At 39.4% G+C, this 60,948-nt stretch overlaps 4 protein-coding genes across 8 annotated transcripts; 2 read left to right on the forward strand and 2 right to left on the reverse strand.

Moving 5' to 3' along the window:
* Positions 1 to 8,384: 8,384 nt before the first annotated feature.
* Positions 8,385 to 14,251, reverse strand: LOC113157846 (ubiquitin carboxyl-terminal hydrolase 47-like). 3 transcript variants are annotated; one of them, XM_026353472.1, is made up of 13 exons: positions 14,031 to 14,251; positions 13,879 to 13,899; positions 12,939 to 13,068; positions 12,757 to 12,853; positions 12,517 to 12,632; positions 12,343 to 12,413; positions 11,254 to 11,379; positions 11,077 to 11,172; positions 10,862 to 10,990; positions 10,651 to 10,779; positions 10,533 to 10,558; positions 9,813 to 9,847; positions 8,385 to 9,653 (listed from the first exon to the last, which is right to left on the reverse strand). In XM_026353472.1, the coding sequence occupies exons 3-13, from the start codon at positions 12,994 to 12,996 to the stop codon at positions 8,734 to 8,736; spliced, it is 1,803 nt and encodes a 600-aa protein (XP_026209257.1). In that variant the 5' UTR covers positions 12,997 to 13,068; positions 13,879 to 13,899; positions 14,031 to 14,251; the 3' UTR covers positions 8,385 to 8,733. The 3 variants fall into 3 exon arrangements, with proteins under 3 accessions (XP_026209257.1, XP_026209256.1, XP_026209255.1); XM_026353471.1 differs by having other exon boundaries at positions 13,795 to 13,899; XM_026353470.1 differs by having other exon boundaries at positions 12,939 to 13,899; positions 14,031 to 14,250.
* A 22,699-nt stretch (positions 14,252 to 36,950) lies between these two features.
* LOC113157078 (E3 ubiquitin-protein ligase RNF19B-like) lies at positions 36,951 to 42,723 on the forward strand. Its single transcript, XM_026352341.1, has 5 exons — positions 36,951 to 37,128; positions 37,783 to 37,883; positions 38,078 to 38,175; positions 41,831 to 42,001; positions 42,098 to 42,723. The coding sequence occupies exons 2-5, from the start codon at positions 37,793 to 37,795 to the stop codon at positions 42,551 to 42,553; spliced, it is 816 nt and encodes a 271-aa protein (XP_026208126.1). The 5' UTR covers positions 36,951 to 37,128; positions 37,783 to 37,792; the 3' UTR covers positions 42,554 to 42,723.
* An 834-nt stretch (positions 42,724 to 43,557) lies between these two features.
* On the forward strand, positions 43,558 to 46,451 carry LOC113157077 (probable E3 ubiquitin-protein ligase ARI5). Of its 2 annotated transcripts, XM_026352339.1 has the most exons (5): positions 43,558 to 43,698; positions 44,438 to 44,538; positions 44,726 to 44,823; positions 45,143 to 45,313; positions 45,414 to 46,451. In XM_026352339.1, exons 2-5 carry the CDS (start codon positions 44,448 to 44,450, stop codon positions 45,867 to 45,869), a joined length of 816 nt encoding a protein of 271 aa, XP_026208124.1. In that variant the 5' UTR covers positions 43,558 to 43,698; positions 44,438 to 44,447; the 3' UTR covers positions 45,870 to 46,451. The 2 variants fall into 2 exon arrangements, with proteins under 2 accessions (XP_026208124.1, XP_026208125.1); XM_026352340.1 differs by lacking the exon at positions 43,558 to 43,698 and having other exon boundaries at positions 44,453 to 44,538; positions 44,654 to 44,823.
* Positions 46,452 to 51,645: 5,194 nt separating this feature from the next.
* On the reverse strand, positions 51,646 to 59,718 carry lrp10 (low density lipoprotein receptor-related protein 10). 2 transcript variants are annotated; one of them, XM_026353012.1, is made up of 10 exons: positions 59,683 to 59,718; positions 58,340 to 58,511; positions 58,125 to 58,157; positions 57,664 to 57,808; positions 56,914 to 57,107; positions 56,276 to 56,823; positions 55,718 to 56,154; positions 54,861 to 55,055; positions 54,317 to 54,446; positions 51,646 to 53,598 (listed from the first exon to the last, which is right to left on the reverse strand). In XM_026353012.1, the coding sequence occupies exons 2-10, from the start codon at positions 58,392 to 58,394 to the stop codon at positions 52,948 to 52,950; spliced, it is 2,388 nt and encodes a 795-aa protein (XP_026208797.1). In that variant the 5' UTR covers positions 58,395 to 58,511; positions 59,683 to 59,718; the 3' UTR covers positions 51,646 to 52,947. The 2 variants fall into 2 exon arrangements, with proteins under 2 accessions (XP_026208797.1, XP_026208796.1); XM_026353011.1 differs by lacking the exon at positions 59,683 to 59,718 and having other exon boundaries at positions 58,125 to 58,511.
* Positions 59,719 to 60,948: the final 1,230 nt, after the last annotated feature.

The raw sequence follows: 60,948 nt of genomic DNA on the forward strand, positions 1-60,948 counted from the left end.
GCCCAGAAAAAATAGGGTGAGAGGGGTTAAATGACTGGAACAAAGTGAACCACTGCAGGCATCCAACACTAATTATTAGTTTTCTCATAGTCAGATCTCATCTGAAGCAACATCCTCTCTACAAGAGAAAAACAGAGAGAGAGAGGGGAGCCATTTAAAATGTAAAATTGGTGTTTGAGTTAATCCTGTGTTTTACAGTAAAACTAATGATAATAAAAATGACTGTCCAGCCTACTGATTGGAGATTTTATAAAAGCTGCACACAGTAAATGCTGCAGATTCCAGAGCACCTGAGGTTGTAAATTACCTTACTGATCTTTCTCATGTGCATCCAAATTCTGTTGTTGGTTTGCAAATGCACTCAAACAGTTAAATAATAGTAAAGATAACAATAACTTTCATTTGAGAGGCCTAAACCTTAAACTGGGATGTTCACATGTTTCTGCAGGCTCCACTTAATATTTAGCAGAACATGGTCCCAGGGCTAACCTGTCAAATTGTAATCCTGTTGTGAAGCAGTCACTCACTTTGGATATATAATGTAAATTTCTAACTGCTGATTTGTTAAACAAAGAAACAGTGGATTCTAAATCATTCTGTTCATGAGGCACTCCTCTTAGCTCTCATGCACAGTAAACAACTTGGAGCTCATGACAAAGTGACAGTGGACAGACACTGCAGAACAAACAAAAACATTTACAAAGTTTTAAGACAACTAAAGCGCATTAACAATCAAGAGAAACTAAGCTTCTTTGTAGCTACACTGAGAAACAGCTGTTATTGCTGTTCTTCCACCAGATGATGAAGAAGAGTCCAGTGAGGCAGACTAACAGGAGCAGCAGTCCTACAACTACTCCAATGACAGCAGCAGCAGGAAACTGGAACCAAAACAGAACATTTACACACTGGAACAAGTCAAACAAACACGATGTGAGATTGATTCTGAGAGCGTGGACAGTGTGTGAAAAACAGGAGATGATGCCAACACAGAAACAAACACGTTTGTCCTATAACTCTTTTAAAGTTTTAAGCTTTAGACATTTTGAAGTGAGTAGTTGATATTAAGAGTTCAAAGTGTGTGTGTGTGTGTGTGTGTGTGTGTGTGTGTGTGTGTTTAGGCTATGAAATGTGCTAACTCCATCATTTTTGATCTCAGCGTTGTCCAGTTTGGTGATGATGTCGTTCTTCACATCAGAGAGCTGAAACACACAGTGGTACCTGCTCCAGTCTTCAGGTTTGACTGGTGAAATGTTCAGATCAACACTCATCTGGAAGGTCCCATCCTGGTTGGCGAGGATCTCTCCACAGATCACGTCCTCATGAATCTCCTCTCCATCTTTCCTCCAGAACATTGTTTAACCTAAACCGCACCTTGAGAGTGAAGTTACTCAGCAGAACTGATTCCTTTATAATTTATGTAATTTACTGTATTTAAATTAATAACCAATTTGTTGGTTTTGAGTGAAACCAATTAATGCTCACATAGCTATTAGGCTGTAAAATATCAAATGTATGAGAATATAAACTTTATGTAGACTGGGCATTGACAGAAGGAAGAAAAGAAACAACCGGCAGAGCAGGAAAGCACAGACAGACCAGTTCTTCAACTTCTCCACCTGCTGATGTGTGAATTAACAAACTGTGTTTTCTTAGTGGTTCCAAAGGGTCTTCTGTAAGTAGCCAGTGGTCAGTTAACTCACTGTGCTGGGCCTTTAGTCTAAAAGCTGTTTTGATTTGATACCATGTTCATTCTTTGAACAGGCATCATATGCTGCTCTAATATTTGTTGAATGGTGGTGCTGATGTAAGTGCAAAGGAGTCGTTTGTGCTAAGTACAAATGGTTATTTAACGTATATCCCATGTTTACAAATGTTTGTGAAACATTGTCAGAGAAATTCGCACTGCATGACCCTGCTGACGGCCTCTTGTGTTGTGCACTCTCTGCTGTACATGTGTGAGAAGGAATTTGTGCAGTGACATAACTAATAAACAAATTAAATGCATCCCCTCCGAACTCTCTGAACACAAATTTGAACAATAAAAGTGTGTTCAAGACATATTAGGCTCTCTAACACCCCCAGCCTTGATTATACTTTATTGAATATAACAGAATCTAATTTCTGTATACTGTTTATTCAGATTATTCATATTTGTTCATGTCATATCTCTACCAGCGTGATCATATGTAAATATTTTGCAGTGTGATTAAGGCACCTTTGGTTAGATGCTAACTGTATTTCATTGCATCCTACTGTAAAATACGCACTACTCTACCTGTTCTCTGTAAGGAGCTGTTTCCAAAGGCCACATACCCCTTGAGAGTGAAGTGACTCATAGGTCAGTGTGTAGCAGACTCCTCAGCAGGAGTTCATATTACAGCATTAGATTTGAGTTTATATTTTGCATTATTCACGTGATTTCTTGTAATTGTCTATACAAACTGAAACCAGTGTGCAGCCAAACCACACAAGGTTTTTTTGTTTGTTTAATGTGCTGACATACTGAATGTCCGGGTTTTCCCAGAGTTGTTTGGTTTTACTGGCAAGAACACTTTTAAAAATAATCATGACAGTGATTTGAATAAAATGTGTGGTTAAAATATTACATTAATACATAATGGAGCTCAAGACTTTAGAGAACATCCCAGAAATTGAAGTCACTGCATTAGATTAGAAATTAAAAACACACATGTGCGTATGTCTCCACATATTTTATTTATTTCTGGAAGACTTTCCTGTGTTGTAGTGTTTGTTGTGTTTAGTCTTTACTCTTGTAGCTCAGGAACTTGCGGCACAAACCACGTGACTGAATACAAAATAAAAAAAAACAGTCTGATGATCGAAATGAAACAGAAAGTTTCTGTCCCGACTCCCCGAGAAATGAAGACAGAGGAATAAAATGGCCTTAAATTTAAAAACTACACGGGAGAAATGTGGAGACCGAGTCGACTCCTCACTCGTTTGGTTCGGACTGTAAGTAGCTGAACATGTTCTAGTTCAATGAGCTTTATTTACACCTTTACAGAGCAGAGATTAATCAATCCGAGCAGCTAAAGTACGGATCAAGCTGTGAAACATCGTGTTTCTTTGTATTTATCACAGCTTCTCGTCTCTCAGAGCTCTGATGTCCTGTGGTCATGCTGTGACTAAAACCTCTCTGACCAACAGGTGCCGCAGGTTTTAGACCAGGTAGATTATTATTAATGAACAGTATTTATTTCTAAATGATTAATACGTGTTGTATTGCCAGTAATAGATAGTATACAAGTATATAGCTCTACGATCCCATGAGTGCTAATAAAAACCAGCAGCAGTGAACGCAACAGTAATGGTAACGCTCATAAGGCATTCTCATTGAATTTATAGTAATAGTAATAAAAAGCACATGTCTAAAGAGAGAGCCATGTGACTCGCTGTGTAAGGGTTTATTTCTAACCTGTCATGCTAATAAATAATATAATAATAATAATAATAATCATTGGTTGTTTCCATACAGGGTGAGAGCAGATTTGTGTGTGGACAGACTGGTTGTAAACTTGAGTGGTCTTATGAGGAGGTTTGTAAAAAGGCTCTACTGACCCATAAAGAAAAGAAGTTCTTTGAAAAAGCCATGGCCTCCAATGCTGCCAGGCAAGAGTCTGATACCAACTTAGTAAGTGTCAAATTGAAACTGTAATATTTGGACATTATATTTATTACTTACCGTTCATAAAGTGAAGTCTATCTTTCACCGTATCAGTGTCCTAGGTGCAAATCATCTGTGGTGATGAAGAATCGATACAATCTGAGAGTCCGTCAACCAGCCAACAACAGAGAAACTCATGACCTCTGCTGGCAGTGTTGGAGGAAACAGAAGCGCTTCACCAACGAGTCACTAAAAACTCTGAAAACCTGCCCAGAAATCAAACTTGAGGCTGTGAAGGGGGTCACTGGGTGTCCCTCCCTCCGTGCCTGTCCCACCTGCGGCATACTGTTGCAACATGATGACAATTACTGCAAAAAGGTCGTCTGTCCCCGCTGTAAGGTGGGCTTCTGTTTTGTGTGTCTGAAGCTCACTGCAGAGTGTTTGAGAACAAGCGGGCCGTACACAAAGTGCACCAGTGGTGTCGCCCCCAGACAGACGTCCATACCTGTGTGGCAGAGGAAGTACTTACCTGCTGTAACAAACCAAACTCTTCTGCTGATGCAGCAGCACCTATATCCTACTAACAATTGAACTAATTAGATATGAGATTATTTCTGATCTTGATGTTGTTAAACTTATTGGGCCTCATGAGTTTCCAGGCACCTGCCAGAAGTGATGGTGCACTAGTCTTGTGCTTCATGATCCTGCAGCTTTAGGTGAAGATGGTTTAGTTTCTGTAACAGTTCATGTTTTGAGACAACAGGTTGTGGATATTGTACTAAAATCTGTAAATGATGTTTTTTTTGTGATCTAACACAAAGAAGTAGAAGCACAGGGACATGATGATGAGAACCACGGTCAATCAGTCAGTACAGCAGGAACCTTCTCCACCTTCATTGTCAAGATGATCGATCGAAAACCCAATCACAAAGCACCTTACCAATCATATGAAAAGACAACGCTCTCTTCTATACTTATGTAAAATAAAAACTTGACATATTAATCATCAGGCCGTAGCTGTATATTTAATCAATTTCTAGAAAATGTCTTGATGATTTTCATTTTTTTATTTTTGTCAAATAAATGGCTCGTTATAAACATTTGCATCAAATTCAATATTATTTAAAAAGAAATTGTTTTGTGGAGTACTATTCACTGTTTCAACTTGTGTAAAGAATATACTATCTATTTCCACTCACCCCAACCAGTTGAGGCAGATGGCCGCCCACCCTGAGCCTGGTTCTGCTGGAGGTTTCTTCCTCTAAAGGATGTTTTTCCTCTCCACTGTTGCCTAATGCTTGCCCAAATGGGATTGTTGAGCTTTCTATATAATTTTTTACTGAAAAGTGCCTTGAGATGATTTTGTCACTATACAAATAAAATGGAATTGAATTGAAAATGAATTCACCTAAAACTCAAGCATTTCAGGTAATCTGGTTATATTTGTGATCTATACATTTCTATAGTCTGCTACTACAAGTGAATATTTTCATCATTACTTGATAAGGCTAGTCTGTTAACTATAACATTAGAAACACTGGTGCATGTGTGAACATTGTGGACAATCTGGAGTTTGTCCTGTAGTTTCCATGATATTTCCCTGGGCAATAGTACATAAAATATTGTTGTTATTGTTGTTATCTGAGCCGATAGTGGGAAAAGACCTAATGTTCCACCACCAGTGTTTGGTGATCAGCCCAGTGTTGATGAAGTCATTTAGGTGAGGTTTACTGGAAACTGAGTCAGGACAGTTTGAACTCTGTATTGTAGAGAAATAAGTTCAACAATGAATCAACCACAAAATAAAACAATGCAAAAAAAAAAATTACTCAATAACATTGTTTATAAATCAATAAAGCTGGTTTGTGCTCATGAGAAAGCTAAATTAAATATAAATCTATTGATCCATAAATATCCTGAATTCACGTGACTTCTCATAACAGCTCAGGCAAAAGTGAAAGTAAGTAACCGGAAGCTGAAGCTACTTTTAAAAACTGAATCAGCTGTTTGAGCATTTGGTGTTGTGGTTAAATCATTGTGTCAACAAAACATAGTGCATCACCTCAGAGGAAGTTTTGCTCTTTTCTGTGGTCGTTCTGAGTTGTTGGGCTGCTGCAGAGTCCTTTGTATTTGATTATGTAGAAAGATTAAGTATTAATTAGCAAGTTAGTTCACATGTAAACAGTTATTCTATCACCCATCATGCACATTGAACATTTAGCCAAAGACAATGGATGTAACACATGTCTAGATAGGAGTATACATTTCCTTTAACATGTTTATGTTCACACTGAGATATAAATTATTTATTTAACTTATGAAAGAGGAGGATTCACACTTACAATTTATGGATTCAGCATTTTTCATTCATTCATTATCTTGGCCACAGAGCGCCCTCTACTGAGCATGAGATAAAATAAAATACACTAAAATAAACTGTAGAGTGATGGTGAGTAATGTTGTAGTCCTGATCCAAGTGTATTTGTTTTAGACCACATTCAGTTCTGATGTGTATGAATGTGACAGAGAAGACATACACAGCCCAACAAGCTCAGAGTCATGTGTCATCTGTATGCAAGGGAGATAAAACAGAATTATTATAGATTATTACTGTACGTTAAACATTTGGTAAAGCACCTTTAATCAATATTTTAATAAAAACTGCATTGAATGATGTTACAACAACGCAGCATGATGTGATGAGCCTACTGAGAATAACTACACTGAACACTGCAGTGTAAAAGTGATTTAATATGAAACAAGATCAGACGACAATCGGAAAATGTCATTTACATTTTAAGATTAAAAAAATATTTTATGATCTAAATACATAATGACACATTTTAACATTTCTTTATTAGACTTAGACTCTAATAATATTAATTTAACCCACAGGCAGCTTCAGTTTAAGACCGAGGAATATGTAATAATCATCAATCATTCATCTGATGCATTACTTTGTTTGCAGACATATCAGGTGGTCACACTAAATAGAAAAGTAAAAGTAACTTTAGAAAAATAGGTTGTGTTTGTCAATGTGTGATTGACTATAAAAAGTTTTCTGCATTCATTGATGACTCTAAATTCCTCAAATGTGTGTGAACGTCAGCTCTGTTATTGACATGAGACCTGTCCATGTTTGCAGCACCATTTATTAGATATGATGAAAAATAATGCAGTTTAAGTTCTTACTCTAAAAAAACATAATATATGTATTTTTGTATTATAAAAAGTAAAATCATGGACTGGCATAAACTGGAGTCTTTTATCTGGGGTAGAGACGGTGTATTCACCAGTATAGTCTATCACAGTGTTGACACATAGAGACACTCAGACCGGCAGGTGTGGAGTCACCAGTTAAGTCACTCTGTAAATCTTTGGATTACAGGAGAAAACTGGAGCATCTCCAGGTAAACCACGCAAGCACAGGGAGAACAAGCAAACTCTGTACAGAAAGGCCCAGGCCACTTCCGAACCTTCTCACTGTAAGACGAACCACTGCAGAAAATGTCCCAGGAGTGCTGTTTGTTTTAAAAATCAGCAAAAAGCCACTGCTTACTTTCCCTACGTGGCTTATCCCATGGCTTCACTATCACACTGTACACTTCTGATTTAACCACAAGCACAACCTTTTTTAGATCTACATGTGTTTCAATGGTGGACATGTGTTCGATGCCATGTGCAGACAGCAGAGTGGAGTCTCCTCCCAGAGGTTTCCCTTTAAAGTACAGCCGCAGGCTCTTTACATGTACATCAACTACAGACAGAAACATAAAAGGATATTAAATTCCACACAAGCAGTACAACCTGTCAGATCATGTCACAGCTTGAGGGCACACAGGGTACAAACAGAGAAAGTAATAATGTGTGTACAGTGTTGTAAAGAGTTCCTGTAACAAGTACAGTCTAACCTCAATGTCCTTCCAGTTCTTCCTTCTTAGCACCCTAAACCTCTTCCAGCATTTTGTTGCCTCCATCTGAACTTATCTGAGACATGTTTCTGCAAAAACTAATTTTATTTCTTAAAAATGTACATTTTCTCTGCCTAAACAGTGTGTTTGATGTTCTACAGTCAATAAAATATGTCAGATCATGTCACAGCTTGAAGAAAAACCAGTGAAGCAGAACTTGAGTCTGTACTGATCTCTGGACTGTTATTGGGTTTTCCTCTAAGCCTTTAAACCTATTTCTTTAGCTGCAGTTTCACCTCTGTCCTTGTGTATGCAGGGACTGGGGGGCCTGTTTCTTGTTTTTATGTTACTTCATGTTTCAGTGTAAAATTAATTAGCAGCGGTCAGAGTTGCGTAAATGTTTCTACGTGGCTCCTAAACATCCAAATGAAAAATGAACTCCTCTTAAATGCCAAATGTAAATACACAGATGACAGTAACCTGCAGACTGTGCGTTAAACGACCACCTCCAGTGACCATGTGATCACTTCGCACATGTGCAGGTCGCATGTTTAAAGGATTTTACCTGGATCATCCAAATTAATCCGCCTCTCTATCTTCTCCTTCAGCTGTAGCACTGTCATGCTGCTCATCTCCTCCTCAGAGTCGCACAGATCGACGATCATCTCCTTTCCCAAACAAATCAGGACGACGCTGAAACCCATCTTTCCTGTTTCCTCACCTTCTCCCAGCTTCGGTGTATTTTACTTTTTAATCGCGGGAGATGACGTCACACAGAGGCTGGACAATATTTCCAAAATACACATTTTAATTAAAATGAATAAAATCAGACCAACTACAAAAACACATATTTTATTAAGCACTACATAACTTAAAAAACAATTAAATGGATTTCCAATTGACGGGGTACATCAGTAAACCGTTTGTGATGGACATTTGATTTTTCATCTATGCAGCCTGATAGTTACTGTGATTATTATATTATAGCGATTTGAGCATTTAACCATCTCTGTACCGTGCAAATGAAAGCATCCTTCATCACAGTAAGTTTATCTGTCACAGTTTACAGCAGCATGAGTGTTTGTATTGGTAAAGATGCATTATTAAAGTAAAAAAGCACCAATATCATTTTTTGAAAGTGACAATATCTCAGTCAATGTGTTACCAGAGGAAACAAACACTATGCTCATTACCTGGTCACCTCCACGGCTCTTTTTTCACATTGTGATTCACAGTTTTCCGTCCCCTCGTGACCTCCAGCCTGCTGCTGTGTTCACTGACAGGATGCTGTGTTTTATTGTTTGTTTTATTGTGTTCACTGGCAGAGACGTTATACTCAGTGGGTTCATTCGTTCTACCCCGACTGTGTGAGCGTCTTGTGTACGGAGGTGAAGGGGGAGAGTGTCCATTTGATAAAACAGGACCAGACTTTAAAGGAGAGTTACCCACACTGACACTGACTCCAGCATCTGCTCTCTGTTTCATGCTCTTTCCTTCTGTGCTTCTCTTTGCTGCAGCATCCTTTTTGTTTTTAACACCTTTAGTTCCTGCAGGACTGACTTTATTTCCTGTAGAGCGACTGCTGATCACACTTGTTTGTGTTCTAACCTGTGACACAGTGTAGTCAGGTCTCTCCCAGGTTATATCATCTTCCTTTAGCCGTAATTTGTGTAAGTTTAGGTTTTGCTCATCTAATGTTCTCCAGTCTTCACTGGGTGTCCCTCTACTGTTAGGACAACGCACGTGCACCTTTGAGTTTCTAATTTTTGAATTGTAATTGATTGATTGATTGTAAATGTCTCTATCTGTGTCCGTGTGAAGCAGCGTGTCTTTGAGCGGCCTTTGCTGTAGCAGTGTCTGGTTTTGGTCTTTATCCAGCTCAAGTGAGGAGTTTTTCAGTTTCTTCCAAACTGTAGCATCATTGATGTCCTCTGATAAGAAATCACCATTCAAGTGCTTCACGTTTTTCTCTTTGTTGCAATATTGGTCCTTCAGTTGATGATGAGGAACACCATCCTGTCTCTGTCTCTGGTCATGTCTTCCTTCAGCCTTGACATCTGAATGTGCATCAGACTCCTGGTTGCCGCCTTCATCAGTTTTTTCACAATGTGTGCTCTCTTTTCAAATATAAAGAAGCAAGATTACGATTGGTGAATGGAACAAACATTTTGCTTTAGTATTCGAGTTATTTAAAATTCAGATGACAGGACTGCAAACATGCAATACGTGACAACATTTTAAAAATACTCTATTAACAAAGAAATTTCCAAACATACCCTTTCTGTACATGAGAAGATATGCTGTACAGGAGCTGGGAGAAGAGACAGAAAAGTTACAACAACAACAAAAAACACTTCCCCTTACGGCAACTCTCTCTCTCAACAATCATGACGACTTAATGAAACATGCATCAATTGTACAGTTGCATTAAAGAGCTCTTATCTTAGATCCTGTAAATCTGTGTGTAAAGGATTCAGTTTGCTTAAATCAAGCCACTTCCTATGTGTTTTTCTACAATGCCCGAGGTGTTGGGGAAACACGTCTGTCACTACCTCTAATATCTTTTCAAGAATTGTTCTGTGTGTGTTTGTGGTCTTAATGCAAAGATTAAAACAGAAGATAAAAACATGCACTTTCAAACTCTCCTTGAGGGAATTGCTTTTAGATCAATGTTAACATGCCCACAATGACAATTAGCATTAGCAATTAGCACAACACAGAAAGTAGAGCTGGGGCTGATGGGAATGACATCAGTGTTGTACTGTAGATATCTGGACACATAGCAACATATTGGACAAACACAATAGGGATGCTGCTAAAAGTGCTAACACAAAAAGAGCTTCAGAGATAAGTCAACTTTCGAATAACATCACGCACATCCCTTTTATTCTGACTTCAGAAAGGCTCCGTCCAAGACACTGTGAGACAGTGTGAAGCATATTTAGCCCCAAACACTACAAAAACTACATCCATTTCTTAATTAAGATTATATTTACCTGAAAGAGGTTTTTGGCTGTTTGACCTGTAGAATTGAGAAATATCACAATAAAATATCACACTAATCTTTATGCTATGTGAGGATTAGACAGGATATAGAAAAATGAGCGTCCTCACCATCTGCACTAAGTCATCGTTGAAGTGATACCACTCCCTGGTTTCAAAAGAGTGGATTTCAGCAGTATAATGACCTCCTGTTAGGTTACCAAAGTGGTTAACTAAAGCGTAAAGGTCATACCTGCAACTCTGAAGAGAAGGAAATAAAACAAAGTCAGTTTATTTAAATAATGTTAAACTAAAACGATTTACAAGTGAATCTAAAAATTACCTTAACTTCTAATGTCTGTGGGACATCGACTTTGCAGTGAAGTTTGACGTAGCACTTCCGCTTGTTGTCAAATCTAAACCTCTTCAGCAGGAGAGTCAGAATCTCTGGATGTTGAGTTATCTCACAGTCCTGAAACACAGGATGAAAACAACTCCATGAATAAGAGAGGAAATAAAGTCACATGTTACAGGACAGACTTCACATTTATCACTCACAATTTCTGCTTCTCGCTTTTCATTGCAGTGGTTGCAGAACATCACGTTTTCCTCACAGACTTTTTCTCCTTTGAAGAAGGCCTCGATGCCCTGCTCCTGTAAACACGGACGTAAGTTTAGTATCTATTAATGTGAAAAATACAAAACTCTTGTTCTTGTTAAAGAGGAGCATAATACCACACTGTAGGCGTGATGACCGGACTCTTCTACTACAAGCGGCAGAATCCAGAAATTGCTCCTGGAGTCATTCCCCTTCTGACAATGGAGACATCTGATTTTATGAAGCAGCTCCCCTTTAAATATCTACACACAAGGTACAGCACAGAGTCTATTAGTGCTATGATGAAAATCATTGTTAAATATTGTCTCTAATGTTTCCTACATGACTTAACTTACACTATACTCCACATCTTCAGCTGTGACATGTGACATGTAGCACTGAAGGTATGCACAGATATTAAATATTCAAAATTCAAGATTCAAAAATCTTTATTAATCCCAGAGAGAAATAGTTTAAAGGTATTATAAGCACTTTAGCTTTTACTCTACTAAATGTTTATCCTATATTCCACTGATAATAGCAGAACTTGGAATTATTTGCTGTACTGTATTTTTACAGTGTGGTTCAAGTATTGTTACTGCAGCTTAAGTAAAAGATCTGAATACGTCTCACTGATGATGCTGCAATGTTGTGTGTTATGTCACACATTGCTTTAGAGACAGAAGTAATGTATTTAGCAGCGTTTTGTTGAAACTGAATACTTGGAACATGCTAAACAACAGAAGTGGTTCAACAGGTTTTTATCGCTGTGACACTGGGTCAAAGGGTGAATCTACAGCAAATGTGAAGCTGACATCATAAGGATGAAGCCACAAACCTTTTAAGCCAACAGTTAAGTTCATATTATATATTCAAACTATATGTAAGCGTCTATCTAGACTGGCAGCACTCCAATATTTACACATCTACAGAGAACTGCTGAACAACAAACTAACTGTCACTAATAAAAATATCATTAAAAGTGTATTTGTTTTTAGTGCAGAAGGTTTTACCAGTTTATGTTTCTTTATACAGTTTGTGTCTTATATTAAATATGAAACTATGTAGATTTTATGTATTTTTTCTGCTCTGTGTTTAGTAATAGTTTAGCGACTTCACTACTCAACTATCTATTGAGGGAACACTAATACCTATAACTTGATGTACATAAAGTGTTGATTGATGTGAACTGTTCCCTAAAGATAAATACATTAATCTGTCCCCACCTTGGACACGTCTTGACTGGTCAAACGCAGGATGTTCTCAAAATATTCGGCGGCATCACGCTGCTCGTACACTGAGGAGTGAGTAGATAATAATTATTAACATACAGGATATCTGCAGGATATTAACACACAAACATCTTCAGCAGAAGTGAGATGTTCTCAATCTAAACTTACGATCTGTGATCCCCAGTGTTGCTGCGATGGAGTGTGTTCTGGCCGTTCCTCTCTCTAAATCATCAAACAGTCTTTTCAGGTGAGGGTCAATAGTCACTGAATCATTGCTGGGGCGTCTGTGGCACAGTGACAATGTAAATGTGAAGTTTCTCAACAGGAAAACAGTGAAGAAAAGACAGATTTAACTAATCACATCCTATCCAAGAGGAACAGCTGACAGACAAATCTGAGGGTACAAACCGCTGTATTTCCTCCCTGAAGGCTTCAGTCATAAAAAGGACCTGAAGGACGCTGTTCAAGTAGCAGGTGAGACCTGGACTGTTCAGGCCGTGGTGATCTAAACACACAGCAGACACACAATTATCATAAAACTCGGAAACACATGAGCCACATGCTGAAGTGGCTTCAGTTGTGTCACTTACCTGAGACGGTAAGGTTGTCTAGTTTCTTCCTGAATATTTTAAAACGTTCATGATTCATACTGATGTCCTTCAAATGACTCTGTTGACATTTTGCGATTACTGATCTTGTTTTCAAGCGTATGGATTCAACCTGTTGATGCACATTACAGCAGAGGTTAAGGATCGGAAACATTTACAAGACATAAGTGCAGACAGAGGAGTTTTAATTCTTTAAGGAGGGGGGACTTGTTTTACAAACACTGCTTATAATCTCCAACGATACTAATGCCGTCATTAACAACAATAGAATAACATCAAACTAAGATGAAAGAGGGAGGCAACATGTCTGTTTTAGAAAGTCACTAATACTGTGTTTGAGCTCACATGTGGTGGAGGACTGTACCTGCAATTTCATACTGTAAAAGAAGTTGACTATCTCTGGTGTGAAGACGATATAAAAATATAAAAACATGCATGAATGTAAGAATACTGGCAGTATTATGATATCATGTAGTTATAATTTTAACTTAACTTTAATAGGTAGGCCTACTTCTACATGAAGCGTTTCCTGGGCCAGTATAACAGTGTTGTAGTACAGTATTATAGCATGTTTGTAGCAGCTAGGTTTGTATCTATTTACTTATTATTTACTCTAGTTAGATCCTAGTTAGAGTTTAGAAACCTTGTTTGCAAGAGAGAACATGAACTACACTTTCTTTATCTTGTTTGTTTCTGTGATTTAAACAGCTGATAGACAGAATATAACATCCTGGACATACTGTGAACTGTGTAAGCTGCTGTAAATAAAGAGCAGCTGAGTAATAAAAGCAGGGTTTGAAGGTATTTGTGATGGAGCTGGAGCACAGTGTGGAGTTACTAGTAAGAGTCCAAACAAACGCCTGATTTCACATGTTGTCTCCTGGTGTTATAGAAACCAGAGCAGCCTCTCAGTCCCCGTTACCTGCGCCTCCGAGCGATGCGTCTAGAATAAGACGATAATAAACTCAGTTTCACAGAGTTTCACAGTGTGACTCGTACTGTGCGTTAAAACACATGCGTTTTGTTTGGTACGTGCTATAAAAAAAAAAGGAGGGAAAACACGAGCACACTCACCGAGCAGCCATCGAGCTCCCTCCAGTGTTTCACTTTCACTCCGAGCGAGCAGGAAGATCCAGACGCAAAGGGAGTGGACACCAGGTCCGCCGAGACCAGGTGTCCAGGTCCGGATCCTGCGGGTTTCACTCAAAAGGAGACTCTGAGGGACGCGATCCTTCAGTGTTTGTGTAGTTTCAGGTCAGGCGGTAGTGCTTCCTGTTGAAAGAGTAAAGAGGAAGTCCTCAAACTACTGTTTAAACAGGCTGTCAGCTGTTTCTCCTGCTGCTGCAGTTCCCATGTTGAACAGTAGGTACTGATGTTTATGGAGGTTTCTGCCCCAGAATAACTTAATAACCAAGCACATGTTAACTGTTTTAACATAAACAGTGGTTTATTAAAGTGCAAGACTATGTTTTCACTCTACAAGTTGTTTTATATCAGCTGGAAAGTCCCACAGAGACAGTTCAGTGAGTCAGATTTATTAATATCAGCTCTGATAAAAAATATTTTATGAAGCTGTGATCTTGTTAACACTAGAGCTCCTGTTTCTGATTTATTATATCAAATATGGCTTCCTGGGTACAACATTATATCACATGTACATTTTTAATAAAAATCCATAAATCTATTTGGAAACATAATGCTCCATTTCCCTACAGATTAAAGTAAGACAGTACGATACAAGGTGATATTATATAGGTAATGTCCAATAATATCACTTTTTACATGTTGTACAAAGAATTCATATTTTTACATTTATATTTTTAAGGCCCAGTTTGTCCGGTCAGTGTGGTTTATATGTTAAAACCCCTCAGATAGTCTCAATGTTATGTCTGTAAACTGGTGTTATTTGTGTATTTTTTATTTTTTATTTTTAAGTGTTGTTGTTTTTTTTAAAGTGTAATTCTTAGGCATCAATATTGACACATATTTTTCCATTTAAAAGAATCAAAATGAGCATTCAGCAACAGGTAAAAAAGAAACACGACCCACTGAAAACAAGTCAGTTTTACATCCCTACATTTAAGCTAAAACCCAACAGTAAGTCCAAAACCTATTATTCTCTATTCTATTTATAATGTGTTGTTTTAAGGGGATCTACACATTCACATGTCCTGCAATAGTAGAGGGAGTCACACAGTGCAATAAACCGTGGTCGTACCAAGAGGTGCGCAGACTGGCTGATCTGTCTGTTGCTGAAATGCAGTACTTTGAGGAGACCATAGCTCGCCTGGCTGCTGCACAGTACTGTGAGATACAACCTGTAAGTGAACCAGTGGTTTGTGGGCGGGTTGAATTCTGACTTCTCAGTGTAATTATTATTATTTGAATGCAGGATTTGTTTTTCTTTTTAAATGTTGTTGAATAAAAGAAATCAGGAGGATGGGATGTGTGACCTTAGTTTTTGGTTGTATGATTTATCACATTAAGTAAAAAACTCTGCAATCTTTTTTATTTTAACACTCAATAATCATACAAGCATACAGGTACTCTATTTTGCCACATGGTCAATCACACAATGTTCATTTGGATTTCTCAAGAAAAGACAATATTGAAGAAGCAAAGTAGATTCATAAAACATTTTTACAAGACATTTTCTCCTTTGTCACTTTCTTTCTTAGTTTAAGTTAGTAAGGTATAATGGTTAATATTATAAAAAGTGCCAGAAGACATAATAAACAACAACAACAGCAAATTGCAATACGCATAAAAGATATCACATTTAATTCTAGATGCAGTCTCGTCCACTGTTTGACCTGGTGGAAATGTAAATCAGAGATAGATTTTTTTCAGAAAGATTTTTAATAAAATAACAATGAGTAAAATAAAATAAGTAAAATCTGGGTCTATTAAGGCTTGAGCAGCACATGAATATGTGAAACTTCAGAAAAATTATTAATTTAAATGAAATAGCAGTTGTATGCATCACATCTAACTGTGCTGACATTTTAAACTTTCTGATGTTAGGGATTATCCTGCTAAGGTCTAACTCTTTCTATCAATGTCTTATCTAATCTATCTGTTTTATTTATTATCCATGTCTATTTTGTCTATTTTTTGTGTTTCACCTCATCTCCTTTGAGTTCTTCACCCTGTTGTTCTTCGGTGTTGTCTGGCAGTTCTTCAGAATTAGTCACAGTGGATATCTGATACTCTGGAAAATTAATATAAGAGTAAAAAAAATCCATATTTCCTTATTTTGAGACTTTTACCTCAGTTGCAACATTTACAAAAATAGAGTAATTTATTTTTATGTATATGAATTGCTTTGTGCAGCAGATGCCGTACATGATGTTCAGCAAATATAAACAATTCTCAAATAATTAGAAAACACTAATTTCTTTAACTGACAGAAGGCAGGAGAAAAAAATGCATATGTACTCAAAAGCTCTAACAAAACAGAGCCACCGAGTAGTCTTCAATATTCCTTTGTATTCAAATTCACTTACCTTTTTCCATGTCTTGGCATTGTCTGCTAGTTTCTGCCTGGCTTCTTCCTGACTGGTTGCTTGTGTCTCTTTCTGTGGTGCTGGACTGAGTACTCAGTTCATTTGAAGACTGATCGAAACCCCTATTCTACAGTCAAATAGAATCAAATACATAAATAAATTAAAAAGCTGCTATAAAAACATCATCATAGCATTTTTTTTTCAGGTTTATTTATTTATTTGTATTTATACTTCTGGCCACCAGGGTGTTGATATATGATATTTAGAGATTTGGTCATAGTTTAATGATTTAGTTATTGATGCTTTTCTGGAGAATAATCACTATTTTTGACTTTTTGCTGAGCTGTTTGAATCTGTAGCTGACTTTTTATTTCAGTCACCTAAATGCAGATTTTCACTTTATTGCCGAGTGTTAAATGAGAGATTCAGTGCTGCAGGTTCAATCTCTTGCCTAGCACACAGTTTAGCTTAAAAACAAATAAATATTTTCCAACCCTGGTTCTCAAGAACCACATTCCTGTTTGTTTTCCAGCTATCCTATACTACTATCCTAACCACTGTTGATTTCCTGGATCAGATGTGGTCAGCCCAGCAGTAGCTGTACAGAAAGTGCAGCGTTGGTTGGAAGACAAGAAGGACAGAGTTTCTCAAGGACCACAGTTAGCCACCCTTGCCTTAGCCTTTGAGTGTTTTTGTGTATGTCACTAGCCCTTGGAAAACTTCAGTTAAATGCATCTGCGGTAATGTAGCAATCTAATGCCCCCACATACAAATTACTCATACCCTTTCAGTATGGCCTTTAAGCACTCACCTCAGAGGCCTGTGTGCTGATGTTCAAGCCGTCAGCAGGAGTAGGGTTTCCAGGTGGCAAAGGTGCTTGGAGAAAGAAAAACATGTTTACAATGTTTACACAATATGTGTTAATTTACAGCACATGTTGGCAGCAAAGTTATGACCTTTACTTAATCAGAAAAACTCAGAATCTCTTCTCTCTTTTACTAAAGTGACCTGTTGACAACATGTCCTAAGAAATGTATAGAAATTTGCACAATATGTAAAATGTCTCTTAAACAATATAGACCAATGTGAGACATGAGATCAAAGCTACCAGGTTCCCAGATATTTCAAACATATAGATAGAGATCTAACTATTTGTAATATATAACTTTATTATAATTTTTGTTGTTGTTGTTGCTGTATTCACATAATCTTGACCAACTTAAGGCAGCTTTGATGCAATGAAATGAAAGAGCTTTTGAAATATCTTCTAACCAAAACAAATCAAGATATGCAATAAGGTTATAATCCACCACTATATTTAATAATTAATGCAATGGAAATATTAAAATATGTTTTTATTTTAAATTTAGCATACAGTTATCTTACAATTAGATACATAATTGTCATTTACATGTTGCTCTGCATAGTTTTAAGAATGGCAGACAATAATTAAGAGGCAAATGGGATTTGTAAATAGTGAAGGAACAGCTAAAGTTGGATTATTGTGTTGTTGTATTACTTTTTTTCATCTTGACAAAAAAGTGTCTAGATGTGTAGTTTATGTTTCTGAACATATATATACAGTTGAATCTTCAGGAATCTTCCATCCTGTGATCATATATATATATATATATATATATATATATATATATATATATATATATATATATATATATATTTACACAGCAGAATTCAGAAGAATTGTCAACACAATGGTTATTAAAATTGCTACAGAAACTAGTATGATACCAAGAAGCACAACATCCTTTGCGTATCCTTTCCCACTTGAGCTCTTGCATTTTTTTTGGGGACCTTCACCTGGAGGAAATATAAACCAAACATAAATTTCATAGAAATAATTAGCAATTATACAGAAAAATAAAAATATGTTTTGTTTGAATAAAATATTGTAGATGAAAGCTTCTGTTATCACATCTAATAATCTGCCAAGTACTACTAAATACATTCTAAGAAATAAATGAATCTGCCTTTTCCTGTATTAGTATTTAGCTCAAAGCACAGCCACATAGTGATACTAGTGTAGCTGCAGACTAAATTTTGTTTACATTTTTGGTTTTTCTTTGAATTGTTTGATGTGCTTGGCTTTTGGCAGGGGTTTAGAGGAGCGCTGACATCCATCCATTTGTTTTGGACCTCAATATCTTTGCATATGTCCTGGGGCATCATGCCTCTGCTGGTTGTATCCTCACTTCTGTTGTGATGTATGTTCACTGAGCTTCTCTCACTGTCCATCTCACATCCTGTGGCATTGGAGAGGAAGAAAAATCTATTCAGTAATAATACTGACTGACAGCTGAGTGACAGTGCAAATGTTTTCTTAGTATTGATCTGAATTATCTTACTTCTGTACATGAGCAGAAATGCAGTTCTGGACCTGGTCAACAGTTATAGTGGCATTGAAGAACAAAAAGTTAAAAACGTATCACATGAAAATAAATAATCAAATGCACAGTGAGGTCTAAAAGGCTGACAGCACATAAAAAAGTCTGTCATACCTTCATTTGCACAGAGAAATAATGTGAAGGTTTAGAAACACAATTAGTTTAGGCTTTGAATTTTGTCCCTTCTAAAAAGCATGTTGTAACTGCCTCAAAATCATTTTTTCCAACTTACATGGTTAGTCACAAACTGACTAACTATGTACACAGCCACTAGAGGTCATCAAACAGTAACACACATGTATTAGCTATTTATTTTTGGCAGCAGGGATAAACAATTAATAATTAGAGTTACATTTTGCAGGAGGACAGTGTCTTATTTCTGGCTGTAACTAAAAATATAATAAATAAAAAATGTGATATCTGTATTTTGGGCCCCATTGTATTTTAGTCTTGATATATTATTATACAATGTAACTTACTTGTAAACCTCACTTTGTGCAAATGGTGGGTTTTTTACCTATACCATCAAACAAAAAGAAGCAGAAGATTTTCAGTATGTTAACATATGAGAGATTTAACTGTTTGTAATGTGTAATATACAGTGGGACATGGTCACATCTGCCCTCACCTTGTCCACATAAATGTCATCAAACGTATACCAAGTTTTGTCCTCACTGGACAGGATGGTGGCTGTGTAATGTCCACCTCTTAGACTGCCCTGGTGATTCACCATTCCATACAGCCTGTACTCCTTGTTCAGCAATAAAAAAAATGGTCAGCTAAATACACAGAACATTTTTAATGAGCTCTGTTCAAAGTTACTTCTACTTGCCTTTGCTAATTTTAGTGGCACATCCACATAGCAGTTGGATTTGACGTATGACATGGTGCGAATGTCAAAGTCAAATCTCTTCAGAAGTAGAGTCAAAATCTGCGGATAACTTGCCATCTCACATTTCTAAGTAACACAGACATATAATTAAACAGCATTTATTTTGAACAGTAAACTGTAAGTGTTACTTTCTTTTCCATTTTAGGCTAAAAACTCACACTTGTTGCATTTCTTTCCTTTTCACACATGTTACAGTAGACTTTGTTGCGTCCTTTAAATTCTGTAGCTTGGAAAATACTGTTGAAACCATTTTCCTGTGGAAAAAAAACACAATGTTTTTAACACATAGAGACAAATCATTGAGACCCTGAACTTTGAGCACTGCTTACCACGCTGTAGGCTGTATCAGTGGCATCTTTCAGTGACAGTGGAAGAGTCCAGAATGAATTTGTTTCTTCATTGATAATGTGGCCTTTACTGCATTCTGTTTTGTATTTTAGACACCCTCGGAAAACCTTGCAATGTAAAACATTTATTATAGCTAAGCCTTCTGGTTTTGTAATTTGTTAACTACAGTATGAATTTTAAAAGTATTCACCTTTGATGCATCTGAGCTGATCTTATGTAAAATAGTCTCGAGGCATTCAGCAGCATCTTCTTCTTTATGCACTGTAGAAATAAATGTAATCAAGTAAAGTAAATTCGCAAAAGTATTTCAAATGAATAACAGCTGCCCGTAAGTTTAGCCATTTTTGTTTAACTACTAATAAAGCTTACCATCTTGAAACCCAAATGCACACGCAATATCCAGTGTTTCACATTCACTTTGTTTCAGTTTTTTAAAGATGTTTTTCAGCTGCTTGTCTGTCTGTTGGTGCTGGTCCAGCCTTTGGGGTAGAATTATGAGTGACTTACTGCCTGTTATGACATATTAGCTTAAAAAAACATAACTTTTTCAGGTTTTCATTTTGTGGTGTCATTTCTGACAAAGAGAACCTTAGTTAGTCTAGTGAGATGAAGACTTCTGTTCAAACCTGTCATGGATCTCAGTTGTCATGAAGAGAATCTGTAGGACACTGTTGAGATAACACGTGGCTCCATGATTATGCAGGCCATTGAGACGTGACTGAGTAACTTGAAAAAAGAAATGTTCACAAATTAATAAACTGACTGATTTAAATATGCATATATCCAAAGCCAATAAAGAAGTGTGAGATCATTGGCACCAGTCTGCCAGATCTTTCAAATGTACTGTAGGTAAATGCATTTTACCATTTACTTATTAAAACTTGCAGAAGAATGAGTTAGTGAAATAACAGCAGACAAAAGATTACAGCTAATTTTATTAGAAATAACAATAATCATGATGATCACATGTTGATATTCTTATCTTATCAATCAGATTGAGATCAGTTTGTGCATGTTAATAATGAGTCGTCCATGCACACAAAAATTAGTTATAGAGCCCCATGCTATGTTCTATGCTTCGGCTGATTCTTTTTACTCTATGAATGTCCCCCGTTAGACAATATTATTAGGAAACACTCCATTACTATGCAAATAATACCCAGCTATGTTTATATGAAACTAGAGGAAACTAATTAAATTTCCCGTCTGCAACATAAAGACATAACTGCCTGGATGTCTTCCAATTTCCTTCTCCTAAATTCCAACAAGATAGAGGTTATTTGGTCCTAAAAGCCTCAAAGACTCTATGTGTAATCACATTCTTACCCTGGATGATGAACATTGGTCTCAAGTAATACTGTAAAAAATCTTGGCGTTATCTTTGACCAGGATATCTCCTTTACTTCATACATAAAAAAAATCTTTTTCACCTAAGAAACACTGTTGAAAGTAGCAAAAAATCCCAAAGTGATGCTGAAAAATTATATCATGCATTTGTTGCATCAAGACTGGAGTGTTGTAATTCACTATTAATAGTTTGTCCCAATAACTCCTTAAAAAGCCTCCAGTTAATCCAAAATGCTGCAGCCAGAGTTCTGACTGGAATAAGCAAGAGAGATGTGGTTCCTAGAGTTTCCAAATGTAGAGTGGTAGGCAGAGCCTTTAGTTATTAAGCTGCTCTCCTGTGGAACCAGATCCCAGCTCAGGTTTGGGAGGCAGACACCCTCTCTACATTTAAGACTAGACCTAAAACTTTCCTGTTTTTGCATGTAATTAAGTGTGTCTTCGCTCTCTCGTAGTTTAGCTTCATCCTCTTTGTCTCCTTCTCTGTACTTTTTATACTTTCTATACTTTTACACCATATTCTGCTACTATGTTTCCAGAGTACAGTTACTGGCCCTACTGACCTGTCCAATGTTTTTGTTTGTTGTTGTTTTTTATTGCCTGCTGTTCTTTTCTCTCTCCTCTTTCCACTCACCACAACTGACCTAGGCAGATGGCGCGCCCCCTTAAGCCTGGTTCTGCTGGAGTTTTTTTCCTCTAAAGGGAGTTTTTCCTCTCAACTGTGACCTAGCGCTGGTTAACCGGGGTGTTTGGGTTTATATATTCAGTATGCATTCATATTTTGTAAAGTTCTAAATGCTGTAAAGTGCTGTGAGATTACCTCTGTTGTGATTTGGTGCTATATAAATAAAATAGAATTGAAATTTACTTGAAAGACATTTTTATTTTCAAATGCCACAACAGCTTACGTTTTGGCTTCTTTTTTTGTGAGTTTGATTCCTCACTCCGGTGACGTTTCTGTGTTGACTCTTTTCCCTTTGTCATTTTGTGTAGTTCAGTGTCTTTTATTCCATCTGATTCAAATAATCAGCTACTGGTATTATTTTGATGTCTCAGAACCTGTGGCAATGGAAGGAAATCAACGTATTTAGTATTCGTCCATTATTGCAGTGGTTTATGTGACCTTACCCTATGATGGTGATCTTACCTTATAAGATACACAGTATAAGAGCTAGTGAACAATGACACATTTTTTATTTAATCGTCATATTATGTCATTTGATTTGACAATTCAGTTTCAGCAGAGCTATTACAGTTAAATACTATAAAAACAAGACACAGCTTAAGGTCTCCGCACTGGCTTTGACCTTAACACACTCTTTGTAATTACCTGTAAGGTTGTATGCCCATCACTCATCACCTTATTTTTCTATGAACAGGTTTTTCTGAACAGTTTAGTTGTGTTGCACTAGACTATATTGATTCCTGATTAATATTTGGTCCTTTACTCGAGGGCCCAAGTTTAAAACAAATTGCCTAAGCACCATGTTCAAATTAAGTTTTCAAATTTGCTGAAGTTTAAATTATTTAAAATGAAAACCTGAGTATGGTAGTTTTGTAATATCTATATCACAGAAGGTCATAAATCACACAACAAAATCATTAAATCAATTGTACATTTAAAAACAAGCTAAGATGTAAGGTAAGTTTAAAGAAAAATCTGGTTAAGCTCACCTGTGTCTGACCAGTATGCAGTGAAGATCAATTCAAATCTTTCTTGTAATGTCAGTGTGGGTGTGTCTGACCCTTGGCTGGTGACGCTGTAAAATTCTGGGAAAATGAGGACTGCCCTGCGTCCAAGGTGCTGATAGTTCCATACTCAGCATTTTTCACTCAACGAAAGAAAAAACAAGTTCAACAGAAAGCTGGGACAGTATTTAAGCCAAGCCTGGTTTCCTGGTTTGCTTCTGCGATGTGCAGCCTGCTACACCCCCGGTTCAACTTGCATTTGCCTGTTTGAGCCTTAAACTTTGCATGAAGATGGTGTGGCTATATATGGATTAGCTTTATTGTGGAGGTAGTATTTTTATTTATATACACACACACAGATGGCAGCTTTCTGCTTAGTTGTACGGTTTACCAATGATCGAGGAAGCTAATTTAATATACCAGTTGTGTCAAGTTGTTAAAATATGACCTTGACTTGCTGTGGATGTTTTATCATGGGTTTATTAATAAAACAATAGCATGGTGTACCATGTCCTACCTGGTATGATAGTGGTATACATTTTTACATGATAAAAAATGAGTTTTGCAATATTTATGAAATAGCACCACAATGGCGTTTAATACATTTACTTTCATACTAATTATCTACAACACATAAGTGCTTTGTAGAAGTCTAAATAAGTCCCTTTTCGCAGAAGATATATTTTATGTAGGCATTTCACACTGCATATCAGCTGTGCCTCTCACTCTGCGGCTACAACAACAGACGGCTGGACAGCACTTTGCACTTAATGCTTCTGCTTGCAAGTTACAATCACTGATGAAACCTTATTCAGTAATTCTTATTTTATATCATTATAAAATCCTTCTCTATTGTGTGGTTTGCCCATGAGTCATGTGAGAATACTAATTATGTCATAACCTTTTGGTTGTTATTGTAAATCTATCTTGAAATCATCTGACCAGTTTTAGCTGATTCAACTTATCTGCCCCATGTTATGTACAAAGGTTTTCTTAAATTAGATGTTGTATACTGATTATGTCGTGCAATTAAAATATGACCTTGTTTTGTTGATTTTATGTTTGAATACATTTGTTTATGATATTTTTTACGAGTAGATAATAAAGAGGTTTGTGGTTTACTGAAAAACAGCTGACATTTCCATTTAGTCAAAGGCAGACATTTTAATCCAAAGCGACTTACAAGGTACAGGGAAACTTACAAGGCAAGTCAGGGTAAGCATAAGAAGGTCTTGCCTAAGCACCCCTACTGCAGGTAGGCCTAAGCCAGGACTCAAACCCCAGTCTCGCACAAGGAGGACGCCGACCTTCCTACTACGCCATCCGGCCATTCACTCTAGCAAAAAATTCATACTCAGCACAAAACAGCCATCTCTTTGTGTTACTAAAAAAACTCAATAAAGGCCCATAGGTGTCAAAGAGTGTGAAAGGTTTTCTGTCTCTATGTCAGCCCTGACAGAAATTCTGAACTAAAAATGTTCCACCAAAGTACCAAAGGTTGTCAGAATATTTCAATAAAGTATATATAACAACCAACTAGAGGCATCAAAGAATGGCTTGTTTGGTGGTTCACATTGCCAACTCGGGAACTTAGAAAGATATATAACTGGCTAGCCACTGCGAGGCTCGTCACTGGCTTTCCTTAGCTAATGTTAACCATTAGTATAGTGAACCTAGTTCAAAAACTCAGTAAATTAGCTTAATAGCGCTCAGTATTTTGTTTCTTTCTTATTTATCCTGCAGTATAGTACTACATCCATACACCAAACAAATGTGCTTGTAATATGCTTGCTATTGGTTTCAGTCAAACCAAACCAATAGCCCTTTCATTTAAGATGAAGGCCACAGTCTGTTGGTGCTATTGTAGAATCATGGAAACTATTAAATCCTTGACTATCATTAACAGATTTGTTATGGATTCATTATTATAAAGCAAACTGTTCTTGGGCAACAAGGAACTATGATTCAGTCAAAGTGATGTTGGTGCAGAGCATTAGCAAGCTAGCTTGCGGCCTGAAACTCTCCTCACTCCTTCTGCATACCCCAAACAAAGTCATGTTTGGCACTAAGCAACAACACAAATATTATTTAAGTAGGTTTAGGACTGATTTTTCTGCACAGTGTACAATGTCACTGGTTAGTGAAGGCATACAACCACAATGGTGTAATTGTGTTATATCATTCAATCCCAGGAATTTGTAACTATTCCTAGTAGTTGTGTTTCTTCTCTGTCTCCCTCTCTCTGTACCTTTCTGCAGGTTTCCTCAGCCTGGTGCTGTTTATCTCCAGAATCCAGTTGTCCTGCCCAATGTTTTTGCTTGTTGTTATTGTTTTTTGCTGCCTGCTGTTCTTTTCTCTCTTCTCTTTTCACTCACCCCAACCGCTCGAGGCAGATGGCCGCCCACTCTGAGCCTGGTTCTGCTGGAGGTTTCTTCCTCTCCACTGTTGCCTAAAGCTTGCTCAAATGCAAATGTGACAAGGCAAGCTTTTTTAAATACGGTAGAGTTTGTATGTTGAATCAGCCTTGGATCTTCAGCCTGGCTTCACTGTAACTAGTATCTTGATATGTTTTACTTTGGTTTTTAATGTTTTATCCTTCTAATTGGTTATCTCACCTCTCTCATTCATATTCTATCATATAATTATTGAGGGAATTGTATTTGTACTCTGTATATTCTGTACATGCTTTTAATGTGTAAATCAGTCCAGTTTTTGCCTTAACAATCTAACAGTTTGGATGAGAACGAAATAGGCCATCATCATTAATGTTTTACCTCCCATCTCTTTATTGGTAGCTCAAGCTTTTAGTTTCTGTTCAGATCAGTGGAGTAGTCTGATCTGTTGGCAGCCAGCATATGAAACTAGCAACAAGATGGGAAAGTTTCAAATTAAAGTAATTGGACTCAAAGGAGACGAAAATATTATTGATTTGTGCCATAGTGAAAAGAAGATGCAGACCATGACCGTGCTGGACGCTAAAAAGAAGATTATTACTAAATTAAACATAAGTAAGTTCAATTGCAACATCTTTATTGCTTCTAACAAGGTTGTTTACTATCTTACTTTCCGATTAACCCTATTCCTGAAAAACAAGAAGGCATTTATCTTTAGAAATAAAAAAAACTAAAATTTTTGTATGGCTAATCCAAATGTTAAATATATGCTAACATGGCTAAAAATTGTTCTCTGACAGTTCTTTTATTTTTTATTTTTTAAGAGGTTGACATACGTATGGTGTTTACAACTGAACCACTGGAGGAGTCATCCCAGCTGCAGCAGTATGGGATTCGACACATGTCTACCATTCATGTTGTGGCGAGAATGCCCGGTGGTATCTGATAACATGGAGAAGATGCGGATGATGTGGCCTACCTCCAGTAGGGGTCCTTAGGCAAGACACCTTACGCTTACCCTGCCTTTGACTTGTACCTTGTAAGTTGCTTTGAATAAAAGTGACTGCCAAATGACTAAATGTAAATAAATAAACCCATTATGTGAATACTGCACTTCAAACAAGAACTGTGTTGTGAGACCATGAAAATGACAGACTTAAAATGACTTTCTAATTAACATTAATGTTGGATAAATGTGTGCCACATTTTAACTTTAAACTAGCTGTTTAATGTTTGAACAGGCTATGTCAACTCTGGATCACTCTGCCAGGCAATTCTTGTTATAAATTTGTATTAAGGCTAACTATTACTATTTCTGTAATAGTAGTAGTTATTGCACCTTTTTTTCTTAAAATAGTATTTCTGCAAAGTCTAAATATTTGATGTGTTTTATATTTTCTGTTGTGAATAAAATGTTGGTTTATGAGATTCACAAATCATTGAATTCAGTTTTTTTATATTCATTTAAAATCCCAACTTTTTTTCAAATAGTTTATACATGGGCTGCACTGTAAATACCAGATTTATTAAACTCGTTTAGCCTGAAACTCACTCACTGACCAAGAATTGGTGACAGGTACAAACCTGCCACTAACTATAAGTAGCATATTTATCAGTCCAGACTTAAAATTTAGAATATTCTTTTATTATTCAGTTGAACAAGACCTTAGATCCCCTGAGTGAATATTTCTTGACACTTACATCAGTAAGTGTCAAGAAATATTTTCAATTTCATACTTTCAATTTCATTCAGTTTGTGCATAAACCAACTCATTGCACTGGCAACACCCCTGACTTAATTTTATCCTCAGTGACTTGAACACGGGGAGGTGCCTTTCTGTGTGGAACTGGCATGTTCTCCCTGTATCTGAGTAAGTTCTTTCTGGGTCCCCCGGCTTCCTCCTACCCCCAAAGAAACAAAGACATGCATAGGTTAATTCTGTCTATTGGTGTAAGTCTGTCCTATTGGTGTGAGTGTGAATCAAGTCAAGTCAAGTCAAGAAGCTTTATTGTCATTCCAACCACATATAGCTGAAGCAGTACATAGTGAAATGAGACAACGTTTCTCCAGAACCATGGTGCTACATAAAACGGCAACAAGACAAACATGGGGCTGAGGACTGCTAAGTTGTCCTAGCAAAACACATAAAGTGCATCCTGTGCAACCTAGTGCAAACAGTGCAAGAACACAAAGAAAAAGTGCAGACAGACGTCAGAAGACAGTGCAAAAACAGAACACAAAACACAAAACAGCAGCGACCAGTAGCGGAAATGAATAAAGTGGTCACTCTTTGCTCTTCTAAAGTCAACAACCATCTCTTTAGTTTTCCCAACGTTCAGAGACAGGTTGTTAGCTGATGTACCTCCTCTCTGTACGCTGACTCGTCGTTCTTGCTGATGAGACCCACCACAGTCGTGTCATCAGCGAACTTGATGATCTGATTCGAGCTGTGCATCGCTACACAGTCGTGAGTCAGCAAAGTGAACAGCAGTGGACTAAGCACACAGCCCTGTGGGGCCCCAGTGCTCAGCATGGTGGTGCTGGAGATGCTGTTCCCGATCCGGACTGACTGGGGTCTCCCAGTCAGGAAGTCCAGGATCCAGTTGCAGAGGGAGGTGGTCAGACCCAGTCGGCTCAGCTTCCCAATCAGCTGCTGGGGAATGATGGTGTTGAATGCTGAGCTGAAGTCTATGAACAGCATTCGAACATATGAGTCTTTGTTGTCCAGATGGCTGAGAGCCAGGTGGAGAGTAGTGGTGATGGCATCGTCCGTGGAACGGTTTGGACGATACGCAAACTGCAGCGGGTCCAGTGAGGGTGGAAGCTGGGACTTGATGTGCCTCATGACCAGCCTCTCGAAGCACTTCATGATGATGGGTGTGAGTGCAACAGGGCGGTAGTCGTTGAGGCAGGAGACAGTAGACGTCTTCGGCACCGGCACGATGGTCGTTGACTTGAGGCATGTAGGAACAACGGCGCTGCTCAGGGAGATGTTGAAGATGTCAGTGAAGACATCCACGAGCTGATCTGCGCATTCCCTGAGGACCCTGCCAGGAACGTTGTCAGGACCAGCAGCCTTCCGTGGGTTGATTCTGCGTAGAGTCTTCCTCACGTCGGCTGTGGAGAGACAGAGCACCTGATCATTTGAGGGAAGGGTGGATTTCCTAGCTACCGTGTTATTCTTTACCTGTACCTCAAATCGGGCGTAGAAGTCGTTCAGCACATCTGGGAGGGAGGCATCGCTAACACAGACGGGTGGAGTTGTCTTGTAGTTAGTGATCGCCTGGATGCCCTGCCACATGCGCCGGCTGTCTCCGCTGTCCTCAAAGTGGCCGTGGATCCTCCTGGCGTGCGCGCGCTTCGCCTCTCTGATGGCTCGGGACAGTTCAGCCCTTGCTGTTCTTAAGGCCGTCATGTCTCCTGCTCTGAAGGCGGAGTCCCTCGACTTCAGCAGCGCACGCACCCTAGCAGTCATCCACGGTTTCTGGTTGGAGCGTGTAGTGACGGTCTTGGAGATGGTCACATCATCAACACACTTGCTGATGTAGCTGGTCACTGATGATGTGTGAATGGTTATCTGTCTGTGTATGTCTGCCCTGTGATGGACCTGCAATGGAGAAGCTCCATCTTATCTTAGAGACCTCATAGTTCCATATTTTTCAAGCAGAACTTTCCGTTCTCAGACTGCAGGTTTCCTAGAGTTTCCAGATGTAGAATGGGAGGCAGAGCCTTTAGCTATCAAGCCCTTCTCCTGTGGAACCAGGTTCCAGTTCAGGTTCAAGGCAGACACCCTCTCTACATTTAAGACTAGAATTAAAACTTTCCTTTTTTTATAAAGCTTGTAGTTAGAGATGGATCAGGTGACTCTGAACCATCTCTTCGTTATGCTGCTATAGATTAGTGTGCTGGGGGAACTCTACTGATACACTTAACTCCTCTCCTCTCTCCTCCATTCAAATGCTTCCATTGCATGTCATTAACTTTTCTTTTCTCTCTCCCTGTTTTCTCCCGTCTGTTTCTCTGTACTTTTTTGCAGGTATCCTCGGCCTCTGAGCTGTATATCTTCAGAATCCCGTTACTGGTCCTATCAACCTGCTCAGTGTTTTTCCTGCTTGTTGTTATTTTTTTGTTGCCTGCTCTTCTTTAGTTTCTTCTCTTTCCACTTACCACAACTAGTCAAGTCAAGACTAAATTCGGCCAGGAATTTTTTTTTCCTGGCACAATCACTTATCTTGATTTTCTGCAATACCCTTCTGGTAAATCTTACCAAGCACTGTTAAGGTACATCCTTATCCATGTCTGCTGTATTTTATTGCAGGATAGTTAAAAAGATGCACATTTTTTATAGACCATTGGCTGATTGTAAAACAGTCCTGCTCTTGTACAGCTAATTAAATTTAAGTGTACCAAGTAACAAGTACAAGTATCAGAGAAGCCAGTGTAATTCAGAAGACACATGAAAGGGAGGGGTGTCCAAAGTTTGAGAATTGGAATTGACATGTGGTATCCTGTCCTTATCTCTAAAAGAAAGAGAAGACAGTGAGTCAAGATGGGCTCAATTTTCTCATCTATTGACAAGAAAAGTTCTCATTCTATGCCTTGGAAAATAAATAAAAACAAACAACTGAAGATCTTTTCCTCACGACAACTTAACAATAAGTCAATTGAGCATGAGAAGTGTTATGACCCTCAAGACGCCACACTTCAATTTGTGGATGACGAAGATGTTTTGGACTGTAAGTAGTGCACACCTACAATCTCCTTCAGTTACTTTCAGATAAACAGATGATGGAAACATTAGTCAGCCTTTAAATATAGGATGTTAAGACTTGTTAATTTGATTTGATATTCATAACTATAGCATATCTACTAGACAAATCTATTTAATACACTTTGTCATATAATCCCTTTTTTTGTAAGGAAGCTTGTCGTGCTATTTGACAATGCAATTTGCAAATGGCAATTAATTTCTCAATTTCTTAAAGCTTAATCAGTTACATTTGATATTGCTATGGGTTTTTTTTGTCTTAATTCAAACTCATAACATTTAGTCATTTAGCAGACGCTTTTATCCAAAGTGACTTAAGGTCAAAGTAAGGAACAAAGCAAGCAAACAAAATCTAAGTCAAGGAGAAAAAACATCAAAGCAAAGTGCTATCAAAAAAGTGTTTCAGTTTCAAGAGATTTAAGTACAAAAGAGCAGATACATTTTTTGGGGTTTTTTTTAAGTGCAAAGGAAGATGCGGAAGAGTTCTGTCTTCAGCAGTTTTTTAAAGATTGCAAGTGAGGTGGCTGAGCATGCAGAGTGTAGCAGCTCATTCCACCATCGTGGGATCACTGAGCCGAAGAGTTTTCCTTGGTTTTGACTGTGTGGTGCTGGTACCACCAGATGTCGTTCACTGGCCAATCGCAGTGGAGGGGAGGGGATGTAGACCTGAATGATTGAACAGAGATAAGATGCAGTTGTGGAGTTGACCACTCTGTAGGCAAGAGACAGAGCTTTGAACTTGATCCTTGCTGCCACAGGAAGCCAATGCAAAGATCTGAAGAGCGGTGTGACATGAGACCTTTTTGGTTGATTGAAAATGAGGCGTGCTGCTGCATTTTGGATCATCTGGAGGGGTTTGGTCGTGGATGCCGGTAAACCCATCAATAGTGCATTGCAGTAATCCAGACGAGATAAGATCAACGCCTGTACAATGAGTTGGGTCGTGTACTCCGTCAGGTAGGGTCTGATCTCTCCGATGTTGTGGAGAGCATATCTACATGACCTTAGAGACTGTGGCGATGTGTTCCTTGATGGTCAGTTGGTTATCAATGATGACCCCCAGGTTTCTGCCTGCCTTAGCGAAGACAATCACCGCAGATCCAGTGTTAATTCTGATCTTGTGTTGAAGGTCTGGCAGGGAAGAATAGGACATCAGTCATGGGAATGTTAAGTTGAAGGTGTCTTTCTCTCACCTAGGCAGAGATGTCAAAGAAACAGGCAGAGATGCGAGACGAGACAGTTGAGTCATCCGGCGGAAAGGACAGGAAGAGCTGTGTGTCATCTGCATAGCAGTGATAAGAAAAGCCATGTGAATGGATGATAGAGCCTAGAGAAGAAGTATAGATGGAAAAAGAAGAGAACCAGGGACTGAGCCCTGTGGTACACCGGTGGAGAGGTTATGAGAGTCGAAAACACGCCCCTGCCAGGATACCTTGAAGGTTCGTTTGGACAAGTATGACCGAAGCCAGGCTAGAGCTGATCCAGGGAATCCAAGTCTGAGAGTGCAATCATGAGAATCTGATGGTTCACAGTGTCAAAGGCTGCAGATAGATCTAATAGAATAAGGACAGAAGAGTTACCTGCAGCTTTAGCCACTCGTAGGGATTCCACAACAGTCAGAAGTGCCGTCTCTGTGGAGTGACCACTCTTGAAGCCAGACTGATTGACATCGAGGAGGTTGTTCCAGGAGAGAAAGTCAGAGAGTTGATTGAAGAGTCCAGAGTCTTGGCCAGAAATTAAAGAAGAGAGACCGGTCTGTAGTTCTCCACAAGGGAAGGATCCAGAGAAGGCTTCTTCAACAGTGGCGTTATCTGGGCCTGCTTGGAAGAGATGGGAAAGGTGCCTGTTGTGAAAGAGGTGTTGATGATCTCTGTAATGGCTGGTATTAGTGCTGGTGCAATAGCTTGAAGAAGAGGAGAGGGGATCGGATCCAGAGAGCAGGTGGTTGGGCGATTCGAGAGGAGGAGGGTGGATACATCTTCCTTTGACAGTGTTGAAAACGTAAAGTGAGATGCATCGTCGGGTTTAGTAAGCAGAATATCATTGTCAGGAGGAGAGAACTGGGAGCTGATGGCTGCCACCTTGTTGGTAAAAAAGGAGGCGAAGATGTCCTTCAGCAAGCTCGTCCTTCAGTCTGGGTTGGAGGAGTGGAGACAAGTCTCAGGTCAAACGTGTTCAAAAGAGCGAGCACCTCAGTCACCTGTGGTTTGTCCAGGTGGATGTTGAGGATTGCCATCTTCAGGGAATTGAGACAATAGCATATCCAGCTCGTCACAAAAGTCCCCCAACTGGCCCGGTGGTCGGTAGATCACAATGATGTGGGCTGTGATCGGTGCTGTAATCCTAATGGCATGATATTCTAAAGAAGACAGATTACTAAAGGGTGCCATCGTGAAAAACTTTCAGGTGTTGACTACAGTCCCACCCCCCCGACGTGATGGACGAGGAGTGTGTGAAAAAGCAAAGCCGGTGGCGAGCGCGGCTGGGGTGGCCATGTTTTGCAGTGTAATCCAGGTCTCCGTAAGTGCAAGCAGCTGAACGGCTGAGTGTGTAGAAAAAGCTGGAATGAAGTCATCCGTGTTCACGCAGGTAGACTCGCAGGTCTTCATCCAAATTGGTGTTCACCCAAAGAGGGCTGAACACAAGGGCTGACGCTCCAGCAAAACAGGTGCCTTAAATATGGTCTTAATTGGCTACAGCTGAAACCGCCCCCCTGGTAGAAACCAAACTTATTTGTGTGCCTTTGTTAGGTAAAAGGTGTGAATGCCCAGTGATTACTAAGCTGAAACTACCACCAGACCAAAACTCTCTAACTACAGTTCTTAACACTTGACAGTGACAATGACAGAAACTCTGCAACCTCTGAAACTAACAAACAATCCTTACTTATTCAGTAGATCTCCTGTCCTAGTTTGGTGCTTGTCCTAGATTACCAATTCAATCTTCAGTTTTGTTGATTGGGTCTTTTAAATAAAATTTTAATCGATTGCATTTCATATTGCCTTGGATTTTTGGTCTCTTTATTTAAATGGGACAGAGAAAAAGCACCCTCAGCCCAATGCATTTTTATGTACTTGTCACCACGTTTTTTTGGTGTCAGAATTCAAATGGAAACGCAATCTGTCGGTCCTCTAATCTAAACAAACCTAACCAATAAGGGGAACCACCACCAGCCAATGAGATACAGAGTTGGGCCAATCTCATTTATTCTCACTAATAACATTATGGCCACTCCTCTCCCTGTTGCAGTCTTTGAAGGCAAAATGCATTTTCAAATTGCACATTAAATTACCAAATGTAAAATGATTTGCCATTTGAATAACGACACCATATGGTGGCAATATGAAAATGCAATTGAAATTCTAACTTTTAGTTAAATTGCCACTGTTGAAAATGAATTGCCAGTTGAATTTTGATTCTGAAAACATTCCATGTCTTTGTCTCACAGTTTTGTGCAATAATTACAAGTCTCATAGAGCACAGATGTCCTGTGGACATGCTGTCACTCCAATGTCTCTTACCGAATATTGTCAAAACCTGTTGGACCAGGTAGGAATTTAATTTAATTCTATTAAAGCCATGAAAAATATTTCAGCACTATATTTTCGCAGTTAACTAAACTACAAATTATATTTCAAAGCAAAAAAGTAAAAATTTTTTAAATGTTACAGTAATTATTATTGAATGTTCTAAGAAAAGATGTAAAAGAGATTAGCAGATAATTAAAAAGTAAAAGCCTATCTTGTTTTTTTACCTCTGAACTTTTTTTCTGGCGGATTTATTGTTTTTGTTGTTGCATGTTTGTAATTTGTAAGGGTGAATACCGATTTGAATGTGGGAAATGTGATGCTGAGTGGCCATATGATGAAGTCTGTAAAATGGCTCTCCTAACCCCTGAAGAAATGGAGTACTTTGAAAAGAAAATGTTTAGCAATGCAAAGGCTTGTTTTGATGTCAAATCAGTGAGTATCACAATTACACTTCTACATACACACAAATTACACCAGTTTCTCTAAAAACATTTCTGCAAATTGAGCTCATTTGTTTTAATCCTGTATTTCTTCCTTATGATTTCACTCAACAGTGTCCTGGTTGCAAGTCCTGTGTTGTGAGAAATGATCCTAATGATCTGAGTGTCGAGTGTACACTGTGCACTGCCAGGAGAAAAAAAACTTTTTTATTCTGCTGGCAGTGTTTGAGGAAATGGAAAGGTCCATATCCACGCTCAGATTGCTGTGAAAATTATGGCTGTAATAACCTGTTAGAAACACTGAAGAACTGTCCAGATATTGTCTTCGACAATGTGACAGGTGTCACTGGATGTCCCTCCATACGGGCCTGTCCCACCTGTGGTCTCCTGGTGGAGCATGACAAAACAAAATGTAAAAACATTACGTGCCTCCGATGTAAGCTGGAGTTCTGTTTTGTGTGTCTAAAGCTTACTAATGACTGCCAGGTGCTAAAATCACAGTCTCATTTTAGCTTTTGTTATAGTGGTGTAGCACCCAGACAGACCTCTATTCCTGTATGGCAGGGAATGTAATCTGTGACTTTATGATGCTGAAAACCTTTTTGACCTTATACTAACATTTTAAATCATGACATTCAACACCTGAAATTTACCTATTCCTTCCCAGAATTGAAAACATTTATATATTACTCATCTCCAGAATCACATTGCTTATTACAGTTCTAATATTTAGAATTATAATGATTACATTAAATTGCTTTAATCATTTTTGCTGAATTATTTTAGCTTGTCAAGGTCATTCCATTGCAAAAACATGTTGGTTTATTCTTTTAATTTAAGATTTACTTATTCTGATTTGGTATATTATTTTTTACAGATAATTTGTTTGTGATTTGTTTCATCAAATATTAAAAAGAATAAAGAATATATAAAGAATAATTAATAAATAAAACTAAATTCCAGTATTTTTGTACTGCATTGTAGCATTACTTCACATACCACATTAAAAACTGTAACTTTTGCCTTTATTTTTCTTTGTTTTCCTCATATTGCATTAATAAATCATTGTCAGATGTTGTAAACCAATTACAGTGGTGGAAGACATATTCAACTTGTATGTGTGTGAGTGTGTGTAAAACTACAAATGTATTTGCAAATAAAAGTACTTAAAGTAACCTGTTACCCATGATTATTGGTGTTTAATAATAATTTTAAACACCACAGGCACTGAATTAATAATGCATTGCAACATGTTTTGCTCATGGGGGTAATATTCAAAGTTCACCTCAGCTATTTTTACAGAATAATACAAGTTTACTTGAACGTAAGGTCGCAAACTGATGAAGTGAATGATGAAGACATTCTCCCTCAGGATTTTCAGAATTCAAGGTTTCATGAATTATGGCAAGTCAATCAGGTTGTGAAGATGCACAGACCATGACACTACCACCACCAGTGCTGGTATATATATATATATATATATATATATATATATATATATATATATAAAATGGTGTGTTAGTTTTGCACCAAATGTAACAGAAGACACAACATTTATCTTTTGTCTAATCAGTTCACAGAATATTTGCCCAGAAGTCTTAATGGGGATAATCAGAATGTTTTATGGAAAATGTGAGACAATTCATTGTGTTCTTTTTGATCAGCAGGGATTTTCGCCTTGGCAACTCTCGTAACTCAGCCAGGGAGGTTTGGACAGCTTTATTCCCTTGATGAAATCACCATGTAAAAACAGCTTCTTGTATTTACTTGAGTTACTTGAGTAATATTAACATTTGTTTCGTGATTTCAATCTTTTACAGGTGATAAATGGGCAAAAAAAAAAAGATCAGCAAGGGGGCTCAGATTTTTACAGTTTTAATGTCTGAATTAACAATTACATCTATACTCTCAACACATCATATTACACTCAACATTATGTTTGGCAGGGACACATGATTTATCAGAATGTGGAGAAAGACCCATCAAAACAGTTTGCAAGATTTTCTGCTATAAACATTCTGCAGCTCTGAGCAAGGAGTCAATCACAAGACTGAAGGGGCAACTCCACATAGCATCAGTAGCACAGTAGTAGTAGCAGTACATCAGGGCCTCTAATAAGCTCGATCTCTGCAGCCACATTAACAACAGCTTACAATGTGGCAGGTTAAGTATTTTGCAGACTGACAGGCAAATGTTATTTCCCCACATGTGCAATTAAATTATATATTATCCAACATATCGAATTTGTTTACACAAACTCTTTTTGAGAGTGTCACCCGGGCCGCATCCTGGAAACAGGCCTGGGGCAGGTGAGCGCCTGGTGGTTTCTACAGGACCCGAACAACATGGGCCCGGCTCTGCAAGTGAGCCCGTAGTTTGTGGGGGGTTTGAATTCTGACTTCTCTGTGTAATAATGTTTGATTTGTTTAAGATATTTTTAAGTATTTCTGTAGCCTAAATGTATTTTCACATTGACGGGCCACTCTGCACCGTTTGCGCATGCGTATGACCGAAAGTCACGCAAAATCAAAATAAGATGCTGTTTTAATCGTTTTGACTGTTTTTTAATTTGATTACGAACTTTAATATTAAACATTTTCTTATCTAATGAAAAGAAAACGTGATTCGGTTTTGAATGAAATAATGGAACAAACGGAGGAGGAGGAGACACAGACTCTGATCTCTGTCACTTTACTTTCGATCAGCTGCGAAGTTAAATAAGACGAAACAGCCACAGGTGAAGGGACAGAGCTGGAAGTAGAGCCCGAAAACTGGAGCCAAAGTAAAGAGGAAATATAATTTACAGCTTCAGGTGTGACTGTGACTAAAGGCTGCAGATAAATAAACTGTCACCTTAAGGTAAGACAATAGTTTCTGTTGTTTATTTATAATATATCATATACTACTTTGATTTGTGGAGGATTCATTCATCACTTCTCGTATTTAGTGAAGGGTTTGTAATATTTCCATAACATATTTTTTGAACCTTACAATAAATCTCACTTACTTTCGCTTTTAACAGCTGTTTTTTCACATCAGCTGTTTCCTTCACTGTCAGATCAGGAAGTGAGCTGATGTCATGAATCAGGTTTCATGACATCAGCTCAGTTATGCTGATAAATATGTGTTGATGGGATGTTTGCTTCACATAAAGTATTTGAAATATACAGTGTCGTACACGCCAACAAACATTTTATATGTACAACACAAGTAAACATCCATAAATCAACATGTTTTTTTTTTTTGCTACACAACTGGTGAACTGGTGTAATATTATACTTAAGCCCCCCACACTGTAAGAACATAAGAGTTAGGTGCAATAATGATATGTTTTATGTTATAACGTGTATTTCATATCACATTCATCATTAATCTGTTGTATTATTCTATATTTCAAAAAGGATCATTTACACAGTCATTATATGAAAGTTCATATAATCACATTAAGTGGGATAAGTAGTTATTGTAAATTAGGATTTTTAGGATTCTTGATTACTTTTATTTTCCATTTAGAAACATTAAAATGAGTCTTCAGCAACAGGAGGAGAAAAGTTACGACCCCCTGGACACCACGCTGGTATTTGTCAAAAGGAAAGACGACTTGGATCCAGTGTGTAAGACTCATTTTACTACTTTACTACATCGTTTAAAGAGTTTTTGGGTTTTATTTATGACGTTCATTGCTGAATTCTGTTGTTCTTCATTGCACTTCTCTTCCTCTTCTGATTTTGACAAGTCAATGAAGATCAATTCACCACACAGCTGTTTAAGTACATGTAGCTCACAAACCCACTGTGGTCCACTTCAGGTTCAGATGATGAAGAGAGTCTCAGAGCAGAGATGTCCTGTGGCCACGCTGTCACTCCTGAATCTCTAACACTGTGGTGTCGCAGTCAGCTGGATGAGGTGTTGTATGTCTTTGAAACACATTTGTTGTATGTGCATTTTGATTTTGAAAGACAGTTGGATAAACAGCCACACTGCACCACAGTTTACTTTTGTTATTTACTCATAAGATTCAACAAAGATCAAAGCACAGAAACTTCCATCACAGACTATTAACTGTAGTTTTAGGGTGAGTGGTCATGAGAGGGGTAATGGAGCAGGAAAGAATACATAATCGTCTATTATATATATATGTATATATATATGTGTGTGTATATATATAAATATATATATGTGTGTGTATGTATATATATATGTGTGTGTGTATATATATATATATATGGATGAAATTAAATCTTCTTCTTCTCTTTCGGCTTTTCCCATCAGGGGTCGCCACAGCGAATCATCCTTCTCCACCTAACTCTATCATGAACATCTTCTACCCTAACATTAGCCAACCTCATGTCCTCTGTTATAACGTCCATATATCTCCTCCTTGGTCGTCCTCTTGTCCTCCTGCCTGGCAGCTCCATCTCCAACATCCTTCTACCAATATATTCACTATCCCTCCTCTGAACATGTCCAAACCATCTCAGTCTGGCCTCTCTGACTTTGTTGCTAACACAGGCAACGTGAGCCGTCCCTCTGATGTACTCGTTCCTTATTCTGTCTAACCTGGTCACTCCTAAGGAGAACCTCAACATCTTCATCTCCGCTACCTCCATCTCAGCCTCTTGTCTCTGTCTCACTGCTACCGTCTCTAACCCATAGATCAGAGCTGGTCTCACCACTGTCTTGTACACCTTTCCTTTGAGTCTTGCTGACACTCTTCTGTCACACAACACTCCTGACACTTTCCTCCACCCGCTCCAACCTGCCTGAACTCGCCTCTTCACTTCTTTTCCACATTCCCCATCACACTGAACTGTTGAACCCAAGTACTTAAACTCCTGTACCTTCTTCACCTCAGCCCCCTGTAACCTAACGCTTCTACCTTGATCCCTCTTGTTCAGACACATGTATTCTGTCTTACTAACGACTGACCTTCATGCCTCTTCTTTCCAGAGCAAACCTCCACCTCTCCAGCTGTTCCTCCACCTGCTCTCTATTCTTACTGCAAATCACAATGTCATCTGCAAACATCATTGTCCAGGGAGATTCCTGTCTGACCTCATCTGTCAGCCTGTCCATCAGCATAGCAAACAAGAAGGGACTCAAAGCTGATCCTTGGTGTAGTCCCACCTCCACCTTGAATTCCTCTGTCTGATTTACAGCACATCTCACCACCGTCATACATCTCTCATACATGTCCTGGACCACTCTGACGTACTTCTCTGCCACTCCCGACGACCTCATACAGTACCACAGCTCCTCCCTCGGCACCCTGTCATACGCCTTCTCTAAATCCACAAAGACACAATGCAGCTCCTTCTGACCATCTCTGTACTTTACCATCAACATTCTCAAAGCAAAAATGGCATCAGTGGTGCTCTTACGGGGCATGAAACCATACTGCTGCTCACAAATCTCCACCTTCTTCCTAAGCCTGGCTTCCACTACTCTTTCCCACAGTTTCATTGTGTGGCTCATCAACTTTATTCCTCTGTAGTTGCTGCAGTTCTGCGTGTCACCCTTGTTCTTAAAGATCTGAACCAGAACACTTCTCCTCCATTCCTCAGGCATCTTCTCACTCTCTAGAATCCTATTGAACAAACTGGTTAGAAACTCCACTGCTGTCTCTCCTAAGCACTTCCACACCTCCACAGGTACGTCATCAGGACCAACAGCCTTTCCACTCTTCATCTTTTTCAGAGCCTTCCTAACCTCATCCTTTCCAATCTCTGCTATTTCCTGCTCCACAACATCCACATCTTCCTCCCTTCTTTCCCTGTCATTTTCCTCGTTCATCAGCTCCTCAAAATACTCCTTCCATCTTTTCTGCACACTCTCCTGGGTTGTTAGTACCTTTCCATCTCTGTCCTTAATCACCCTTACCTGTTGCACATCCTTCCCATCTCTATCTCTCTGTCTGGCTAGCCTGTACAAGTCCTTCTCTCCTTCCTTTGTGTCTAACCTGTCATACAGCTCATCGTAAGCTTTCTGTTTGGCCTTTGCTACCTCCCTCTTCACTCTACGCTGCGCTTCCTTGTACTCCTGTCTACTTTCCTCAGTCCTTTCTACATCCCACTTCCTTCTAGCTAACCTCTTCCTCTTGACACATTCCTGTACTTCCTCATTCCACCACCAAGTGTCTTTACCTTCTTTCCTCTTTCCAGATGACACACCTAGCACCTTCCTACCTGTTTCCCTGATAACCTCTGCTGTAGTTTCCCAGTCATCTGGAAGCTCATCCTGACCACCCAGAACCTGTCTCAACTTCTGCCTGAATTCCTCACAAGTTTCTTCATTCTTTAGCTTCCACCACTTGGTCTTCTTTTCTGTCTTCCCTCTCTTCTTCTTCCTGACCTCCAGAGTCATCTTGCACACCACCATGCGGTGCTGTCTGGCTACACTCTCTCCTACCACCACTTTGCAGTCACTAACCTCTCTCAAATGACCTCGTCTACATAGGATGTAGTCCACCTGCGTACTCCTACCTCCACTTCTGTATGTCACTCTGTGTTCCTCTCTCTTCTGGAAGTAAGTGTTGACTACAGCCATTTCCATCCTCTTAGCAAAGTCCACCACCATCTGTCCTTCCAGATTCCTTTCCTTCACACCAAACCTGCCCATCACCTCCTCATCACCTCTGTTGCCCTCACCAACATGCCCATTGAAGTCTGCTCCAACAACAACTCTCTCTCCTCTGGGGATACTCTCTATGACCTCATCAAACTCACTCCAGAATCTCTCCTTCTCTTCTAACTCACAGCCAATTTGTGGCGCATACCCACTGACTACATTCACCATCACCCCTTCAATTTCTAGCTTTAGGCTCATCACCCTGTCTGAGACTCTTTTCACCTCTAGAACATTGTTCACAAACTCCCCCTTCAGGATCACTCCTACCCCGTTTCTCTTCCTATCCACACCATGGTAGAACAGTTTGTATCCTCCTCCAATACTACGTGCCTTGCTGCCCTTCCACCTTGTCTCCTGCACACACAGAACATCTACCTTCCTCCTCTCCATCATGTCTGCCAGCTCTCTGCCTTTCCCTGTCATTGTGCCAACGTTAAGAGTCCCTATTCTCAAACCTATGCTCCTGCCTTTTCCCTTCTCTCTCTCTGACCACGAACCCTTCTGCCTCCCCTCTTTCTTCGACCAACAGTAGTCAAATTTCCACCGACACCCTGTAGGTTAACAGTACCGGTGGCGGTCGTTGTTAACCCGGGCCTCGACCGATCTGGTATGAAAGTGTTACTGATGATTTGCATGGTTATTTTGGCAATTTTTACGCCGGATGCCCTTCCTGACGCAACCCTCTCTATTTATCCGGGCTTGGGACCGGCACAGAAGTAACTGGCTTGCAACCCCTGTGGCTAGATTATGGATGAAATTAAATAATGTGTATTATTAATAATAATGTCTGCAATATTTTTACTTTGTTCCAGGGCATTATAAAAAAAAAGAAAACCCTTTCTCTTTTCTGTAGTGAAGTCAGTTTTACCCCGATATGCCTACATTTACACTAAAACCCAACAGTAAGTCTTACTATGCTCTGTGTTGTTTTAAGGGGATCTACAAATTCACATGTCCTGCAATAGTAGAGGGAGTCACAAAGTGTAATAAACCGTGGTCGTACCAAGAGGTTCGCAGACTGGCTGTTCTGTCTGTTGATGAAATGCAGTACTTTGAGGAGACCATAGCTCGTTTGGCTGCTGCACAGTACTATGAGATACAACCTGTAAGTGAACCAGTAACGACTCATTTTTATTGAGAGACCAGCTGCAAATATGTTGATTGGGGCTGTATACTTTTTTAATATTGTTTCCCACACCAGTGTCCACAGTGTGAAACCTGTGTGGAGAGGAACGATCTCTCCAACCTGTGTGTGCAGTGCACCATATGTACAGCTGATCAGAACAAGGCCTACCAGTTCTGCTGGCAGTGCATGAAGCAGTGGAAAGGTGCAGGCCCTCGATCAGACCGCTGTGACAACGACGGCTGCATCAACAAAGACCTGCAGCTCCTGCAGATGTGTAAGAACATCAGTCTGCCTCAGGTGGAGGGCGTCACCAGCTGCCCCTCTGTCCGAGCCTGTCCTACATGTGGCATGAAGGTGGAACATAACCAACAGTACTGTAAAAATATCAACTGCCCTCGCTGCCACGTAGAGTTTTGTTTTGTCTGTCTCAAACTAAAGCGTGAATGTAACCAGACAAGTTCACCATACAAAATCTGTCCCAGTGGTGTGGCTCCAAGACAGACCTCCATCCCTGTATGGAAGAGAAAGTAAAAACTGGTTTCTCCCTATTCAATTAGAATTTCTGCACTACAGACTATTCTTAAATTAGTTCTCAACTTGATGTGAAAAAACATAAATCATTAAAATCTGTGTATTTATAACATTAGATCAATGGCTGTGCTTCCTACATGTATTTCAATCTAGTATTTCAGACCCTGAAAGTTTAGAGTTTAGAGCAAAACCTGTTGTTTTTTAACTAAAATTTGTTATTGTGGTGTAAAATTGTTAAAATTGTCTCTGTTCAAATAAAATATTGTACTAAACAAACACATCCTTTTCAATTTTCTTATTTTTTTTTACATTTCTAAATTTTATATAGTGAAAGTTCTGTTTTAAATCTCAGTATTTGACCTACTGAAAATGTCAAACTTTGTATTAAAGCTCTTTATTTAGCTCAATGCATTGTGTATGTGTATGTGCAATGTGTAAAATGTGGCTGAAATACAAAAATGTGTAGTGAGGAAAAATAATGTTGAATTTCAGAGTTATTCTATCTGTGAGAATATATAATGTAAATAAATTAGCAACTAAATACTCTAACTAACTAACAGTGAAGGTCTTGGGTTTTCTAAGCTGCACACACATTCATGAGATTTGAAGAAATTCATTAGACTTTTAAAAGAAAGTAAATAAAAACATTTATAATTTTAAGTCTGTGTTTAGTGAGGAATTTAAAGCTAAGTTAGTGTTAAAATTAGGAGATGTTAACTTCAATCAGAAACGTATGTGTAAATGTATTTTCACGTTGACGGGCCACTCTACACCGTTTGCGCATGCGTACAATGACCGAAAGTCACACACAATCGAAATAAAATTCTGTTTTAATCGTTTTGACTGTTTTTTAATTTGATTACGAACTTTAATATTAAACATTTTCTTATCTAATGAAAAGAAAACGTGATTCGGTTTTGAATGAAATAATGGAACAAACGGAGGAGGAGGAGACACAGACTCTGATCTCTGTCACTTTACTTTCGATCAGCTGCGGAGTTAAATAAGACGAAACAGCCACAGGTGAAGGGACAGAGCTGGAAGTAGAGCCCGAAAACTGGAGCCAAAGTAAAGAGGAAATATAATTTACAGCTTCAGGTGTGACTGTGACTAAAGGCTGCAGATAAATAAACTGTCACCTTAAGGTAAGACAATAGTTTCTGTTGTTTATTTATAATATATCATATACTACTTTGATTTGTGGAGGATTCATTCATCACTTCTCGTATTTAGTGAAGGGTTTGTAATATTTCCACAACATATTTTTTTAACCTTACAATAAATCTCACTTACTTTCGCTTTTAACAGCTGTTTTTTTTTTTTCACATCAGCTGTTTCCTTCACTGTCAGATCAGGAAGTGTCATGAATCAGGTTTCATGACATCAGCTCAGTTATGCTGATAAAAATGTGTTGATGGGATGTTTGCTTCACATACAGTATGTGAAATATACAGTGTCGTACACGTCAACAAACATCTTGTAATAAAATAAATAAATAAAGTAATATTAGTAGTATCATTTTCATTTTGGTTACACAATCTGCCTACGAACCATCACATTTTTTAATTTTTGTGACAATGGCTGTACAGTGTTTGTACATTGTACATTTAATAAAGGTTAAATGGTAATATTATACTTCCTGTTTACATGTCTCAAGCCCCTCACACTGTAAGAAGATCAGGGTTAGATGCTATAATTGTATGTTTTATATTATAACGTGTAGTTCACATTATATTCGTTAATATTCTATTAATCTATATTTTCAAAAAGGATCATTTACACAGTTATTATATAAAAAATTCATATAATCACATTAAGTGGGATAAGTAGTTATTACAAAATTAGGGTTTTTAGGATTTTTGTTGACTTTTATTTTCCATTTAGAAACATTAAAATGAGTCTTCAGCATCAGGAGGAGAAAAGTTACGACCCACTGGACACCACGCTGGTATTTGTCAACAGGAAAGACGACTTGGATCCAGTGTGTAAGACTCATTTTACTACTTTACTACATCGTTTATAGAGTTTTGGGTTTATTTTATCACTGCTGAATTCTGTTGTTCTTCATTGCACTTCTCTTCCTCTTCTGATTTTGACAAGTCAATGAAGATCAATTCACCACACAGCTGTGTAAGTACATGTAGCTCACAAACCCACTGTGGTCCACTTCAGGTTCAGATGATGAAGAGAGTCTCAGAGCAGAGATGTCCTGTGGCCACGCTGTCACTCCTGAATCTCTAACACTGTGGTGTCGCAGTCAGCTGGATGAGGTATCTCAGTATGATAAACTCGATAATAAAGGTTCATGCAACATGATACAATAAATTAAATCAATCAAAAAAGGAACATACTGTAGGCAACACAGATGAAAAACTATATATATATATATATATATAAAAGTATTTCTGAGAACAAATTAATAAACGTGCACAGGGTAAAAGTCGGCTGTGACATGTCACAACCTACAGCTAACAGTAAAAATGTTTGCAACACATGAATGAGCCCAGAGGAAATGATCCAGAACCCGTCTGTGAGTCTGTCGCTGTTCTTCTATCGTCCTAATGTGATTCTTCTCTGTGTTGTTCACAGGGAAATTACAAATTCACATGTCCCGCAATAGTAGAGGGAGTCACACAGTGTAATAAACCGTGGTCGTACCAAGAGGTGCGCAGACTGGCTGATCTGTCTGTTGATGAAATGCAGTACTTTGAGGAGACCATAGCTCGTCTGGCTGCTGCACAGTACTGTGAGATACAACCTGTGAGTGAACCAGTGGTTTGTGGGGGTTTGAATTCTGACTTCTTAGTGTGATAATGTTTGATTTGTTTAAGATATTTAAAGTATTTCTCTTGTGTTTCAGTGTCCACAGTGTAAAACCTGTGTGGAGAGGAAGAATCTGTCCAACCTGTGTGTGCAGTGCACCATCTGTACAGCGGATCAGAAGAACACCTACCAGTTCTGCTGGCAGTGCACGAAGCAGTGGAAAGGTGCAGGCCCTCGATCAGACCGCTGTGACAACGACGGCTGCATCAACCACGACCTCGAGATCCTTAAGAACTGTAAAGACACCGCTCTCCCTCAGGTGCGGGGGGTCGACAAGTGTCCCTCCATCCGGGCCTGTCCCACCTGTGGTCAGAGGGTGGAGCACGACAGAACAGGCTGTAAGAACATTATCTGTCCTCGCTGCCAGGTCGAGTTCTGCTTCGTGTGTCTGAAGCTCACCCCTCAGTGTCTGAAGACGAGCTCGTACTTCATCCCCTGCAGTGATGGAGTCGCTCCCAGACAAACTTCCATCCCTGTGTGGCACAGACGCTGAGAGAGAAAACACATTTTCACCCATGATCACAGAGTGGAACAAGGACTGTAGTCTTTAACTAAGTCTTAGAAATAAATCTAATTAACTCCTAATCCTCTACTAAGTTATAACTTATTTTTCAAGCTTATTTCCTTATGATGTGGTTGTGATCAGATTTGACTGATGTTGTCACATGTTGCTGTGTCACTGAACATGATGCAAATGGTTTCTCATGCAACATGTTTTATGGTGAATATAATGTACTGTGGTGGTTTATGAGCAGTTTAATAACTGGAAGTCAAAAAATTAAGAGTTAAACATTGACCATGATTGTCTCAGAGGTATTATTCTATATATAATTATTAATGTACATCATCATAAATCTGATAAGATTACTGGTTGATTTGTCTAAATCCACACACTAAGTGCTGATAAGAGTCCTTCATATAACTCTTAGACTTCTCCACCTGTGTGTGCTTCATAAATACAAACACACATTTACTGTATTTTTCTTTATTTTAAACATACTGTACTTTGTTTCTTTACAGATTCAGCTTCATTAAAGTTAGCCCAACCAATCACGTGACAGTTCAACGTGATGCACACGTATCTCACAGTCTTTTTATCACATTCAAGGACCTAACCAGTGAGTTTGAATGAATTTATCAAATATGTTCCACCAGTTACTCATCACTGAAGGTTTATATTCAGTGTTTTTAAAGCTCTCTGTGATCCTGTGGGGCGGGGTGGATCCTGTCACTGCAGGCGCGACATTTCCTGTAACAAACCACAACTGCAGACAGGAGACACAGAGCAGCAGTGAAGCACAGCGCTGTGACCACAGTGACCTGTGCAGGAGGACTGATGGGAGACCAGGTCCCATCCTGGGCTGAAGTGGAAATCCCACATTGATCACTGGATTAAAACACAATGAAGTACAATCAGTGTCAGTTACAGTTCCCAGTAGAGACTAATACTATCTACTAGTAGATAGTAGATACAAAATCATACTTGCCTTGTATTAGAAACAGGAAATGTGCTGGTGTCATCTGACGGAGGAGTAATATCAGGGAACAGACACAACCTCCTGTCAGGACAGAAAACTAAACCCTGGTATCCTGTTATCTGAAATGTGAAATCAGGTAAAGACAGGTCACATAGTGGAGATCTGTTTGCATGAAGCATTAGTGAATATTAGCTTCTTTTTAAATTCACTGCCGACTGTAAAACATATGGTCACTGAGGGACAGAAGGTATATGTCCCTGAAGCACCAAAGTTTAAAAGAAGTTTAAAACTATAACAAACTCTTCACAACAATGTGCTGTCACTTTCCTCCTCACGATATGACAAATTCATATATTTGCATTGCATCATATGTTTATGTTATAATATTATCATGCACTGCTACTACTATATGTGGGTATTCTCCCTTTTTGGGTTTACATTTAGTCATTTGTCAGACATTTTTACCTAAAGTGACTCACAAGTGAGGTACAAAGTCATAAATCAAGTAGAAAAAAGTAAATGTTACAATTATACACACACAGCATCTATTGTCTTTACATAGCTCATGCAATTTATTATCACTGTTAACGTTTCCTTAATTTACATTGTTTTACAATTAAGGTGGAGGCAAAAAATCAACTTGTCACTGATCAGTAGTGGACAGTGTAGACTATAAACATATAAACAACAATCTCAGAATAAAGAATTTACCACACAGAACCTTGACAGTAATAATGTGCCCTCACCTGAGAGTTGCTTATTCTGTAGCTAAAATAAAATTATACTTTATAAACCCTTTTGGTTAATATCTGCAACCTACTGTTGTTACAACAGGTCTTGTTACCTGAACGGTGCCTCCTGCTGGACAGTTGACCCATTCAGAGCCAGACACCTGGATTTGGTAGCTGTTCGGTCCAGTACACCTGTGCCTGTAACAGCGGCCCTCCACAGAGCCATTAAACAAGAGAGACTGATTCTGGGTCTAAAAGAGCAAAATGACCATAACATTAAAAAAAAGAAAGAAATTAAACATCACAAAGACTTAGGACACAAGCAAACACACTCACACACCTGTCTGGTCAAGTTAGAGAAGAAGCATCTGCTGTCAAAACCAAACATTTCTCCACTCCATTGCTCTTCAGCTGACCGCCTGCTACTTTCTTTTTTCCAACATTCACTCTGAACAACAAGATGTGACAAATGAGAGACAGGACAGGGTAAAATTAAATGCACAAAAAATAAAATCAAACCTACTATTCTTGCTTTTACAGGATTAGAAATGTGCAGCTGTGATGAACATATTTGATTGATCGTGTTGAAAACAATCAGCAGGCCATGCAAAATGAGTAAAAACAACTGTCCTTCAGTAAATAATCGTCAGTATTAAGGATGATGTTCATGAAAATCAAATGAGATGAAATGTGACCTACTTCATTCTTCAGGACTTTATACACTCCACAACCCTCCAGGTAGGGATCAGTCTGGCACTCCCCCTTGTGGAGATGAAGGAAGTGACACCCAAGTCGACTGGGGAGGAGAAATCATTTAAAACATTAGTGTTAGAAATGTGAAGAGAGAAAGACATCAGCTGCGTAGGAAACAAGTTTTTTTAGATAGTTTTTTACCTGCCAGTGCAGAAGAAGGAAAAAAAAGACGAGGAGTTGTCTTTGCAGGTTGAAAGTGAACCAAACATGGCTCCTTCACCTATTAAAGAAAACACAAACACACATATACATATCGTTAAATTATATTTCATTGGATTTGTTTGTAATTGCAGATTTTCTATTATCTGCAGGTCTCGTACCATCACCCCACACCAGACTCTGTGCCTGGCTCAGGTTGGCCCTGTACCAGCCCGTGTCCTGTAACGCAGCTAAGGTGACGGGGTCGATCCGGACTGTGGTCCAGTCTTCTAGCACTGCCGTCATGATGGAGCCCTGCAGGACCCGGGACTCCCAGTGAGAGGACACTCCACCTGGAGGCACATCCTGGAGAAGGGGGAGATCAAAGTTCAAGAGCAGGTAAGAAGAGTTTATGATGAGGTTCGTTGTGAAGGACCTCGTCAGTACCAGGTTCTCTAGTGGCCCCCCGAGCTCAGGGTCAGCAGATTCCAGGTGTTCCTGCATGGCTGAGATGACGGACTGGGTGTAGATCCTCATCTGGCCTGATCCATCAGGGTGAGTCACTTTCCCCCGAGGTGAACAAGCAGCCCCGACTGCACATGGACAGTACACAGTATGTCCAGTTTAATACTTAATTTTATTTATTAAGTTAATAATATCGCACTGAACAACCACGTGTGCAAAATTGTTGCTACAGCAGCAAGAAAAAACCTTTAACATAACAGCATTTAAATACAAAATGTGTCCATAAACCTTGAGAAGAGGAGGAACAGTCTCTCCAGGTGTGGAAGAGGTGTTTAGAGAAACCAAGAGCGTGGACCAGCTCGTGAATCAGCATCTGGAAAACACTTTTATTATAACTGATGTCTGATGTCACAGTTCCTTCATTGTAAGACGCAGTTTCTGCCTGTGAATGAGTGAATACTGACAATACTGATATTACTGAATCAAACCTGTACAGTCGTCTTATGGTTGTATGATTCTTCTGTGAGTCTGTCCCTGCAGATCACCACCACCCCTGCCACAGGTCGCCCTCGGGCGTCTGTCCTGCAGTGGACAGCGTAGGCCACCACCTGAGGCTGTGTGCGCAGAAACCGATCGCACAAAGCAAGATAAAGTATTAAACAATCGCCTTTAACTGCTTTACAAACAGTTGATGTCCGTGTTTTCAGTGAGTCTTTACCTCGACCCTACACTTGTCAGTGGACTTTACATGAAGGTACAGCAGGAAGTCTGTGTCAGGGAGTCCTGCACCTTCAGGTCTCAGGACAACCCTGTGCGGTGAATCAGCCTCTGGGTAAATATCACATCCAGCCAGGTGATCATCTGGGATCTGACAGGAACAGAAGCAGAGAACAGAGATTAACTCATGATTTGAAGTTACCATCACAGGAAAACACTTAAAATGAGTTAAATACTTACAGCTACATCCAGACATGTCTCAGTTCTGTAGTTTTTGTTGGCTCTACCACACCTGAAGGCAGGAGACTGGAACGTTTATTCATTTAATTCAGTATGTATTCATTTAATAAGACTTAATAGCCATTCAATACATTCTCAATAGATTTCTTTTTGTGAGTTCCATTAGATAAATAGTTGTACGGTGTGAACGTACCTGTTGTAGTTAACAGTGCTGGTGTTCCTCCAGAGAAACTTGCAGTATTTGTTGATGTCTCTGCTGAGCAGCAAATGGCCCGGTACTCTGTTTACTATTAAAAGTACAACAGTACATGGTTATACATGTGGGTTAGTCTCCCTGTATGTGTGAGTATGTGTCTTTATGTTGTTGGATGACATTTTGGCTGGTTCATTCCTCTGTTTGAGCTCTAAGACTTGGTTTTAATGTTAAATCAGACTCAGGTTTAGGCACTATGAGTGATGTCAACATCCACACAGAGACCAACATGTTTGTTTTTCACCTGACAGTAGCGAGGACACCGTCCTCACAGCTTCCTCCACCGCTGCCTCCACCCTTTCTTTCTCAGCTGCTGATAGGTTGTCGCTCTCTCTAGGAATCCAGGTGTGGATCCTGATTGGCTGAGGTGAAGCAGGAGTAGGTGGAGCTCTGTTCTCCGGGTGACGTAGAGGTGATGCTCTCCGTCCTGGATGACTGGTTTGTTGCTCAGAGGTTAGTGGGGCTCTACGTCTCGGCTCTGTGGGTGGGCCGTCTGGGTGGATGATGGGTGCAGCTCTGACCACTCTGACCTGAGCCTGAACCTCATCAAAGATGCACTTCTGCAGGGCTCCAGGGAGCGTCGCCAACATTACCATTACCACCACCATCCCCACCCAGAGTCTCTGGGAAGGAGGCGAAGCCATAATTACGTCTGGAGCCTATTTCAGTGTCACAGAGACGATGACGATCAGTTGGTTTGCATGTTACTCAGAGTGGTGCTGCCTCAAAACCCTGTAACTAATCTGACATTTATGATGGTGACACTCAAACTAAATGTTTAACAGTCCAACAGGGAATCCTAAAACAATGGGGTGCCACAGACAAACACATTACAATAAATTATAATCATACAAATAAAATGTGCAGTAAGAAGAGTTTTAGAGTAAATGTGATTTTTAGGTAAGTTGATAATTGAGTTTTTTGTTCCCTGTCTGGAGACAACGTCACAGTATTTATAGAAACAGATCTGTGAAGAAAATAAAACACTGTAACTAAGTTTAAGTTGGTTAGGTTTGCATGTAAGTAGTGTAAACTGCTGCGTAATATACTGAACACACAGTACTCTCCTACAACCACTGAAACACATCAAGTGTTTACCGTGGGCACTTCTTGTGTCTGTGTGGTCTGACTGTGCTAAGAAAGTCGACCGCGTCTCCTGAATCTGTTGTTTAATGTTAATCAGATCAAATGTTGTCATAATAATAATAATAAATACCTTGTAGCTGGATGTAATGTCACGCTCTCCATGTAGTCTCAATGTTCAGGTCACTTTTTCAAGCCTTCATCTTGTATTCTGAGCACTACAGTAATGATCTGAACATTTGTTTTCCTTCCAGGAAACCTCTGTAGATTGGTCGGTGGAGCCTGTGTGAAACCCACAGGATGTTTGAATACAAAGCACAATGTGACGACGCTTTCACCTGTTCCAGAGGTGTCAGGTGCTGCTCAAACGTTTCACCCCCGAAAACACAGACAAACACAATGCGCAGAACCTTAAAAGTGCAAATCGTTTATTCTCAGCCACATCTTTACTTATATACAGTGAAGTTGACCCTAATAAAATCATAAAATCACTTTCTCTCTTATTTACCTTATTACATGGCAAATTTAAAAACTTCTACTCCACGTGGATCATAATACATTCAACAAAGCAGGAACAACAACTTAGGACAAAACATGAAGGTAAGCTGAAATAAAAACACAACAAAATGTACAATAATACAAATGGCGCACCACAAAGTCTGCTGTGTCAAAATGTGACAGAATGTGATCGATTCCCCTCAGGGGCTGAAGATTCAAGTTGAGGTTTTTCTGTGATTTCAGGCCCTTTTCTCACCACTAGGGCGCCTCACCTTCCTGTGCACACTACACACACACACATATACACACATCCGAACATCAGGCACCAAGTAGATTGTCATTTGACACATTTGCTTTTTGAAGATTACATACATTCATTTGGGAAGGGTACACGTGTATGTGTACTTATCTAAACACAGTTATATCGCAATCAATGCAGTAATATAAGGGTCCCAAAAAAGTTATTGCCAGCTTGCAGAGTAGACATGCATCCCCCCCCCCCCCCCCCCCCCCCCCCCCCCCCCCCCTCACTTAACAATCAAGTCATGGATGTGTCGATGCGTGCTGTGATTTGAGGAAATCATGCCTCCGTGTGTTTCGTGTGCGGTGTTTATCTAAGGAATCATCACAACCACCTCCAGTCATCTACAGGAAAATCTTTAAAAAGGCACTTAAACAGGGGAAATGTTTTTGTTTTTCTTTTTTCGCTAATATCTGTGATACAACATGAGACTGGATGCAGGTGGAGGACGTATGCGGAGACAAGCCACATCTACAAACATACTCCACTGTCTGTGTAAGACTAAAATGCAAATGCATTCACACAGTTGCAGTCATACAACAATTTCTATCATAAAAACTCGGTCTCAGTATCTGGATAGGGAAGATTCTTCTGTGCAAAGGTTTACCTTCAGTGTGCAGCCTAGAATTAATTAAGTACACATCCAATATTCTCTTACACTTGCTCTCCAGCATACATCACTCAAGCTTTTCCTTTGAAACTTAACTTGTTAGGAAGGTCTTTAAAAATAATGTCAAATGCTTGATCCTTAAATCAACAAATCCAACTCAAAGCAATTTCAAAAAGGCACCAGACTTGCACAGCGAGTCTCGTCGTGAGCAGCTCATGTGCTTAAGTTCAAACAAATGTGGAAAGACTGGGTTTTAGTTATTAGTGGAATAAAGAAGGGGACGGGGGAAGGGGGAGGAAGTCATTCAGGTGAGCATGGGTACATCATCCTCTGAAGTGGTGTCTTCTGACAGGGGGATGAGCAGCACCTCGTCATCTGAAGATGACAAGGAGAAAGAAGAGGAGGTGGACAGGGGCATGGAGTTGGTGGAGGAGGAAGAGGGCGAAGCTCTGAATAGGGAGATACTCAGGCCCAGCGTGTGGAAGATAGAGGCCAGAGAGGGGCTGCTCGGGGGAACGGCAACAGGAGGAGTGTGGGGAGTGGCCGGAGGAGGAGCTGGTGGAGCATATGGAGGGGGAGGTGGGGAAGCAACAGGTGGTGGTGGTGGTAGTGGCAATGACAGCAGAGGACAAGGTGACGCTTCATGCTGATGCTGCTCTGCCTGAGCCAACAAGCCAAGTTTCTGAGGCACCGGCTGGTTAACCGCCTCCACGCCCGAGGAGGAGCTCGTAGGAGTAGAGTGAGCTGGTTCCTGACCAGCAGCAGCAGCGTCTGACTGCTGCTGGCCGGAGCTCGAGGCCTGAGTTGCCCTGGAGGCCTGTCGGGGGATTAGACCCCATCTCCTCATGCGGCGAATGGCCCGTCGGACAAATCGGGGCCTCCGTCTTCGGTGCGGGGAGCTGTTGGCATCCTGACGAAGGAGCTGGAGAATTCCCCTCAGAGACAGAGACGAGGTCTGACAGGAAGAAAGGGAAAGAGAAGATCAGTAACAACAACTTCTACAACTGCTCACTTTTTAAAGCCATAATAAAATCATTGAGATTTGTTCTCACAAAACACTGATCCTGGTTTATGAGTAGACAGCTCAGGCAAATCCCATCAGACAGACCACACTTTGTTTAACTCGGTTAATCCCCCCGCCTCCATCACCTTGGCTGTGCTCACCAGCTAATAATAAACAACTTTAGTGGTAACAGCACTTATTAACACTGTCCCTACTGCCGCCTGTAGACTGCTGGGGATTATTGAGGCTACTAAAGTGGTGCATGTGATGTTAAGGACACAAAGGCTACTGTAGATTACAAACTCAGCAAGACAGCATCAATTAAAATACTGTTCCCTCATTTCCTTCAAGCTTTAGAACATCCAATTAATTTGTTAGGTGTGGAGATGTAAGACTTCCAGTGTGGGAACATTACTGTCAGACGCTTTAGATTACAACACTTTACAACACTATCAAAAAAGCCTATGTCTCTTTACAACCTGGATACTGATGTCACTGATTTAAGACAACCTGCAACTATATGAACTATGCAGTACTATGTAGAACAATGCAGAAAAGCAACTCAGACATTTTCCATCCAGTCAAGGAATTGTTAGCCGTTTGTTGTTAGTGTCTATTTATAACAATCTTTGACACCAGTAAGCAGCTTTGAGCTCTTGTTCTCTCTCACCTCGTTGGGGTTTTCTGTGGGGAAGTCATCCACTGGGGGGATGATTCCCTGAGCAATCAGCTGACCGTAGGATGGCGGAGCCTGCTGCTGAATCAGTTCTGCTTCCTGACGGCTGATGGGAGCAAACAGACTGCAAGAAACCAGACATACACATACTGTAAGATGAATACACAAACTGAAGCACAATCTGATAAAACTTTTTTACAGAGACAAATCACGCACGTGAAGCTCACAACAACCTCGTACTTTATTTGTGTCTTATAAAAAGAAGTACGATTGAGAGCAGGCTGTGCTGTGGGAGGTTCTGCTGTGTGTTTAAGACGTGCTGTCTGGTGGTGCTAGTAGTGGCAGGAAATGAAACTAGCAGTTATGAAACATTTCTCACTGCCTGAGGTTAACCACACAACATAGTTCATGTAGCCTTAACAATTAACGATCTAAAAAGACAGAAATATCTGGTAACCAGTACAACAAGTACTCCTAATAGTAGTATTGCAAAATTAAAACCTGTGCTTAAAACTGAGATAAAATGTTAGTACATTACCTGTACTCCCTGGTTCTGAGCGAGTACAGTTTGCAGGTGCAGCCCATGGCGATGACCAGCAGGAGACCACAGACCAGGCTGCCCACTGTTGCCGCCGTGATGACCTTGCGGGGCAGGATGACGGTGCAGTTCATCTCATCGGTGCCGTCCTTACAGTCCACCTGGCCATCACAGCGCCAGCTCTCAAACACGCACCTACAGAGGGGACAAAGAGCCATGTGTATGAGTATGCTGGAAGAATAAAAGGCAGAGATTCAGTTTCACAGACGCACACTTTCTGATACCTGCGTACGAAACGAGTAAACCACAAGATTGTAAACCAACATTATCACACAGGATGACGTACAGTGATGGTGTTACTACTTAGACTGAGTAAAATGTGTTATGTATGAATAATTTTATTAGGATGTTTAGTTGTTTTTGTTGAAACGTTTTGTGCCTTCTACATGCTGCTGACCAACTCCTGTAAATGTCACAGGACTCCTCTATTCAAGTTTAAAGTTACACTTTTATTAAGCTGAACAGTAAATTAAAAAATGGAATCAAATTTCCCATTATCAGGCTCTACTACTGAACAATTACTACAAAATAATGAACCTACACAGAATTCAGGTCACACACACAAACCAGAAAGATGTGTTTATAACTCTTAGATAATAAAGTTCCGCATAAATGTTCTGACTCATACCACATAATCAAGACACCGCGCCCTGATACTACCAGCATGACAGCAATGAAGGCAGAGGACAATTTCTTAAAAACAAAACATTGACACTCAGATATAGTAGTGCAAGTGCGCTAGAAATAAAAATGAAAGAGTTGTTTGTACTTTTTCAGTCTGAAGTTCACACACTGACCTGTCACTATCACAATGAAAGGTCCCTGGCTGGCACACAGTGCAGTCCTTCTCGTCACTGCCATCAGCGCAGTACAGCTGGTAGTTGCATCTCTCTGTCCCAGGGTAACACACCGGCCTGCCGGCAAAGTGGCTGGATGGCGATGTTCTCTGTCCTGACATGCCACAGGCAAACTGATTCTGACCACAGCCCTTGCATCCCTCCTCATCCTTTCCAGTCTCAGGACAGTCCCATTTCCCATCACAATGCTGCTCCTGGGTAAAGCAGCCTCCTGATGCCCCCCCACACCGACCTTCCCATGGAGGACAGTAGTTCCCAACATGGAATGTGGCATTGAAGCCGTTCCCCTCTGAGTCAGCGACTGTCTCATACTTCAATGACAGCAGGCCAGTGTGGGACTCAACTTGGACTGATTTATAATTGGAGGCGCTGGTTATCTTTCAAAATGCAGGGAGAGAACATCATGTTACAAAGAGGTCTTTTTAAATATGCCTTTTAAAGATACATATATTTTTTTAATAAATGTGTAGATTAGTTTCTCAGCTGAAAGAAACTCACAGTTTTGAGAATGTTTCCTTTTCCTTGCTCTCCATTGTAGATGGTGAGTTTATCCCTAGACCCCAGTGCCAGCTGCTGCAGGTCCAATCTCAGCGGCCTGGGGTCCTCAGGGTCGAGAGTCCAGACACAGTGCAGTGCCGAACCACGATTGGCTGGAGGGGAGAAGGTCCCGTAAAATGTCTGGAGGAGCCCCCCACAGGGCCACTCAATGGGAGCGGGTGTCACAGCCACCTCTTCACGTGTCTGAGGCAGCTCTTTGTCTTCCCACTCTTTAGATCTATCTGAGTTCCGATTTCTATCTAGGGCCGCGTTTCCCTCCGACTGCTTGCGATAGTTTCTCTCTGCATACGTGTCCCCTTTGTTCTCTTGAGCTGTTGTGTCATATTTTGGAGGTATTGGGGTTTCCACCTCTGCACTGCAGCCCTGTTCATCTGTGCCGAGGCCAGGGCCCTCGTTGAGACACTCTACCTGGCCATTACAGCGCCAGGAGAGGGGAAGGCACCGGCCTCCAAGGCATTCAAAAGAAGTCTCTGGGCAGTCATCAGAATCTAAAACAGTAGAAAAAAAAGAAAAGAAAAAGACATTATTTTCTATAAACAAGAAGAACAAATGTTTCAAAACACACCACAGTATCATACCTCTGGCGTAGCTCAGCAGAAATGAGGAAACAGGGAACAGATGTGGGAGGAAGTGATGCATCACTGTGATATTTCCACCCGGGAATTCAATGGGCTGAGGCAACGTGGAGCCACAAAGTACGATTGGCTCCCCGCCAGCTGATGATTTTAAAGACACCCATTCTTTTCTACACCGTGTCGAAAACTGGGTAAAGCTAAGAAAAGATTAAACATGAGAAAAAGAGGAGCTTTAAAAAAAAAGGAAAAACAGCAACTAAAAAGACAGGGCAGAGTTTTGAGACAAACGTTAGAGTAGTAAAAGCTGTCTTTTAGTCATCCCCTTAATATAGATGGGTGCATTATGCCATTGTGGGCAATACATTTTATATGTGGCCAGTTTTAAATTTACCGCAGTAGCCACAAACAAATCTGTTTAATAATTTTATTCATAAATAACTTACCACAATATTTTCCAGAAAATGTACTCTATTAAGAAATAGAGTGAGTATTATCATATAACATTACTTTAACTATTCATGTTGCCCACTTCTTCAAAACAATATCATTACCACATAAAATGATCAGATAACTACAAACTACTTCAAGACTTTTGTTATAGCAAAAACAATACAATACATACAGTAACAGCTTAATTACATCTATAACTATCCCAGAAGTCATCTGATAAGCAGGAAATAGAGTAAATAATTTATCTTCTTCAAAATCTGTAAAGCCAGAAACACAAAACTCAAAGTCTGTCAGCATCTGTACCTGAGAACAATTGGTACTCCTTCCAAACCCTTGATGATCCAGCAGTCGTAGGTGGAGCCGAAACGGTAGGACCAGCTGTAGTAAGCTGAACTCTTGATCTCCCCCACTTTGCTGTCTAACACTTGAACGTTATGCCCACAGTGGGCTGAGAAATGAAAAAACAACAGCAGAGGTTCAGAAATGGCTCCTGTTTTTGAAGCTTTAAATATTATTTTATGGTATAAAACCTATGAAGCTTACAGATCGTTTCTGCTTGAACCATTATGTCATGACACCAGTTTAGCTTTACGTTTTCCCACTACAGTCAAAATTAGCTGTTTGGGGAATTCATTATTCTGTTTCTCAAAAATGAGAAGCAGAAGAATGTATTAAACAGGATCTACCTAAGTTCATGTCCACTGTCATCATAAACACTGTTTTGCATCTACAGACACAACATAAGATAAAGTTTGTCTCCTTACCAGCGGAAAGGGCAAATTCAAAACGGCTGTATACTGATGAAATAAGAAATAAAAAAATTAAAAAAAAACAGAAGACGTTAGGCAGATCACCATGGCCAAAAGAGATCATAAATGTTAAATGACATGAAAAGTGCAAACATGACCTTTGCCTGATAAAGTAGGCACAATAAGTATATACACAGTCAAACACAGTGATAATTATGAACGCTCCGTACCTGTTACAGTAAAAACCAGGAGGGCACAGAGGTTGTTGTAAGTGGCTTTCATCATGGTGATGCTTCTCCTCAAAAATGTTGTAAATGAATTTAAAAAAGAAAGACTTAAAAGGGTTAAAAAGAAAAGTCAGCGAAGCGCCATGTTAGAAGGTTTGGTTCAGGAAGACTCCACCTGAAAAGTCAGAGAAGCAGTGACGAATGAGAGGCGTGTTTAATCTGTTACCACCCAAAATCCAGTAAAACGTTTCTCCTCATAACTTTATACCACTATTCTAAAAACAAAACTACCACATGAGAACAGTTGGATAATACATTGCCAGTCATTTTTAATTGTTTTCTGTTTTTATTTTATTGTAAATTACAACAAAACAAGAAAATTGTAATGAACATTATTATGACATTTTAAAATCTAAATATATCAGTCTCACATCCCTACCACCCCTGCATCTCTAATAATAATATCACACGTATACATTTTTAAATATGTTGCTTCTTTCTAACTTTTCTAACATACAACTGTGAATTCTCAGCTACACCCACAGCATTTAATGTATGTGTTTGTTGTATAATATCACTGATCTGTGTCTTATGAAAAAAAAAATCCAAATAAGAGTCTCACTCAAAGCTGCTTGGGCTTTCTTGGTATGTTTTTGCTCATTTACTCCAGCTTTAAACTTTTTACAAAGACATCCTTATTGGATTAACGAGGAAAAAGTGCCTAAATATAACTCTTGTAGCTCAAAACAAGTGAGTTTAACAATGTAGTAGCTCTAATTATGCCTCTAACAATTCAATACTGTTCAGTATCCGGACACGAAAACAATATGTGGGTAGGGTGGTCTGGCCTCTTGAAAGCTGAGGTTATTTTGATCTCTAGCTAAGACACTGTTTACACACACACTAAGCGATTTCCTTCCCGTGCTCTTCTCAACAATGACGCCAAGCTCTTGGGCATTTTCCAGATTAAAACATCGCCAAACTAAGACTTTCTACTCTTCCCCGTAAACTATTACAATATCATGCTCATATTCGCTCCCAGTGGTAGAAGTTTAGACTATGTCTAGAGACAATAACATTTAGTTTCGGTTTGAAGGGAGAGGGAGCAGCGGCTCACCATTTTTAGTCACAAGAGCTTAAATAGCTAGCTAGCTTCCTGGCGAGCTAACTGCTAACATCCTCACTTATCTCTTCGTTTAGTCGCTTTTTCTAGGCTGCGACATGACAGTAAAAGGTTTCCGACGACGACAGGAAGGGTTTTGATATTCAAATAAATCATAACATATAGACCAAAGCGGCAACAAGATGCTAAAATGTTAAAAAAGGACAAGAGCCGAGTACGTTACCATGTCAGTCGGCCTCTCTTGTTGACAAGTTCGGAGCTACTTCCGTATATTTTAGCTCATGACGCAAGGGGCGGGGCTTGTGATGTCATCAGCTCCAATTGTTTTTAATTCATAAAAATACATTCATAAAAATAAATTCAGATTATTTTACAACTTTAAAGTTTTGCACTCGATCATTTAAAAGACTTTAAATTCATATGTGTCTATAGGCTGCTGCTAACGTCTAAAAGGAGTCTAAGGTATGATGCTTATTTCTTAACACAAGGTGTCAGTGTCCATCACTAGTTTTAATTCATAAAAAAAATCAATGAGGACCTCCTGGGCTCATTTAAAAGATAACTATTAGAAGGTGACAATTAAAAAATACATTTGTTATTCAATAATTTGAAATACAGTACTTTTATATTAAGTCATCCACCTAAACACTGCACCTCACCTCCACAATTATAATTTATCATAATTACATTTACATTTACATTTACATACCTAACACTGCACCTCACCTCCACAGTTATAATTTACTATAATTACCTGAGTTCATTTCATATACTCCTCTCCTTTCTTCACAGCTCAGTCGATTTTAATTTATAATATTTTACTATTTTATTAGTTTTGTGTATTTTATAATTATTATAATGACTAAAATGTTTATTCTTCTATTTTGTACTTGTGTGAGCAAACATCAAGACACACACACCATGTATTCATATAAACTTGGCCAGTTCACCTTACCTACACGTCTAGAACTGATGCTAGACTAAAGTAAATTACTCATGCACTGTACAATTCATTTTTGCTGGTTTCTTGTCCTCTGTTATGGTTTTGTTATTTAGTCTAACCTCACAGATGCAAATGGAGTGGACAAAATAAGAGAAACGCCCACATTCAGTCTAAACTATCAGATTAATCTCCAGAACCTTCTTGTAATTAAAAAAATGTGGCGTTTATGAACAATCTGACACACAGAAATGTGTCTTTTATTTAAAATACTGTAAAAATGAGTGTAAATGAGTATCTACTGCATATCAAACTGAATAGATACACATCCAGGGAAATGACCTACAATACTACAGTAGAAGTCAGATTGGTGGTAGTAGTAGTATCCAGTGGGGTAATCTTAGTACTGGAGGAGGAGAGTTAGATCTGTCTCTCTCCCCCCACACACACACTCTCTCTCTCTCTCTCTCTCTCTCTCTCTCTCTCTTTCACCACGTCCACACACTCTGCAGAAAAAAGCTCAGAGGAACCCAAACTAAGAAGCATTAG

The sequence above is a fragment of the Anabas testudineus genome, chromosome 18, assembly GCF_900324465.2.
Source record: "Anabas testudineus chromosome 18, fAnaTes1.2, whole genome shotgun sequence".
Classification (NCBI taxonomy): Eukaryota; Metazoa; Chordata; class Actinopteri; order Anabantiformes; family Anabantidae; genus Anabas; species Anabas testudineus.

Bases quoted from the DNA above. Each gene is read 5' to 3' on its own strand.
- lrp10 (XM_026353011.1), bottom strand. From the start codon at position 58,233: ATGATCTCTTTTGGCCATGGTGATCTGCCTAACGTCTTCTGTTTTTTT. The intron at 56,824-56,913 runs GTATGATACTGT...CTACTGTTTTAG, and splicing joins TCTGCTGAGCTACGCCAGAG to ATTCTGATGACTGCCCAGAG. The intron at 54,447-54,860 runs GTAATGTACTAA...GGTTTCTTGCAG, and splicing joins CTCAGAACCAGGGAGTACAG to TCTGTTTGCTCCCATCAGCC.
- LOC113157846 (XM_026353470.1), bottom strand. From the start codon at position 13,110: ATGTTTCCGATCCTTAACCTCTGCTGTAATGTGCATCAACAGGTTGAA. The intron at 11,380-12,342 runs GTGGGGACAGAT...CCTTGTGTGTAG, and splicing joins CCAGTCAAGACGTGTCCAAG to ATATTTAAAGGGGAGCTGCT. The intron at 11,173-11,253 runs GTATTATGCTCC...CCGTGTTTACAG, and splicing joins GTCATCACGCCTACAGTGTG to GAGCAGGGCATCGAGGCCTT.
- LOC113157078 (XM_026352341.1), top strand. From the start codon at position 37,793: ATGAGTCTTCAGCAACAGGAGGAGAAAAGTTACGACCCCCTGGACACC. The intron at 38,176-41,830 runs GTGTTGTATGTC...TGTTGTTTTAAG, and splicing joins GTCGCAGTCAGCTGGATGAG to GGGATCTACAAATTCACATG. The intron at 42,002-42,097 runs GTAAGTGAACCA...TTCCCACACCAG, and splicing joins AGTACTATGAGATACAACCT to TGTCCACAGTGTGAAACCTG.
- LOC113157077 (XM_026352339.1), top strand. From the start codon at position 44,448: ATGAGTCTTCAGCATCAGGAGGAGAAAAGTTACGACCCACTGGACACC. The intron at 44,539-44,725 runs GTAAGACTCATT...GGTCCACTTCAG, and splicing joins AGACGACTTGGATCCAGTGT to GTTCAGATGATGAAGAGAGT. The intron at 45,314-45,413 runs GTGAGTGAACCA...CTTGTGTTTCAG, and splicing joins AGTACTGTGAGATACAACCT to TGTCCACAGTGTAAAACCTG.